At 31.2% G+C, this 72,089-nt stretch overlaps 2 protein-coding genes across 3 annotated transcripts; both read right to left on the reverse strand.

Annotated features, from left to right (window-relative positions):
* Nucleotides 1-11,458: 11,458 nt before the first annotated feature.
* LOC146997672 (general transcription factor II-I repeat domain-containing protein 2-like) lies at nt 11,459-12,142 on the reverse strand. Its single transcript, XM_085814375.1, has one exon. It carries the CDS (start codon nt 12,140-12,142, stop codon nt 11,459-11,461), a length of 684 nt encoding a protein of 227 aa, XP_085670501.1.
* A 3,040-nt stretch (nt 12,143-15,182) lies between these two features.
* LOC118202102 (uncharacterized) lies at nt 15,183-55,989 on the reverse strand. Of its 2 annotated transcripts, XM_035374256.2 has the most exons (3): nt 55,589-55,989; nt 43,883-43,961; nt 15,183-18,359 (listed from the first exon to the last, which is right to left on the reverse strand). In XM_035374256.2, the coding sequence occupies exons 1-3, from the start codon at nt 55,834-55,836 to the stop codon at nt 17,559-17,561; spliced, it is 1,128 nt and encodes a 375-aa protein (XP_035230147.1). In that variant the 5' UTR covers nt 55,837-55,989; the 3' UTR covers nt 15,183-17,558. The 2 variants fall into 2 exon arrangements, with proteins under 2 accessions (XP_035230147.1, XP_085671528.1); XM_085815402.1 differs by lacking the exons at nt 43,883-43,961; nt 55,589-55,989 and adding an exon at nt 23,145-23,285.
* Nucleotides 55,990-72,089: the final 16,100 nt, after the last annotated feature.

Here is a 72,089-nt window from a genome sequence, read left to right on the forward strand (position 1 = left end):
AATTACAATGATAACTTATATGTATTATGACATTTCCTATGGCCGACATATATTTTCTTGCCAGGACCGAGTTCTTTGACCAGTCCACCACTGGATAAAAATATCTATAAAACTTCATAACGCAGTTACAATAAAAAACAGAGAAATTTTAAAATGATTGATTTAATGATGTTTCTTGGCAAAAGAAGCGCTGCCATTTAGAGGCCATGATGAGACTATACATTCAATAAATAGGGAAAATTACATAGACAGCACGGATTCGATAAATTTTCGGCCGAATGTCAGAACCATTTTCTCTCAGAAGTGTTATCAATGATATTATATCACATATATATTTTATTAGAATTTACAAAATAAAACCCTATATATTTACTATGAAACAGAGATTACAAAATTTCACTATTTGCTTATTCATAGACAAATGATTTTTTAAGCAGCGTAAGAAAATGCCAGCGCACAAGAAACAAATGTACTGTCATCCAAAGAAACAGTATATTGCCAAGGCGAGATGTGATCAGGCGACTTTACTTCGAGATTTTAGATGATATATTCAATCAAATATTCGAAAGATTAGGTTCCCTTAATAAATTTCAATTTTTGACCCTTCTGAATGAAAAAGATTTATTCACAATTCTAATTTTTCATAAAAATATTGCTAAATAAATTAAGTACTAGTCCGTGCAGCTGACTGCTGGATTTTATAAAGCTTACAAATAAACATATATTACAAATACTGATTGCTTTATGTACTCCTCTAGCTTGAATATAAACCTGTACATTAACTAGTACTATATATAAATACCAATAATATTTGCATCATTATGAGTGAAAATTACCAAATTATTTTCATTCATTATATCAATACCATCTTCAGTTGCATCAGCAAAATTATTATTTCCATCAGTAAGAAAAATTAATAATAAAGTGCACTTAGCTTACTATCGATCGAGAAACAACTTCTGAGAATTAAAGATATAAAAGATAAGAAATTTGTCACAAATTTCTTTGAATCACGTTCATTATGTGTTAATACCATGAAGACATTTTTCATTTCGCGACTTTTTAATGGAATTTTTAGGTCTATAAATCTTGCCTCGTGAGCGTAAGGTTTAAAATCCTAAAGAAAAAATATTACTACCAACATAACAGCAAAAAGATTTTTGAAAAACAAAATTCCGAAAAGAAAATTCAACAGAAAAGTGAATTTGCAAGAGAAAATTGATACTTTGAATAATTAATTATTAGTTTAAATATTCTGAAACAATTATAAGAGAAAAATCTCTTATGAAATAGCATAAAAGAAAACAAAATTAATTTTGAAATAATTACAGTAGCTTTTTTTTGTTTTTTCTAAGTGTTTCAGAAACTGTGTTTTACAGCATTTTGTTTATTTATCAGAATCAAAATATTCGAAAGTCAAAAACTAAATATTTTAATATATTGCCACTGTTTTAATATTTATCGATATTATTTTTATATGTTTGTAAAAAATTCGCAAATCTCTAAATAAAAACTTTTATTTACAAACTGATCTTGAAACCGCCAAAACGTTGATTAAATCGCTAAACTTAGCACCACATACTAAAAAAAAAAAACTCTTTAGAGTTGTTTTTGATGTAATACTTTATGAACTCTTCATTCGCAAAAAAGAAATAATTTTGAAATGTTTCACGTTTGAGTCGAGGCAGAACCTTGTTACCTAGATCTCAAGTATACACTGCTCATATTTAGTAAACAAATCAAACGTTAACCCATAAATTACATATTTCTCAGTGCATCGCCAAAAACATTCCAACAAAATAATAAATCACACTCAAAATGGCAGTCGCAGGAGGGGAAAAAACTAAAATGCCAAATGAGTAAGGACCTTTTGGTGACATTTTCCGAAATTAACGCCTTTTAAGGACTAAAAATCATTCCGAAAAAAACTAAGAATTTTCAAGTACTTTCTCAGGACCGTCTGAACCTTGTGTTTACCATCTATAATCCCGGCATATTTTTAACTGATAAATATAAAAGACAATTTTATTCAAACTTATTCATAATTAAATGCAGCACTTATAAATAACAGTAAAGGCTCAAATCATACATAATTGGATAATTTATGTGGGAATCATCGACGCCCGATGCTGAATTAGAATTGCCAGCAATGACGTCATCGCAGTACAGCGCAGCGCGAAGCATTCCAGACAGCAGTAGATAGCTTCCAGATGTCGTCGAGAGTGAAGGGTTGACGCGAGCAGACGGCTCGCATGCCTTTAAAGCCTTGATTCTTCTTTTCATTTTTCACCTTTAGCTGTTATGCCTTTAGCTGATTAGATTATTTAAAGCTACGCACGAACTCTTTGTGAAAGGACTATCTGTGCATCATTATATGAATCCTGCATACCGTTAACTTCATCTTTACTTAATTTATCTCAATTACTTTTATTTCTTTCTATTAAAATAAAGAATATTTAAAATACTACGTGCTCTCATGCTCTGATTTAAAAGAGAACCCCACACAACGTGGCGACCAACCGTGCGGCCTCGAACTCGAAAGTGTGCGAGTTACATTAGGAACTGTGCTTTGAACTAATTGAGTGAACTGTTCTCACGAGTTATTGGATTTATTGGATTACTCGTATAAAGTGTGGATTACCCCAATTGACGATGATCATCTGTCGGATGAGTACAAAACTTTCTTTCCAATATGTAGTTAGTAGAAATTCCACAATTGGAAGTAGCTTTAAAGAACAGTAAAAGTTCTGAAATCAAAAGTTTGCATAAGCTTATTTTTAATACTGATGGAGATCGAAATAACCGGAAAATACGTGAATTTTCTGGCTTTATATTTAAACCGGATTCTGACGAATTTAATAAGAAAATAGATACAGTGCAGAATAGTTTTACTTTGAATGAGTTAATTAAAGTTTGCAATGTACTATGCATAAATTCAGAAGGTTTAAAATCGGAAGTCGTAACCCGAATTGTCTCTTTCCTGTGTGATTTATCTGTATTATTTGAAAATATTTTGCATGAAAAACATAGTGATATTGAAGATGAAACTGTTAATAAAATTTCTGAAGTAATGCTTGATGATAATCAAAGAGACAATCCTGGTTCTAACGAGTCTCAAGTAAATAACAGTATGCAGCTTCCAATTCAAGATCATTTTAAACCTCATCTCAGTTTTTCGGATATTGAAAGTATTGTTAATCCTTTTTCTGGTAATGCATATGAAAATGTTGATAAATGGATTGATGAATTTGAAGATGTTATAAATTCTTTGAAATTGAGTGATTTGCATGAATTAGTTTTTGCTAAAAGATCAGTAAAAGGTAAAGCGAAACTATTTATTCAGAGTGAACCTAAAGTTAATGACTGATGTAAGTTAAAAAAGCTTTTGAAATCTGAATATGGTAAAGCTTTTAATTCTGCTGAATTGCATGAAATGTTATGTAAACGTAAATTAATGCCTAATGAATCTTTAGATGAGTATTTTTTGAAAATGAAAGAAATGTGTTCGTGAGGTAACATTGAATATGCTTCATTAATTAAATATGTTATTGATGGTATTCCCGATTCTGTGGTGAGGAAAACTATATTATATGGTTGCGAAACAATATCTGAATTTAAACAAAGGCTTAAAATTTATGATAGAATGAGATCGGACAATGATAAGGTTAAAAATCCGAAACCGAAGGTAGACACTCAAGTTAAAGATAGAAGTAAGCTTTCGTCATCAAACCGAAATCAATCTAACGTTAATAAGGTCAAATGTTTTAATTGCCAGGAATTTGGGCATCTATCAAAGCATTGTGTAAACAAATCGAAGGGTATAAAATGTATTAAATGAAAAATTTTTGGGCACAAGTCAACGGACTGTCCAGAGCGGAACCCCGAGACACAACAAGCAGCTTTATTACAACGAATTTCTGACAGGGATAGAATTATGAAGACTGTAGAAATAAATAATCATTTAGTTGATAGTCTAGTCGACACTGGTTCAGATGTGACGATATGCAGCGTAGAGTTACACAAGCAGATTGGTTCTCCTTATTTAAATTGTAGCGATATCACATTAAACGGAATTGAATCAAAGCAAACGTACCCCATCGGCTTTTTCATTTCTGATATTTCAATTGATAGTTTTTCACTTCGTACGAAAATTTATGTGGTTAAGTCATTATGTAATCAAATTGTATTAGGTTTGGATGTATTGAATCAGTTTAACTTCTCTTTTACCGAGAATGGCCTTCAAATAATTTCTCATCGGAATAAAAGTAATGTAAACTTGATAACTGCTGAGTCGTATCGAAATTCTAACGTTCGTTGCGTTATGGGAAATTTGAATATTGCTGTGTCATTGAAGAATGTTTATGATCTTTCTCAGTCGTCTGGCGTCTCTGTTAATGTAAACAAAAACCCCGAAAGCGGAAGTGGATCGACGTTTAATTACCTTTTCCCCCTCCCCCCCACATCTGGTGAATGCTATTTCTGTCAACGAAATTGATTTATCGCACATTTCAAATGTAGAACATAAAGAAAGACTGAGTAATTTAATTAATTCGTACCAGCCTCGGAAAAATAGACAATCTGACTTCAAGATGCAAATAAATTTATGCGATGAAATTCCTGTCTGTCAAAATAGAAGATACATGTCTTTCGCGGAACAAAAAATTGTTGACGATCAAATTAAGGAATGGTTAAAAGAAAAAATAAAAAAACCTAGCAACTCTAACTATGCAGCTCCTATTGTTTTGTGTAACAAGCGTGATAATTCGAAACGATTATGCATCGACTATCGGAAATTAAATAAGAAGATTATTAAAGACAAATTTCCACTGCCTTTAATTCCGGAAGTACTTGATCGTTTAGAACAGTCAAAAGTCTTCACGACACTAGATTTGAAAAATGGCTTTTTCCATGTAGACATAGACGAAAATTGCACTAAATATACCGCATTTGTAACGCATAATGGTATTTATGAATTTCTTAAAGCTCCTTTTGGTTTATGTATTAGTCCAAATGTTTTTCAAAGGTATATTTATTCAGTATTTCGTGACTTGCTAAATGAAGGTGTACTAATTATTTATATGGATGATATAGTTATACCGGCTAATGATGAAGTTGAATGTTTAGACAAATGAGAAAGAGTATTCAAAACTGCTTCGGAATATGGATTACAAATAAATTTCAAAAAGTGCCAATTCTTATAACGTAAAATTGGATTTTTAGGACATGTAATTGAAAACGGAACTATTCGACCATCACCTTCCAAAACTGTTGCTGTTCGAAACTTTCCACAACCGCGTAACTGTAAACAACTTCAAAGCTTTTTAGGACTAACAGGTTATTTCCGTAAATTCATTCTGCATTATGCTAAAATAGCTAAACCTCTTAGTGACTTGCTTAGAAAAGGTATTGGTTTTAAGTTCGATTCCGAACAACAGGAAGTGTTCTGCAGATTAAAAGAAATTCTCTCTCAAGCACCTGTTCTACACATATTTAGACAAGGATATCCATTAGAACTCCATACTGATGCTAGTAGTCAAGGCTTCAAGGCTTTGGTGCAGTATTACTCCAATTGTCTGATGATGGTAATTATCACCCAATCCAGTATATGAGTAAGAAGACTTCACCGCAGCAAGAGGAACTCTGTAGCTACGAATTAGAAGCCCTTGCAGTAATAGAAGCTCTGAAGAAATTTCGAAACTATTTGTTAGGGACTAAATTCAAAATTGTAACTGATTGTAGTGCTTTTCAGAAAACTTTAGATAAGAAAGATTTAACTCCTAAAATTGCGAGATAGACAATGTTTATTGAAGAATTCGATTACGAAATTGTACATCGTTCAGGAAGCCAAATGAAACATGCTCATGCTTTGAGAAGAAACGCTTTAATTTTAACATCATACACATCCGATGTAACTGAGAAGATTCGGTTAGCACAACAACAGAATGAAGATGAACACGTGAAATTAATAAAGCATTTAGTTGAGAAGGGAGAAGAAAATGGATTCTTAGTGAGAAATGATATTTTGTACAAATTCGAAAATGATAAAGATCTGCTAGAAGTGCCAAATCCTTACAGAACGAAATAATACAAAAGGTACATAAAAAGGGTCACTTTGCTGTAGATAAAACCGTGAATGCTGTAGAGCAAGAATTCTACATTCCCAGACTGAAATGCAAAGTTGAAAAAGTAATTGCTAACTGTATAGAATGTATACTGTACAACAAGAAGCAAGGAAAAGCAGAAGGATTTCTTTATCCTGTACCGAAAGAAAACGTTCCTTTGAGTACGTACCATGTCGACTTTATTGGACCCCTTCCATCAACGAACAAGAGATATCAACACATTCTAACTGTTGTCGATGCTTTTACGAAATTTACTTGGTTCTATCCAGTGAAATCACCAACTACGCAAGAAGTTATTTCAAAATTGAAGCAATAACAGACTGTACTCGGAAATCCAACCAGAATAATTTCAGATCGATGTAGTGCCTTTACATCGAAAGAATTCTCAGCGTATTGTACTGAAGAAGGCATAGAACATGTCAAAATTACTACCGGTATTCCAAGAGGTAACGGACAGATTGAGCGAATTCATAGAATTTCGATTCCTGTTTTGTCAAAATTATCACATGAAGATTCAACGAAATGGTTTAAGTACGTTCCAGATGTCCAGAGGATAATCAACAGCACGACTACGAGAAGTACGAAATATTCATCGTTTGAGCTTCTCATAGGCACGAAAATGAAGAACAAAGATCTGAGAATTAGTGAGATATTGAATGAAGAATATCTAAAGCAATTGATGCAAGAACGTGATGAAATGAGAGAAGATGCTAAAAACAACATTTTGAAGATATAAGAAGAAAATCGAAAGCAATTTAACAAAAAACGAAAGAAACCGAAACTGTACAAGATTGGCGACTTGGTAGCCATTCAGAGAACTCAATATGGGACTGGTTTGAAACTACGACCTAAGTTTCATGGACCATATAAAATCATAGCTGTTAGATCAAATGACAATTATGAAGTCGAAAAAGTAGGATGCCATGAAGGACCGAATTTGACATCTACTGCGGCTGACCATATGAAGCCATGTTCAAATTGATTTGATGTTTGTATCAGCTCAAAACCTAAGGACCTGTTACTCTCTTTTTCTTTTTTTTTTATTCTCTTTGCAGGTATGATAATGATGTCCACTCATCAGACATCGAGGACGATGCCTCTTCAGGCTGGCCGAAGCTATGGGAATCATCGACGCCAGATGCTAAATTAGAATTGCCAGTAATGACGTCATCGCAGTACAGCGCAGCGCGAAGCATTCCAGACAGCAGTAGATCGCTTCCAGACGTCGTCGAGAGTGAAGGGTTGACTCGAGCAGACGGCTCGCATGCCTTTAAGAGTTTGAGAAGACAGACGGTTTTCTCACTTCTAGCTGGAGCCTTGATTCTTCTTTTCATTTTTCACCTTTAGCTGATTATATTATTTAAAGCTACGCACGAACTCTTTGTGAAAGGACTATCTGTGCATCATTATATGAATCCTGCATACCGTTAACTTCATCTTTACTTAATTTATCTCAATTACTTTTATTTCTTTCTATTAAAATTAAGAATATTTAAAACACTACGTACTCTCATGCTCTGATTTAAAAGAGAACTCCACATTTATATAATAATAACTGCCCATATCTTTTAAGAATAATTTTCTTTATGTATTCAGCTTCTTTCTTCAACACGTTTCCTTTTAGTTTTAGAATTTTTGGATTTAATTAAGGATTTCTGTTATTCTAAAAAACACTAAATGCATTTAGAATGTACAGAAAAAGTGGCTAATTTTATTTCTTTAGTAATATGAATATTCAGAAGAAATATCAAAATATATATGGTAAAGGCCAGTTACAGAGCTGATGTGCCAGAACTTTTAAAATTGAATAACACACCGAACAACAAAATCTAGAAATGACAAAACTTTTAGAACTTAGAGCTGGTATTGGAAGGATTTAGAAAGGCACTAAGCAACAGAATTTAGGATCCGCAGAGATGGCATCAAGTGGGAAAATGCCTAGTGCCAGTTATGTGTATGATGCATTAAGACATATAAGATTAATCTTTTAAATTGTAAGTTTTCAATCTCTTTATTAATAAAAAAATCCCTTTTTATAATGCCTGCCCATGTGATAAGATTAGAAGCATTTTTGATATTTTCCATGCTTGTGTCAAGTGAAAAGAAGAGAAAATACGCACGTTAAGAAAAAAATTCTAGTATCAGAAGTAAAACATTCAAATATTATGTTTTCCATTGTTCTTCCAGACATTCTCCAAAAAGTAAGAAATTAATCGCTAACTTTCTGTAAACTACATCCATTACCTGTTGATACCATGGAGAGATATTTCATTTTGTCATATTTCTCGAATTTTCTAGAATCGTGGCTCTATAAATCTTGCCTTCAAATCCTTGTAAACTTTCCAAGCTGCAATGTCTAAAATCCTAAAGAAAAATTATCCCTACCAATTCTGTAACAGCGAAAGGCCAGAAATAGTTTGGAAAAAAAAAAAAAAAAAAAAAAGGGAGGGAAAAAGTGTAAAATTAATTTTACAGACAAAACTGATGCATATTTTGAGACAATTACATACATGGAAAAACTCTTACTATGAAAAAATTAAAAAGACAATTTTAATTAATTACATAGCTAATTTTGCTTTTGCTATGAGCTGTTTCATAAATTGTGCTTTATAGCATTATACCTTGTTTATTTTTCAGATTCAAAATATTGTATAAGAAGTGAAACTTTATAGTGAACTTTAGCGTGAAGTTTAGTTTCACTATAAAGTTAGCGTTAACTTTATAGTGAACTTTAGTGAACCAAAGTGAAACTTTATGTGACAGTGAAATATAAAAATATTTTATTTCTGTTATTTATTAAATATAATTTCAATGTATTACCATTATTTTAATGAACTTTATCAATGTTACGATGTTTTGAAAAAATCGTCGAAAAATTCTCAGGTTTTGTAATTAAAAATTTTCTATAGAAACTTATCTTAAAATCGGCAAATTTAGAACCCTTTAATGTAAGAATTCATATCCCCAAAAGCGAAAAGTTGTTTAAGAGCTCTTTAGTAGAAAAAATGAATTTCGAAATTCTTATGTTACTTCTTGCTTAGAAACTCGAGTATCCCATCACTTATATTAGAAATAGAAACAAATTATAACCCATGAACCCAGTCAAAAGATAATCATATATGTCAGTGAATCGCCAAAATATATTCCTCCAAAATGCTAATTTATACTCAAAATGGCACTTGTAAAAACAGACAGAAATTTCAGATGATTAAAGTTAAGGACCTTAAGATTTTGGCCAAAATTAAGGACTTTTAAGGACCAAAAATCAATTCCAAGAAATCTAAGGACTCTTAAGGACCACACGAACACTGACATTTTAAAGAAAACTGTTCTCACACAGAAAAGATCATATTTTAACAACTTTATTTCCAAGATGAATTTCTAGAGATGGGAAAAGAGCTTTTAAGTTCCTTGCAAATATTAAAAACAGTAATATTGCTACTGCCAACAAGCCATTTGTTTTCAACAGAACTATTACATCGCATCCAAAAATTGCTAATGAATTTACACAGCATTTCTATGGTATTCAACAAAAATTCAAGTACTGTAATAAACAATCAAAATTTTTCAAAAAGACTAAAGCTATTGGAAGCTCTGCCCCAGTCCCCCTTCCAGCTTTCTCTGCTCCAATAACTCTTGATGAACTGTATACGGCTATAAATTAAAAACTAATAAATCACCAGGTGACGATGCTATCCATGCCGAATTTCTCCTACACCTAGGAGCACATGCAATGAAGACTATTTTAAAGTTATTCAATCTTGTTTGGACCTCTGGCTGTGTCCCTTCTTTGTGGTACAGATATACTGTAGTACCAATCCATAAAAGGGAAAAGGACCAAGGAGATTTTAGAGATTATAAACCATCAGCTATTTTTGTAGACCTAAAATCCATCTATGACTTGGTCTGCAGGGAAAGTCTTTTGTTAAAGCTATCTAATATTGGTATTCACTCAGATATGTTCCATTGGCTCAGAAGTTTTCTCGGCCAATGAATATGCAGAGTATGCTTCGAAAACTGCTTCTCACATTTCAAGAATCTTAAAACTGGACTCCCTGTCATCACCAGTTGTTTACTTTTTAACATTTATATAAATGACCTTATTAGTGACCTACTGAAGATTGGTGATTTCAAATGCCTACTTTATGCAGACAATTTGATTATCTAGACCAGGGGTCTCCAAACTACGGCCCGAGGGCCACATCCGGCCCGCGGACAGATTTTGTCCGGCCCGCGGAGAGCTAGCATACTTGAAAACTCCTTTTAGATAACATATTTTTTATAGCAAATTAAATTTAGTTTACTGAAGTATTCTAATTTTATGTTGAATAATTATTAATATGACATCTACATTGATATGGTCATGGGCTAACTACTCATAACATTGTTGTAGGCTTATTGTTATTGTTTTTGTGATAAGTTGGATAAAGAAACACAGAATTGTAATGAGTGAAAACATGTATAATATGCAGAAAATTTAACTTCAGTATATAATAACTAACAAATTATTGAAATGAATCCAACTAACATTTTATACATTTTAAATAAAAACATAACTTATAACAAGCATAATGACATATGAAATACTAATGAGATTTATGTAATTGAGCCTTTCCACTGACAATAGTTTGTAGTTGTGGACTCATTTTACTTGTACCAATTATTAAATGAGATTTAAGATGCTCATCAGTTAATTTAGATCTGTAAACATTTTTTGTGTACTTCATTTTGGAGAAGGTCTTCTCACACAATTAAGTAGTACCAAAAACAGAAAACAGCCCACGAGCAAATTTATGCAAATTATCAAATTGTGTCAGTGGAAGACTTATAAAATTCCAACAAAGATGAGTTTTGATATTTGTTCCTAATTATATCACTGCACTGTAGATCAGTCATTTCCATTTGAAGTTCCGGGGCTAGGGTTTCAATGTCAGTATCAAAAGGATTCTGAAAAATCTTAATTTGATTCGCAATGGCATCAAAGTCCGAGAAACGAGTATCAAAATTTATTTTCAAAGCACTCAAAGTTTCGATTGCAAAATCGATAGGAAACTCAGTCTCAGTGGTGTGGCTGAATATTTCACATGTTTTAAAAATGTGAAAAACATTTACTTCGTAGTTGTGATTGAAACAGTATCAACTTCTTCCGGAATGATTTGATATTAGTGTATAAATCAGGAAGATGCTGTTTTCTCCTTGCAATCTCAAATTCTGTTCGTTCACATGTTTTGTCAAATCAACATAGAATGCTAACTTCCACAGCCATGCGTTGTTTTGTAATTCAGTAAGAGGGCGATGCTTTTCATTCAAAAAAAATTTCGATCACTGTTCGAAGTTCAAAAAAGCACTGAAGGACTTTTCCCACAACTAAGCCAACGTACGGCAGTATGATAAGGTAAGTCATTTTCTCCAATCTCTTCAATAAATTGTCGGTGATTCAGCCCAAAAGATCTGATAAAATTAACAGTTGATATGACTGGTTTCAGAACTTCAGACATATCCAAACATTTTCCACACAAAGACTGTTGATAAATGATACAATGTAAGACTAATGGTTTTGAACCACCGTCATTTTCTACAGCCTTTGACACAAGAGCGACCACTCCTTTATCTTTCCCACTCAGGTTTTTGCCTCCATCAGTTGTAATACATTTCAAGTTTTTCCATCGAAGGTTCTTTTGATTAATGGCCATTTCAACTCCTTTAAAAATATCTGTACCAGTAGTTGTGCCATGAATACTATACATATCAAGAAGTTCTTCATGCACTTCATAGCTTTTATCTACTCCTCGAATATAAATCAACATCTGAGCAGTATCTGACACATCCGTTGACTCATCCAAGGCCAAAGAAAACCACTCAACATGTCCATTTTTGTCGAACAGTTGAGAGGATATATTTTCAGCGATGTTTTCTACCCTTCGAGCCACAGTGTTTGCTGACATACTGACAGTTTTTAATAAATTTACCTTTTCAGGGCATATTTCTTTGGCTACTGCAATTATGCATTCTTTGATCATTTCTCCATCGGTGAATGGTTTTCCACGTTTTGCAATTTCAAGAGCCACACGAAAGCTATCACGAGTTGCAGCCTCTTGTTCAGTTTTGAGTTTTGTAAATGAAGATTGCTGCGATTTCTATCCGTGCTTCATAGCTTCGAATTTTTCTGTCCGCAAACTTCCTGTATATTTTGAGTAATTTTGAAAATGTTTTGTTTCATAATGACGTTTAATGTTATATTCTTTGAGAACGGCTATGCTTTCATTGCAAATCAAACATAGCGCCTTGTTACTGGACTCAATTACGAAATACTGAATGTTCCACTGATCTTTGAATTTTCTGCATTCACTATCAATTTTTCGCTTCTTTTCCATACTACTAAATCATGCACAAAAGCAACAATTCAAATCAAAATACTGTTACAAAGATGTCTTAAACACGCACAAACACGTTTTAAGGAGGTACGCACTATTTTATTTCACAACAGTGTCATAGGAGACTTCTGTACGTGCTATTAGCGCCATCTGTTAGCGATAGAAGGTACTACCTATTTCCGCTTGTGTCCACCAGATGTCGTGTCACGTTACTCCTCATGGCTCGTACTCTACGACTAATCTAGAAATTACAGATAATGACAGGAAAATTAATAAAACGTTGCGTACTTTTTCGGACTTTTTTTTTCATCAGTGGACTATTTCACTTTTTACCACCGGCAACAATGATAATATGGTTTTGGCCCTCGGAACTTACTGGAGTAATCAGTATGGCCCTAAGGCTGGAAAGTTTGGAGACCCCTGATCTAGACTAAAAATCCCCAAAAACAGGCTATATGTATTACAATCTGAAATTCCTTTAAATCAGGCTCTAAATAAATTCAGCGATTTTTGTCATGTTAATAATATGGAAGTAAATCTAGAAAACATTTTATATCAAACTTTTTCCCTCACACACCACCGATCAAGCTGGATTTATTTTACCAAAACCTCCCTAGTCTTCAGACCAACCACTTCTCTTATTTGGGTGTCATTTTTTACCATAAACTGACATGGAAAGAGGATGTTACAAATATATTGCTAATAAAAGAGCTACTAAGAGACTTACTTTACTGAGAAGAATTGCTGGCTCTAAGTGGAGATACTGCAGAACAACCCTTTGACCTGACCTATAATTCCTATATTTTGCCACTTATTACTTGCTGTTTCGAGACTTTGGTGGCGGCAGGTTAGGCAAGTTACTGATACCTTGGGAAAATTCCATTCCCAAGCCCTTCGTCTCATCACAGGAGCGGTTAAGACAACTCCGACTGATGCACTTTTGATATCTAACCCCAACATATGAGTATTACATTAGTAATCGAAAAGCAGGCACTAATTTTATGGGAAAGACTACTAGACTACTAGATTGTTTTCCGCTGTGAAATACCCCTCTGTCATCGTGCAGGGTTCGTACACATTTCTGCACATAGAAATTAAGTACTTCTAAGGACCATTAATGGAAAAAATTAAGGATCTATCAGCAAATGGGAGCTGAATAACTTCAATTAAAATTCAATCAACTTATGTCTGAACTCCATTTTTGTAATAATTCTCTAAGAATAAAATAGATCCGTAAGTAGGACGCATTCTTATTAAACATAATTTAATAAACATAACTATAAAACAAATTTGAGAATAAAATCCACTTTATAAAATTTATCAGGAAGCATTAAATATTTTACACATACAATATTTGGACCTAGTTTCAAATAAGTAATAGTTTGAAAGAAGATTAGGGACATTTTATTTACGTTTTACTAGCAGTTAGCTTTATGTTGATTTTTTCTATTATGTCTCATTTTGCCATGTAATTAGTCTAGAGGTTTAGTAAATAGTAGGTAGATTTTATGTAAAATGGCATAAGTTAAAATGAGAAATAAAGTCATAATCAGCATAATTCGTAACAGAAGATTGGCTGTTGCCAGTGCTGCTGCTTAACTAGAGAGAATCTATTGATCAGAACAAACCTAAAAGCCTGAGGTAATTTTGAATTTGGCAAGTTTTGAAAGTTAGTTTTGCTCCATCTGTCTGATGTAGTTAGTGTTATAGCTTCATGTAGAGTTCCTGGCATTGTAACCTAGTTAATATATTTTAAGGTTCCAATAAACCACTAATGCGTCAGAAGTGATAAGTTTTGTATTATTTTAAGTCTCAGTAGATGCAAAGAATAAGTTTTACATTAATTTTTACATATTTGTGCTGTATTTTGTGACCTCAATAAAGATTAATGAAAGGCAATAACTTGCTTTAATATGCAGAAATTAAAGGTGAGCGGTTAGTTACAAATAATTATGTGTGTGTGTGATTATGGCAAAGCCTCGAGGGCTATCTGCCTAAGAGGAGGAATGCCTTCGTGGAGGACTTTCTAAGGGAAACTGGCTCATATACACATTACACATGGGGAAAACCACGAAAACGCCCATGCAGCCAGCCCGTTCACGGGATTCGAACCTCGGACCGAACTACCAGTGTTCAGTGACTTTACCGCTTGGCCACTGGTGGGCTACAAATAATTAAATTAGGTAGTTAAATATCCTTAATCATTATAGATTTACATGACCACTATTAAATTTTATTTATTTTTTAAAAACATTGTTGAAAAAGCACTAATAAAATTACTATCTAATAACATTTCACAGTTTAAAATGCATGTAACTTTACATTGTCAGTTTTAAATCAATGTCTTAAACGGTATTAGGGTAATTCTACATTAAAAGCCACAAAACATTTACGTTTTGTAGCAACAATACATAACAAATTATTTATGTGTTTTCTTAATTTGAAGCCTTTCCAGACATTTTGGTTTAATTTAGATCAATTTTCTTCTCTTTAAACATCTTTCCTAATATCAATACACAAGCCAACGTTCCTACTAGTTTCTGTGTGCCTTATCTTCTAATTTACTAGTGTCTTAACAGTGTATGTAACGAGGTTTTACTTGGTCTGATAAAAGTTAAGTAGTCCAAAATCTCTCATAGACATGAAGCAAACTATTGCTATGTCTGAAAGTAACTACAAAGTCACATTAAGTTTTAAATAAACCTTTTATTTAAAAAGAACTTAGAACATACAGGTATGTTCCTATGTTGACAAAATCAACTACAGCTTGTGGTGATGCAATTAAACAGGAACAGTCAAATTCAAATTAAAAATGTAAAACAGCAGTCAAAGACTACAAAATTTAATTTTAATCTAAGTTGGCTCAGTAACTCTATCGCCGTAACAAATTCAAATGTTAGCAACAATTACGCAAAGATGAATAATTACAAATTATAGAGCTGGCAGAAACTAATACAACATCCAAGTGGAGGGCAAAAACACTCTGTCTTTCAGTCCCAAAACCTCATTTTAAAAACTATATGATTTGCATTATGGTGAGGAAACGGAAAAGGAAACTTATAGTAAAGGCTAAAATTATAAACAACTGGTTAATTTACATAATAATAATTGTACATATCATCGAAGAATAATTTTCTTCTTCTTTATGCATTCAACTTCTTTCTTCAATTTGTTTCCTCTTCACTTTAGAATCTATTCAAGATTTCTGTTATTCTAAAAAACCAAATGCATTTAGAATGTAAAGAAAAAGCTGACAAATATGAAATGATGTATAGTAATGGCTGGTTACAGGGCCAATGAGGCAGAATTTTTAGAATTTAGTGACACACCGAGCAACAAAATCTAGAAATTGCAAAACTTTCAGAATTTAGTACAGGCAGTGGGAGCAGAATTTAGGATTCACAGAGATTGCATCAGGTGGTGAAATGCCTTGTGTCAATCCTGTGTATAATCCATTGAGACATATAAGGTGAATCTTTTAAATTGTCAGTTTTCAATTTCTTTATCAAGAGAAAAATTCTTTTTTTATAAATGCCTGTCCATGTGAAAAGATTAGAAACATTTTTGATATTTTTCATACTTGTGTCTAGTGAAAAGTTGAAAAAATAAAGGGAATATAAACATGTTAAGAAAAAGACTTTTAGTATCAGAAGTACAACATTCAAACATTATGTTTTCGTTGTTCTTCCAAAAATTCTCCAAAATCTTAATTCCAAAATGCTATCTGAAGCTGCAATTTCAGCTGATATTTTAAATATTTACCTGAGCCTCAATGATTTAATCGAAAACCACAAAAAAGTTGCTTTGCAGTGGGTACCAGCACACTGTGGACTCCAAGGTAATGAAATGGCTGACTCCCTGGCAAAGAAGGCAACCAAAATTGCTCAAATAACAGATAAACCAATTCCTTGTCATATGACCAAACAGTTAATTAAAAAAAAAATATGTTAGAGAGGACTATTGGAATAATATCAAAGAGGCAAACAAAGAGAAGAAATGGACTGAGAAAATCACAAATATTCCACTATAGCCAAGGGACACATCTGTCGTCACTTTTCACCTTGCCACTGGCCATGATTGCCTCTCCAAGTATCTATATCATATAAAAGTACCTCCAAGTATTCTTTGCCAATTGTGCAACATTTGTGAGGAAACGGATGAGAACCATGAGTCTGTGCCTTGCACCGGAATCAGGACACTTGTGGGAGAAATATTGGAGAGCTCGGCACAAGATGAAAGATTTTATAGACTTACTGTAGTTTTAGTTTTATTACTTGTTTCTTCTGTTTGTATTTCTGACTACAATTGTCTTCTAATCTGCCATTGGAAATAAAAAATAATTAATTTATAAACAATAATCAAATTTTATTTTAAATATCCATTCAAAATTATAGCTTGCTGCTAATTACAGAATTGCATATAACTTTAAATAAAATTAACATAGAAAAAAAATTTAGCACAGCAATTAGCATAATATAAAAATTTAAGCTTCAAATGTGGATTATGTTTTACTTGAATATTTTACTCTATTTTAATTTCTGATTATCAAAGGCTAAAATTTTAAGCTCTTTTTCTATGAGAAACTATGATTTTGATACAAAAGCCAAAATTAAAAACTAAGTAATATTTTTGAAAAATTTACTAAAATAAAGTTGACTAAATCTGCTGTATTCCATTAATTTAATTTTTCAAAATATGAAAAGGAACTGAATAAGATAATATATATTTCTCACTTAATTATGTATTAATTATTAAATTATTTAAAAATTATTATTAAAATACATAATAATATCTCACAATATGCTCACTGGGTGCAGTTCATAAATAAATGTACAAATCACCTTCAAATACATTTTTAATATATGAGAAACAATTTTAAATTCTAGATTATTCCACAGTGTAACAAAAATCAAAATTAAATCTAACTTTATTATTAATTAACAGGAATTCTGTCTTTGATTCTCGCATAGCAACTGATAAAATTTCACGAATTTTACTGTTAAACTACCATATATAGCATCCTGGTAATATACAAATAAAGAAGTCTAAAATTATTTTCTTATCACACTTTGATATCTGATGTGAGAATATCATAAAGCAGTTCATGATTTATATCATTTTCTGAATCAAGTAAATTTGAAATGCAAATTTCCCCATTTTCCAGTTGACTTTTATAAAGCTCGATAAGATGCTTCTTTTTCTGCCATGTTATTCTGTTTCTTAATTCTGTTTTTCCTTTCAAAGGGTAAATAAACATTTCATCATAGATAGGGTGAAGAATTCCATCAATCAATGTTTCACATAAATGCTTCTTTGGAGGCCCTGTTGTTTGTAAAGATTCTTGTGACTCGCCATCCCACATTACATTGCTAAAAGAATTAAAAGTTCCTTCAAAAGGTAATGAAAATTCCAAATATTCTTGGAACTTCATATCAACAATATTTCTTGGGCATCGCTCTGCATCTGAACTTGATTCTTCTTCACAATTCAAGTCTGCTAATTTCAAACTTGAGTATTTATCTGAATATTTTTCAGTCTTTAACCATACTGGACCAGTATACACATATGAGCTCTTTCTAAAGGATCCCATTTCAAAATGCAGATCACCATTCTCACTATCCACTTCTAACTTTTCACTGCAATACTGTGCTGATTTACTGCCACTGGGCTCCAGTTCAACATCTGATAATAAATTTCCATCCCTAATTTGAGAATTAATTCCCTGATCAGCAATAAAGTTTGAATCTTTTAGGGACTGCCTATCATCCACATTGCTTTCCAATTCACTACTTTTAAGAAGTACTAATTTCTTTTTTCTTTTAACAGATTTTGTCATATTATTTTTTATGTTTTTTCTTCTACCCTGTAAAAAAGTTAGAAAAATCAGTTTGAAAAACAGTAACAATTTTGATTTCAAAAGCAAGGTACATCAAAATTTAAATATATAAAATAATGAAATATTCTATTACAAATAATACTATTAAAGGAAACTCAAAATACTATGCACTTTCAGTGAATATGGTGACAAAATATTACACTACATTAAAAAATGTGTGACAGGTCTATGCCAAATAGAGTGCAATTTTGAAATTATTTTGGAATATCTATTCCATTACTATAATGCATTAGCATACATTATAGTTTATGGATGTGCTTAAAATAATTCAGTGCAAAGGAAGTTAAAGGAATGATCCTATTAGACAATTATTTTTTGAAAAAAGTGTGTTGTTACGATTTTATTATTATATACTACCTTACCTTTTATACAGATTTGCTTAGTAGTAAATACTAATATTAATAAATCAAAAACTTATTTCTGGGATTTTATGTTCCCAGAGGTGGATAATAGCATTTAATAGAAGAATGGGAGCCTTTTTTACGATTCCAGTTAAATTTTACATTTTATACTAATGATAAAAGAAACCAATGCTCCATTTTTAAGATTCAAAAGCATGTTTATAAAAATTAAAAATCTGAAAGCATTTGGAATTTTAATGGTCGCCCAAAATGTTTTTATTTAGATATATTGTGAATTAAATGCATTTTTATTTAAACCAATCCAATTAAAAGGTAAAAATAACAATATTCTCAAGAACTGCCTTTATTGATTTTATATGGGCTTAATTTGTTAATCAATTACAGATTCAATATGAAAGATAAATAGCTCGCATTTTCCCAAATGGCAGACTCGAATGAAAAATGAAGGAATGTAAAACTGTGTTCTGAAACTAACAGCCTTTTGGGGCAAATAATAATATTTATCTTTTCATTTCATTTACACAATTTTCAGTTTAGGCTCTTGTTCCAATTACATAGATTTTTTCTATCTTACACACACACACACACACACATATATATTAATATATAAAATATGAAAGAAAATTACTAACTTTAATATACAAATACTCCTTTTAACTCCTGATTTTAATTTTGCCAAGTTCTTTTTCCGGAAAACAAATCTACATCATATAAACTGCAGTGTGCTAAGCCCTAAATTCCAGTCCAGAATTTAAAAGAATTTATAAATAATCCAGCAACTGAATATGCACTACTTACTTGTATGCTGTGCATTTCTCTGCTTCAGATATTACATCATTTACAAAATGATACATAAACATGTTTATGCTGATCGAGAATGTCCACGAATAAATGGCTTTTTTCTTTTGGTGAAATCTATCTCCATTATGTCATCATGTGAATCTATACATTAAAGCCTTCACCTAAGGAAGGCCATGTGGGAACTAGCAGTGTTCAGTGATTTTACAGCTCAGCCGCTGCTGGGCTAAAACATATAAATACGAAGTAAAAAATAGCTAAAAGTCTAATCTATTGTGTGCTGATAGCAGCAATACAGCAATAAGTAGTGGTAATGATGGAAAAAAAAAAAAAAAAAAAAAAAAAACTATTTAAAACCTATCCCATACTTAATTTAGAATAAACACATGAAAAAAAAAAAAAAAAAACCCAAAAAAGCAGAAGTATAGTGGCAAACATCAAGAAATAGGGGGCAAAACATGCCAAAACTAAACACTGAAAACGATACTCGCATCTTTCACTGCGTCACTATCAGCGGGTTGGTGCAATGAAAGAAGTAAATAAATAAAAGAGCCTGTTCTTGAACTGACAAGGACACAAATAAAATTTTTTTAAATAATCTCAGAAAAACAATAACTTTTGAAAAACAATAAAAGTAATCTGTCTCTTTATCAGTCCAACTCCTACAGGCTGAAGTAGGCAGTGCAAAAATTGCAGAATAAAAAAAAAAAAAAAAAAAAAAGAATAAATTCAAGGTAATTCTAAAATAACAAGTAATTTTTAAAATATTTTTTTTAATTCAAAATTAGAAAAAAACAAAGATAAATGCAAATTTTGAAAACACACAGGCTGGATTAAATAATAAAAGCATAATTCATAAACAAACAAATTTAAAAAAGCTTAAAAAATCTAACACAAATTTTTAATATGAGTGGATGAAGTCCAGAAACATGAAAAACAGAACTAATCCAATTTGATGTAAGAAATATAAAAAAAATATATAAATTACAGGCAGAGGAGTAAGTTCTTAATATCTGTAACAAGAAAGAAACAAAGTAAATCCCAAAATGTATTAAGGTAAACTGCGAATTTAAAACTGATAAAACTCAAAATAGTTAGAAATACTTTTACTACAGAAGCAAAAATGCAAAATTTGATAAATAACATCAAATTACCTGATGGATGAATATATTCAAAAACAATCATTTGAAAAACTTTTAATTATATATTCTCTATTACTTGTAACTTGCAATCTTGTTTACATTAGATAAACTAAAAATAATCTTAACATCAGAATCAACAACTATAGATCACACACAGGGTTCATACACATTTCTGCACGTGGAAATTAAGTACTTTTAAGGACCATTGATGAAAGAAATTAAGGTCCTATGAGCAAATGGCAACTGAATAAATTCAATTAAAAATATAATCTATGCCTGAATTTCACTTTTGTAATACCATCCTAAAAATAAAATAAATCCCTACATAGTATGCATTAACATGAAATAATTAACATAATTATTAATATGTTTTGAGAATAAAATAAACTTTATGCAATTTATCAAGTGGCAAATGTTTTACACTTATAATAGTTGGACATATTTGAAAGAAGATAAGTAACATTTACGTTTTACTAACAGTTAGCTTTATGTTGATTTTTTTATGCCTCATTTTATCACATACTTGGTCAGTCTAGAGGTTTTGTAAATAGCAGGTAGATTTTGTGTCAAACGGCATAAGTTAAAATAAGAAGTAAGATCATAATCAGCATGATTCATAACAAAAGACTGAATGTTGTCGCCACTGCTGCTTGTCTAGAGAGAGACCTCCTGATTCAAACAAACCTGAAAGGCCTGAGGTAGGCATGGTTCGCAAGTCAGTCAGCCTCTTTTTGATGCAGTTACTGTCGTAACTTCATGTAGAGTTCCAGGGGTAGTAACCTAGGTTCCAATAAGCCATTAAAGCACCAGAGTTGCTTTGTATTATTTTAAGTCTTACTAGATGCAAAGAATAAGTTTTACTTATATTTTTACATCTTTGTATTTAACCTTGTGACCACAGTGAGTATTAATGAAAGGCAATAACTTGCCTTTCATTAATAATATGTAGAGATAATTTTTAAGGGTAAACAGTTATAAACAATTAATTTAGGTAGTTAGATAACCTTAGTAATTATGTATTTACATAGCCATTATTAAATTGTATTTATTTTTTAAGAATATTTGATAAAAAAGCCCTATTCAACTCAAAATCTAATAAAATTTCAAAGTTTAAAATACATGTAATTTATGACATTGATTCTTAAACGATATTAGGATAATTACACAATAAAAGCTACAAAACATTTATGTTTTGTAACAACAACACTCAATAAAATATTTATCCGTCATTTTAATTTGAAGCCTTCCCAGACATTTTGGCTAGTTTATATTGATTTCCTTCTCTTTAAGCATCTTATCTTTTCTAACAATTAGAGATTTGTCTCAATATACAAAACAATGCTCTTGCTAGTTTCTGAGTGCTTTATCTTTTAACCTGTCAACCTCTCCACAATGTACCTATGAGGGTTTACTTGATCTGGCAAAAGTTAAATAGTCCAAAACCCCCAACAGATGTGAAGCATATTATCACTATGTCTGAAAGTAACTGCAGTATCAGACACAGGTTTAAATAAGCCTCTTATTTAAAAAGAACTTAAAACATAAAGGCATGTTCTGATGCTAGGAAAATCAATTACAGCTCATGGTGATGTAATTAAACAAGAACAATCAAATTCAAACTAAAAATGTGAACTAGTGGTCAAAGATTATACAATTTAATTTAAATTTAATCTGGCTTAGTAACTCTTATCATATTAGGAAATGGAAATTATACCAAAGGCTGAAATCATAAACAATTGGGTAATTTACATAATAATAACTGCACATATCTTCGAAGAATAATTTTCTTTGTGTATTCCGTTTCTTTCTTCAACATGTTTCCTTTTGATTTTAGAATTTTTGGATTTGATTAAGGATTTCTGTCATACCAAAAAACACTAAATGCATTTAGAATGTACAGAAAAAGTGGCTAATTTTATTTCTTTAGTATTATGAATATTCAGAAGAAATATGAAATGTATATGGTAAAGGCCAGTTACAGAGCTGATGAGCCAAACTTTTAGAATTGAATGACACACCAAACAACAAAATCTAGAAATGGCAAAACTTTTAGTATTTAGAGCTGGTATTGGAAGCATTTAGAAAGGCACTAAGCAACAGAATTAAGGATCCTCAGAGATTGCATCAAGTGGGAAAATGTCTAGTGCCAGCTATGTGTATGGTGCATTAAGATATATTAGATTAATCTTTTAAATTGTAAGTTTTCAATTTCTTTATTAATAAAAAAATCGCTTTTTATAATGCCTGCCCATGTGATAAAATTAGAAGCATTTTTGATATTTTCCATGCTTGTGTCTAGTGAAAAGTAGAGAAAATAAAGGGAAGATAAACATGTTAAGATTCTAGTATCAGAAGTAAAATATTAAAATATTATATTTTCATTGTTCTTCAAGACGTTCTCCAAAAAGGAAGAAATTCATGGCTAACTTTCTGTAAAATACATCCATTACCTGTTGATACCATGGAGACATTTTTCATTTAGTCACATATTTCTCGAATCTTCTAGAATCATGGCTCTATAAATCTTGCCTTCAAATCCTTCTAAACTTTCCAAGCTGCAATGTCTAAAATCCTAAAGAAAAATTATCCCTACTAATTCTGTAACAGCGAAAGGCCAGAAATAGTTTGGAAAAAAAAAAAAAAAAAAAAAAAAAAAAGAAGGGAAAAAGTGTAAAATTAATTTTATAGACAAAACTGATGCATATTCTGAGAATTTTGAATATTCTGAGACAATTACATGGGAAAAACTCTTACTATGAAAAAATTAAAAAGAAGGCATTTTAATTAATTACATAGCTAATTTTGCTTTGCTAAGAGCTGTTTCATAAATTGTGCTTTATAGCATTATACCTTGTTTATTTTTCAGATTGAAAATATTGTATAATAAGTTGCCAAAATGAAACTTTATAATATGACAGTGAAAAACAAAAACGTTTTATTTTAATGTTATTTTTTAAATATAATTTCAATATATTACCATTATTTTAATAAAATTTATCAATGTTACGATGTTTTAAAATAAATCGTCGAAAAATTCTCAGATCTCTGAATTAAAAATTTTCTATAAAAACTGATCTTAAAATAGCCAAAATGTTGATAAGTAGCCAAATTTAGAACCGTTTAATAAAAGAATTCACATCCCCAAAAGCAAAAAGTTGTTTAAGGGCTCTTTATTAGAAAAAATGAATTTCGCTATGCTTATGTTCGACTTCTTGCTTAGAACCTTGAGTATCCCTTCATTTATATTAGAAACAGAAACAAATTATAACCCATGAACCCATTCAAAGGATAACCATATACGTCAGTGAATCTCCAAAAATATTCTTCCAAAATGTCAGTCGTAAAAAAAAACAGACAGAAATTTCAGATGATAAAAATTAAAGACCTTCTGCTGATTTTGACCAAAATTAAGGACTTTTAAGGATCAAAAATGGATTCCAAAAAACTTAAGGACCTTTAACCCTTTAACTGTCATGCCCAAAATAATCTCAGGCACAGCACTGGTATTCCAAAATTTCACACCTGAATATTAGTCGGGCTAATTTTTTTTTTTTTTTTTTTTTGAGTGCATCGTATTGTTATAGCCGAATATATATCGTGAGAAGTTTATTTCGGCTTCAGTTCAACAGATGGTAGTATCTTATTGAAGGTTTCAAAAGATAGAGGTTAAAGTTCAAAGTGCGCAGATTTTTTGACTGCGAGGCAAACATTTCATTTTTGAAACTAAAAAAAAAAAAAAAATTGTCAATTTATGCACCCAAATCATCAAAATAACTTGACAGTTAAAAGGTTAAGGACTCTTAAGGACTGTACGAACTCTGACACATTAAAACATTTGCAATCAATAAAAACAGTATTAATTCAACTACCAAGGAACTACAACATTTTTAATTTCATGATTTCAATAATATAGCTATTAAGATCTTATATCATACCTAATCTTAATAATAGACTCTTTAAGGAATTTCTCTATATTTTACAATTTAGAATGTTCTTTCCATATGGATTAAACTCTTCAGTCAATAATGAATATGGCTTTTATGCTAAAATTCACAAACAGTCTAGTCTTTTTGGCAAGAAAACACAAACAGGTATTAGAGGAAAAAACAAGAAAGTAAAAACTTCTATAAATACTACTTTATTACAATAAAAAAGGGATTTGTTTGATAAGCCTAATTTTAAGAAATATATTTTTAACAGCCTTTATTCATTTCCTCACAGGCATCTGCTAAGCATTCAAAATTTCTTCAAAAATAAGTTTACAGTTAATAGCCTCATCAAAGATTTACTACTTGACTTCTTCAAATTTAAATTTAACTGGATTTACTCTTAGTATAAAAGAATTTTCTGTGCTATCAACTTTCTTCATAGAAGACAGAAGAGAAACATGACTCAAATAAATCATAAAAGTGAAGCAAGAACCTGTGTTAGGTACAGATTTTATCATAGAAAATCTATAGATTTTGGCAGATTTCTTTGCTCCTAATGAAAAGGGACTTCACCCTCAAAATCAATGATTAAATCTACTTAAATCAATTAGTTTTTGAAAAAGCTAATTTTGATTAAAAAAAACTACTGTTGGATTATTAATATCAACTTGCAAATAACTGAAAAAATTACGAATCTAAAAATTTACAATATCAACTGCTATGACTTTGAAAATCTCTACATCTCTCCCACTTAACACTAGAATTACAGTGGTCTTCGTATACCTAGAATTACGGCGGGTGTCATTTTGACCCCTTGATATGATATCTGCATATTTCTCTATATGATATAATATATTTGTGAAAAAGAAATTAAAATAATGCAAATTATGACAACTACAGTTTATTTTAAAGAATATAGAAACTTTACAGGTATGTAGTCAAATAAGGAACAAGCATTTAAATATTTCCATCGGAAAATGTAATCCCCCCTCCATTTTTGATAGCTTACATTTCAGAAACACAGAAAATGAAATGTATAAATATTTACACAAATTTTTCCAAAAAAAAAAGTGGTTTTTAATACAAATATTAATTAATAAAGTATTTTCAAACAAACTTTTTGCTATAAAGAGTACATAGAAATAGAAATATTTTATTTATAGATAATATATTAGTCAGCGCAGCAATTAGCACACACGCTTATCTTTCTAATTTTTTGTGTACAATATCCGCATACATATTTATTACAGTAGTCGCAAATACTAGAAGTTTTGTTACCTTTGCATTTCCTTACTTGACATTTCTTTCTTGTTTTTGATTCTATTGAATCTTGTCCATCCACAAAGCCACTTGAAGAGAAAACAAATTTGTTTTTACTAGATATATATTCTTCTCTTAGTTCTTCTGCCAAACGCAATAGAAAATCCCTTCTGCTGATATTTTCTTTTGTAACTTCCTTATACAGAATCCACGCATTTATGCCTGCTAAGTCCAAAATATTGTAGAATACATGAACTGGCCAATGGCATGATGGTGCTTTCACGGAGTACTTTCTTGCCATTTAATCCAAAACATCTACCCTGAATTTTGTAGAATTGTAAAACTGTATTACATCAGGAACCTTTTTTTCATTAGATTCAAATTCAACTGATGAATGGAGTGTACTTAACAAAATTACATTTTTGTTCCTTTTGCCTTGATATGATGTAAGTGTTATATAATCGTGTTTCATCACAACTAAAGTTTGTTTCTTACATTTTTTAAACTAGAGGGAATTTCTCTTTTTGCACGATTCACTGTTCCAACATGAGTCAATCCTTTTGATTTTAGGGATTTCACAAGTTTTACTGATGTTAAGAAACTGTCTGTAGTTATATTTCAGCCAATATTTTTGTAAGGATCAACTAAACAATTTACTATGTTCTCTCCTGAACTTTGATCACTTGGTCTCATTTGATCTTTTCCTAAATATGGAAATACGTTTAATAAGTCTTTTGTCCTAACGTCTACTGCTAGCCAAAATTTTATTCTGAATTTATCGGGCTTGTTAGGCATATACTGCATAAAATGGCATCTTGTTTTTGTAGGGAATAACTGTTCATCAGTCGTTATGTTTTCATTTGGTTTGTAGCAAAGCTTACAGTTTTCTATAAAAGTATTTCATACCTCAGATATTAGTGCAAATTTATCACACTGCAAACGTGAAGACCTTGTTAGTTTATTATCAAAACGAAGAAATTTCATAATTTCGAGAAATCTATCTTTACTCATAGTTTCATGAAAAAACTTTGGTCCCCAAGTCTTGGACCCCAAACTAAGAATTGGTAAGCTCTTGGCGGCTAATGCCCCCCCTTACGTACAACAATGCTATGAATGCTTCCAGTTCTGATAATAAAATAGAGAAAGAGTCATTATAAAGTTTATGCTTGGCTTCAGCATCAGTACACTCCTTTATGACGCATAAATTTTTTTCATTTATTATTAACTTCCACGCACTAAGAGCTTTACCAGAACAAATGTGACGTTTAGCATAGGATGTTGGTCCTGCATTTTCTCTCAAGGTATTTGCAAGGGTCGCAGACCAGAAGTATTTGAAGTATTTCTTACTTTCCATACAGTTCCATCACTAGCAATTTCTTTACAAGTGTTAGTCTGAATTACATTGAATTTCATATTCCCTTTTGAGCATCTACTAGGTCCCACTTTGGCATTCTTAGGTACGGCAGAAATTTGAACTCGTAGAAACAAATCTATTTGTACTTTCACTTGAGCTAGAGGTTGATATTGCCTCTCTATAATAAATTCAGAATCACAAGATGTTTCATCTCCATCTTTATCTGTAGAATTATTTTCGATTTCAGAACCGGAATCGGCATCAGATGGTTCTTGCATCAGTTTCACGATTTCTTCATGCGTTAGTCCTTTTCTATGCGCCATTAGTACGTCACTATAATAAATTCATGTAAATAGAATAAAATTTTCCACTAAAACTTGTTTCAAATAATAAACAAAATATCTACAAAAAATCTACAAACGTTCAGCTCATAATAATCTCTTTTCTCTGTTTTCTTTCCACAAAGAAAAGTATTGCACATATTTCAAATCATGTGACTAGCAGATGTGAAACTACGCAGACCCACCATATTCTTTTCCTTTGTATTTTGTTTAGCAAATAAAATTAGTTTACATAAGTAACAGTGTTCAGATAATACAATGGAATGTATTTACATTTCTTTTCTCTCAAGAGGTCAAAATGACACCTGCCGTATTTCTAGGTATAATCATTTGTTAAGAGCTAAAATAAAAATACGATTTTCTTGAAATCTTTACTATTTCATAAATCACAATGATTTAGGAAAAGTCGAGAAAAGATTAAGATATTTGCAAAAAAAAAAGAAGAGCTGTCACAGATAAAAGTTTGCCAAGTGTCAAAATGACCCCTTCCGTAATTCTAGTGTTAAAGAAATTTATGAAAGTCTTCTTGAGCTTCCAAATTTTTTTCCTGAAATGCTTACTATTCTGGATTTGCAAAAATGGAAAGATTATCTGTTTCTTGCATTTCAATAACTACATCAAGCATGCAATTATTCTTTACCTTCAAACAATTAGTATTCCAATGGGAAGTTTTTAATCAACTGAGAGTGGTTAGTGACCAAAACGCTGTCGCATGGACTCCGACCTAAGGTTCTACACCAATCAGAGTTATGTCCATGCGACAGAAAAGAATCTATCATCCACCGCCAGCGGCATTCACTGAATCAATGATAGTAATATTATAATGCTAAATTGGCAATGTCATCTGTACAATAATTGTTACATAATAATCCATATGAAAAATAAATATACAACCAATTAATCATTACATTGTCATGGATAGGATCTATGTCGTGGAGAGTGGAACTTATATATTAACCAGTTTCTAAATCTATAACTTCTTCAATAATAACATAAATTCATGTTCTTATCAGCTACACACCTAATGATGTGTGTCAGTATTACTGTAGCAGTTATCCACAGAGTTGTCCAGTCACATAAGTTCAGGCAGTTGATAATTCCATAGCCCAAAGTATATGATGTTATATAGTAATGAATTTTCTACCTGAAAGCTCAAACAGAGAAGGATAAAGAAGGATCCCAGGCAGCACGTCTCCAAAAATATACGTATAATTTTGGTGAAATAAGGGTATGGTATTTTTTGCACGTTACTTTTACGAAATTTATACGAATGAAAAAGGCTGAAGTTACTGTTGACTCTTTATCGTTATTTTTCACATGTTATTTTTACGAAAATTGTACGAATCCGAATGTACTGAAAAAACTACCGCCATAATGGTATATTTCATTTGTCACTTTTACGGATATTATACGAAGTCTAAAAAGATTGAAAATGAAGTTTATTAATTCAAAATATTTAGTGCATTTTTGGCATTTCACTTTGTTTTCCTTTTCGACGAACATGAAAAAAGGGGCATTCATATATGAGGCTAAAATTTTTCTATGAATTTTAACATGTGAGCTAAATCTTTACATGCATTTTTGCAAAAAATTATATTTTCTTAATTTAAAGATCTTCAAAATAACTTATTTATTTTCTTATATCAAATTTGTTATTTTTATTCATATCAACACTTACGTTAATTTACACAATTTAATTTCTTTTATGAAAATCCTATAACCCATTTAACTGGAATAACCTGTATATTAAATTTGTGTACTTACTGAGTTTGGTACAATACTCGCCTTATTTAATTTATCAAATGTGGGCAATTAAATTGGAATAAGACTAGCAAATCTTTCATGTCGAGAAACAGCATAATAAATAGAGCAGAAGATGCTTCGAAATGTTTAACTTCTTGAACAATAGTTTAATGTAGACCAAAGGATCATTAATTATAATCAAAGATATACTAATATTTTTATTTAATAATAATAATAATAACTCTACAAAATTGCAAGCTGAATCCTGATATTTTGCATATATTTCAATTCCTTTAATCTTTGTTATAAAAATCACATGAGGCTAACATTTTTTAATTTTGTTTAATGTATGGGGAAAATGATATAGTGATTTTAATAATTTTTATATGAGGGAAAAATAAATAAATAATGTAAATAAATAATTATATTATATTTTATATTTTTCCTGAAACAGTTAAAGACATTCTTAATATGGAGATCTACAGAATAAGTACAAGGGTTCAGATAAATGAACTCAAAATTTGCATAGTTAATTTTACGCTAACTTATAAAAATTAACCGGATTTACGATTATACACTGAGCATGTGCATACACAGACATTTCTATTTTTCGTAGAAAAGTTGAATTATTACCTTAATACAGAGATGCTGTGAATATAAATTTATATAATGCAAAAGTAAGTGTATTTCATATGCTAATTTAGAGGCTTTCTTAATATGTTTAATTATAAAGAAAAAAAAAACCGTTGCAATTCTTGTTCACTGACCAATGGCAAAGCAGACACTTTCTACTTCCGGTTGTGGCGGGATATTTGTGAAGTCAGCAATGGCGGTCGAAAAGAATGGTAAAGTCGCAAAGAATACTGTTTGTTCGTGGATTGGTGTTTGTGACTGAATCCATCGATGTTACTAATTATTTGAAGAAAGTAAGTGAATATTTTACATTTTCAGTGTTTAATACTCGTACTTTGTTCACCTATATAAAATTTTATAAATAGCGTCTGTGTAGGAAATGTGATTTTCCATGTGTTGTTCTTTTGTGTATGTGCCTAATGATTCATTTTCAGGATTTGGTACTGTTAATGACATAGAATACCAAATCAATAAATTGAAAAAATTTTGCACTAGTCTGTTTCTTACTGTTTGTGTCACTCCTGTTCCTATGTGTCTCACCTTTTTATAGTTATATTATTTTTACTTAAATGTTTTAATATTTATCTTAAAGAATACTGTAATTAAGCAGGAAATAGCTTTTAATGGAAAAAGGAAGGCAATATTAGCATGACTAATTGTTCAGAAATCTGTTCTGGAAATATTATCTACCTTATGCCAAAAAATAAAGCATGTAACTTTCATTTATTTATGAAATTCAAAATTTTTTTATTTGCTTAGTGTTTTCCCTAAAAATAATTTAATTTCTTATTTTTGAATTTAGTTTTATAAATTTGCTTTAATCTTTAACTCAAAGATATTGTGCTATTAAAACAGGAAATTTTATGCAATAGAAACACAGGTACTTTGTTCCAAATCTACTGAATTTTCATGCACTTGTAATTACTGAAATATATCCTTTCATGAATAATAAGTAAGTCCTAAGTCCTTTCATGAATGCATTTCTTTTTTGTTTGTTTGATTTTGTTGTTTTAAAAGATTAAAAAAAAAGAAAGAAAATAATAGATAAAGAAAGAAAATAAAGTAAGAATGCTTTACTTTCAGTTTTGAATAAATTTATTACTATTTACTGCAGCTTCAGGTTACTCTAAACATAATTTTCGAAGTCAAAACTTGATAGTTATGTTTATTATTAAACTTGCAGGAAAAAATTCATTGAAAAATTAGTATTTGATCTAAAATACCTTAAATTATTTGAATTATATTTTACTAACTCATGTATTTTGATATAACTAGATAGTTAAAAAAATGAAAATTATAAATGTGCAGAAATGCTTATATAAAAACAAGAAATTTGTTTTTAAATAAGCATTTCTGCATATTTTTGTTCCTTTTTCCCTTGTAAATTAAATATATATATACATTACAGTCTGGGGAGTCAGCACCCTGCTGAATTGTAGTAAACGAGACGTCCAATCTACCAGACCATCAAAGACGCAGATTTGGATTTTCTATTTCATAGTTATTGAAATCATAATGGTATGTTTGTTTAAATTAGTACTGTTTATGAATGTGATAAAAATAAATTCTGATAAACTAAGAAATGATTTGTTTTCTATTAATTATGAGCTGTAAATAATGTAACCAATTTTCTTCATAGTATTTACTAAACTTTTTTTTTTTTTTTTTTTTTTTTTTTTTTAAGGGAGGTAGTCTTATTTATACAATTCTTGCACAGTGAGATACCAAGAAATAAAACATTTCAGGAATTTTCACTTAGTATATCTTGATGTGTAAAATCATGTTGTTCAACGCCATATTACTTTTTCACAGGAAAGTAATTTTATTGATCTAACATCTGCATAAATCAAACTTTTTTAAGAATGATTACAGTTTCTAAGCTAACTTAAAATTTTCAGATTTAGAAAATATATGTTTAATGTAGCATTAGTTTTCCATGGAATAGAAAAGGTTTTAAAAATGTTCAGTTGTTAGAGGGAAATAATATAAATGAGATTGTCCTGATATAGTTTCAGCTGGAAATGAAACTGAATTTTCGGATAGTGAAGATGAAATTCTCTGCATTTAAGAATTCTAATAAAACTGATTAATGTAAATCCTATGATTCATGTAGGTATTCTTCTGTTATCAGGAACAGATTCAGAAATGTGTCTATATGCATGCATTTTTAAATGTAGGTGCTCATGTGTGCATGTGTATATTCTTTATGTATGTATGTGTATATTCTTTATGTATGTATGTGTATACTCATACACATATATGTGCATACATGCATATACACATGCTTACATATCTACAGTGGAACCTCGAGATACGAGTTTAATTCGTTCCAGCATTCAACTGGTATAGCGAATTTCTATACCAGTTGAATCTAGAAACAAGCTTCCCCATTGAAAATAATGGAAATTCAGTTAACCCGTTCCACACCCCAAAAAATATCAACATTTTAATATCAAGGCAATTTTTCCTAATAAATAACACTGGTAAATAATATAACCATAGTTTAACTTTCTTACCAACCTTTTAATTCCTTCTCATTAATCCACACCAACAACAGCTTCTCAACATCTAGGAGTACTTTGATTGTGCTTGGAAGTAACGATAATTCCTTTGGCTAAATCAAGTTTCTTAATTTCTTCCTGCTTCTTCAGAATAGTGTAGATTTTCGATGTTGAAAATGATATGGTAGAGGTAAAAAGCTTCATGTGGATCATAAATTAATATTACGTGGGAATTTTTCATTTATTTAATAAAGAAAATATTCAAGCCACAATTAAATTTTTTTCACTGGATTATTTGCATACAAAGTTTGCAGCAAATATTTCCTTCAACAGAAGTGACAATTTTTATTTTGCCAAGACAGGAAATGTAGTTAGTGAAAGCAGTAACCCTATTTTGGAATGTTAAATAGGAAGGCAAATTTTTGAATTTAAATTGATTTTTGAAGGAAGACTTCATTTAGTCTTGCTATCATTCTACGTGGCTTTTAACTTTTTAATCATATTTATAATTTTATTGTTATTCAGCTTTCTGTTATCATATGCCATTGTTATCAAAATTAAAGATTTATGTTCTGATTTTGGAGGAATTTACTGATAATACTTTTGATTGTGTATTGGTTTCTGGTTTATTGAAATGTGTAAAATAGCCTGTTAATGCATATACATATGTTAATGACATGTATAAGTTTTTGAAGTATTCTGTTTATATGTATATAGTGTTGTGATTAGTTTTCTGCTTACTCTTTATTTAAGAAAAAGTTATCTGTAAGAAAGCGAATATTCTTTACTATATGTAGGAGTAAAATTGGAAAGGCTAATGCAATATAATTAATACAAAATTAAGTTTTTTCTCGTGTACTTAAATACAAACATAGCCATTAAAGACTTTCTTAACCTTGCAATTCTAAAAAAATCTTTAGATATTTTTTACTTGAAATTATAGGCATTGTGTAAGGTATATAATTGAAGTTTACTATGTGATAGTATGAACTTAAATTTTTAATTACTGAAATGTAAATTTTTAAATATGAAATACTCAGTGCATTTTATATGCATCTTTTAATACTTCAACTATATTTAAAAACTGAAAACATCTGAAGTTTGAAATTATTACAAATTTTTCTTTTTCTTGTTTAGGAGCTGTTTTCAAAACATTGGGTGACAAAGAATTCACTTTTACAAAAATCGAGCAGGATATTAAAGACAGCGAACTATAGAACAAATATGGTGAAGCTGAATGAAATTTATGTTGAATTTATTATTGGAAAAAAATTATGCTCTTCAGATTTAATGTTGGTTTTTATTGTTTAACAGTAATTGCAGTTTTCGAATACCTGTAAAATAAACCTAATTCTTAAATTAATTCCATGTGTATTTCTTTTGCAAGTATTACAGTTCATAATACTTCAAACAACTTGAAATTTGATACTTGTTAATTTATGTGGGATATGTTAATAATAATTTTATAATTTAAATAACTCATTGTTATAATATGAGTATAATCTAAAATGTGCAGCATTTGACAACAAATTAATAAAATATTAGCCAACTTTTAATTGCTTTCTTTTGTCCAGTTGCCTCCTTTTAAATCATTTAATACCATAAAGCTATTTGATGAAAAAAAAAATAATTGGTATGTCCACATCAAAATGTACATTTATAATAATGTTATAGAAAAAGTCACATGAGATAAATATTAAAAAATTCAATATTCCTAAACAAATTAACTTTTTAAAATTTTATCTGGTATATAAGATAAAATAAAGAACATATTTAGGTAATTTTGAATTTGCATAATTTTATGAACGTATTTATGAAATTAACAGTTACATTGTAAAAGGGAACTTTTTAAAAATGCCTCGATAAAGCATTTCTTTTGTAGAGGTGAACTTTTAGTACTGATCTAATATATTTATAAGATTTTAAACTGAGAAAGACAACAATAATAGATTACAATACATTGCAAGATTGGTTGATAAATGTAAAATTTTTATATATCATAATTATGTGTGTAATTAAAACAGAAGTTACTCGATTAACTTACATGCAAATTAATATTTTCTTTAACATGTTTTGGATAAACTTAATTTTAATAAATAAATATGTATATATTTGTGTATTATCTGAAGATATGAATGCAATATTTGTGACATTAAACATTCGTCTTCAAGGAAAATAACGAAGTCAACTTCATAACTATTGGAAAAGGTAAGTTTTCTACAATTTCCTGATCTATATTTAACAATTTTAAAATTTAGCACACTCATTCAAATAATCTAAATGTATGCTGTTTACTGAATTTGGTAATTAACTATATTGTACTTTAGATAGAAATTAACGTAGATATTCCCCATATTTTACGGTACAAAAACTTATATATTTGATAATAATTGACCTAAATCTTCCCTATGATTTCTTTGCATATGTGAATAACTGGTAAAAATTTAGTCCGATGTCTTCTCCTCTTTACTGTGTATAAGTGCACATTTTTGGTAAAAAATTTGCATAAATCTCCAATTACCTATTTACTGCATTTTTCATAAAATGTGCTTATTTTAATCTCATATTTTTTATATAAATCTATGCAAAAATGTTCTGCATATTATGATTAAAAGATAAAATGTTTATTTGATATCAAATTTTTACATACCCACCTTTTAGGTATGTACAGCAATATGGAATATATATAACTGGAAAATTTAAATGCAAAAAAATTAATTTCTATTCAAAAATTATGTAACACTTAAAGGCTGAAAATCACTTTTAATATTTCATTTCAAAGTGACTACAAAATATGCAATAAAGTTTGTAAACCTGAGTTCTATGTTTTAAATCAATTAATGCTATCGTTCATTTACATGGCATAAAAAAATGTCCTTCGGAAAAGCAAATAATTTATTTAAAGTGTTATTTAGTAATAATGAATTTAGTAAACAACTGTTTGCTACAGTTGTTTACTAAATTTAAATTTATGAAGTGAATTTAGTAAACAAAAATGTAAATGAACGATAGCATTAATTGATTTAAAACATAGAATTGATATTTATGATATTTATTGCATATTTTGTAGTCACTTTGAAATGAAATATTAAAAGTGATTTTCAGCCTTTAAGTGTTACATAATTTTTGAATAGAAATTTAATTTTTTCTTTTGGCATTTATTAGTGCATTTAAATTTTCCAGTTATGTATATTCCATATTGCTGTACATAACTAAAAGGCATATATGTAAGAATTTGATATAAAAATGACATTAAGAATTTGATATAAAAATGACATTCATAGCATGCAGAAAGTTTTTGCATAGATTTATATAAAAAACATGAGATTAAAATAAGTACATTTTACGAAAAATGCAGTGAAAAGGTAACTGGAGATTTATGCAAATTTTTTACCAAAAAATGTGCATTTATACACAGTAAAGTGGAGAAGACATTGGATTAAATTTTTACCAGTCATTCGCATATGCAAAGAAAACATAGAGAAGATTTAGGTTATTTACTATCAAATATATACATTTTTGTACCGTAAAATATGGGAAATATATACGTTAATTTCTATCAAATATATACGATTTTGTACCATAAAATACGGAAAATATATACGTTAATTTCTATCAAATATATACGTTTTTGTACCGTAAAATATCTACCTTAATTTTTACCTAATATATATGTTTATATACAGTAAAAAATCGGGGAAATTTACGTAAATTTTTACTAAATATATACGCATACCTGAAGCAAAAAAAATTGAGATTTACGTATATTCGATAAATATACGTAAATTTTTACTAAAAATATACGTGAATCAGTGAAATTTACGTATATTATACGTAAAAGTTTCGAATGAACAGCAGTCTCTCGCGTAAATATACCTAAATTTTATGTAAAATTTGTATAACATAAAAATATACGTAAATATATAGTAATTGCCACTGGACACTTTTTATGATATTTTTACGTTCAACTTAAACGTTTTTTATACGAAAGGCCATTCGTAAACTGCACGTATTTTTCTCGTTCAATTTACGAATGCATGCTGCCTGGGATGTTTTAAGGAATTTTATGGTTTTACATTTGTATATAGTATTTCTATTACTGTACATTTTTTTTTTTTTTTTTTTTTGCTTTACTTTTATCATCAGAGGGCCTATTCTACTATCATAACCTCTACTATCTAGCCCCGTGTTTCCCAACGTGGGGCCCACGCCCCACAAGGAGGCAATGCGACTGTTAAGGGGGGCAATTCAAAAATGGATTCGTTCAGAGTTTAAGGGAGCAAAGGACGTTCTAAATATGTTTCATGAAGTCAAAATTTTTCGAAATTTCATTTTTTATTCCCCAAAATAAAGAAAAATGTAAGTGATGTATACGTAAAATAGTTTTTAAATTGCGGTGCAATTTTAACTATTTTATAAAGAATTCTTGCTGTAGACATGGACATTTAAATGCTTTTAAAGGCATTTAAATACTTGACACATTATGCTTTCCAGACGTTTCTCGCACATTTCAGCCAACGAATTTATTTTATTTTTTACTGTAGGAATGGAAACCGGTATGTTATTCTTGAATGGCAACAGCAGCTGCTTTCAGCTTTGTTTATATTGATCTTATATTTCTTTCTTTCAGCCTTTACTGAAATGAGGGTGCAAGCAAGAAAAAAACGTTCGTCGGTATTCGGAGGCATATTTAAAATTTGGTTTCATACTCGGTCCATTAAACGGTCAACTTTTGTCTTTTATGCCAATAATGCCTGACCAACGAATCAATGAAACTAGGTTGTCTTTGAGGCACATTTGAAGGCGAAACATAATGCTGATATTAATTCAGATTTGAATTATTTTATAAAGGAAAATTTTTGAAAAAAGAGTAATATTAAAGTCTCTATTTACTGCTCATAATACAACTGTTAATTGTGCTCTTGAGGCTATTTATCAAATTTCATTACTCATCGCTTAATCTGGGAAAAGCCGTACTATAGGGGAGAACTGAATCAAACCATCAATATCAGCATTTAAAACTGTTCTAGAAAAAAATGACAAAGACGTTAAAGCTATGCCACTAAATAACAATACTGTTTGCAGAAGAAAGATTAAATGAGGATATTGAAATACAACTTATTGAAAAGCTGAAAACAAGAAAATTTTCGGTGCAAATGGATGAACCAACTTTGAGAGAGAGTGAGGCCGTACTTGTAACTTATGTAAGATATATTAATAAAGGGGATTTTGTCGAAGAAATGTTCTTCTGTAAATCATTATAAAGCACCACTACCTATAAAGATATTTATAGTAAGCTAAAAAATTACTTAGATATAAAAAATACACCAATAAAAAATATAATACATCTTCTACTGCAGATGGTGCTCCTAATATGATGGTTGAAAAATAAAATAAAGCACGGAATAAGAAAACGGGTTGCTTATAATTGATAAAAGATGAGAATCCAGGAATGCTTCTTGTGCATTGTGCTATTCACAGAGAAAACCTGGTAGCTAAAAACAATTCGCCTGTTCTAAATGAAGTACTAAATTCAGTTATAAAGTGTATCGATGCTATTAAAGCTAGGGCCAAATGTGAACATCTTTTCAAGTTATTTTATGAAGAACAAAATGAAGACTATATGAGACCTGTACTTCACACTGAAGTAAGAAGGCTGTCCAAAGGGAACTTGGAAAGAAAAAGGGCTTGGAAAGATTTATGGAACTATTTGATACTCTTAGTTATTTTATAAGCGACAAACCTGAAATGAAAAATCTGTTAACGGATGATAACAAGGCAATTGTGGGTTATTTAGCCGATATCTTTGAAAAATTAAATGTATTAAATAAACAACTTCAAGGAGCAAATAAAACATGTTTATGCAAAAGGAAGATATTTGGTTTCATTATCTTGTTGAGTTATGTCAGGCATATACTATTTACCACAAAAATTTTGAAAAGTCTCATTGGCTCCAAAAATGTGACGTGACTACCGCTATACTTGTATTGATACCGCTGATACTTGTTATTGTTGATAATCTGAAAATTTTATCTGCTGATTTAAAAGATTTTGTAACTTAAAACAAATTGATTTCCCAACTTGGATGATGCAGCCAATACTAGTGGATTTTGCTGATATTTCAAATATTCAGTAAAAAGAAGAACTTGCAGAAATGCAAAATGATGAGTCAATTAAAACCTTATTTAATATAAAAGGAGCGATGGCATAGCTTTGTGAGGAAATCAGAATCAGATATCCAAATGCAACAAAATTTGCAAGAGAACAACTGTTACCATTTCCATCTTCATATTTTGCTCAATTTAGTGCCATAAATAATTTGCTGCTAAAAAAAAAAAAAAAAAAAAAGAGAAATCGGTTGGATATAGTGAAACCAGGAGACTTGAGACTCATGTTATCTAAATTGGAACCTGACATAAAATTTCTTTGCAGCAAGTATCAAGCGCAAGGAACTCGCTAAATTTAAATAATAAAAATTACTAATACTTAAATTGAAAAACTTTCACTAAAATTAGCTTTTTCTTGAATTTCAGTTCTCCACGTTTTTAAAGTTCACTTTCTGTGTTTGCTCACAAAATTTCGTAGTCATTTCTTCCTAAAAGCTATCATTCGAGTTTCTTTCATGAACATTCCAATTTTTAAATATTAAAAATTATGTATATGCTAGGGGAAGCTTAAAAATTTTAGAGAGGATTAGGTGGGGCATAGCACAAAAAACGTTGGGAAACACTGATCTAGCGTCTTATTATCAGAGGGGAGAGAGAATATTTTTTTTTTTAAATATATATAATTGAAAATTACTTGCAAGGGTACTTACATACTATTGCAACCACCTTGGCACAATTTGGTGACTTTGAATTCCCCAAGCTCATGCTTCTAAGGCAAAAAATATCACGATTCGTGTACAAAAAATCATTGGAACTTGGAATACAACAAAATAGAACAAATACGAAAACAGTGGTATTGCTTCATTGAAACGATCGTTATGAGTATGGTTGCCGGAAGAATGGTTATGCATACGGTTGCCAGAGTTTTTGAAAACACTTTCTGAAAATTTGGCTACTTCTACTAAGATAATTGCAATAGTACCTTTACAAGCTTTTATTCACAGTTTGGGAGATTTCTAACTTGCCATCACCAGTTTGTTTTGCCAGTGAAGCCAAACTGATAACCCTAAGGGTCTATTTTTGAATTTCGTTGTTTTGGGCTTGGTAAGTTTGATTTCAATGTTCTCTATTAATTCTTATGTATTTTTCATAGTACTACTTTTGAATCTCAATCTTAAATTCACTAAAATTTGTCTAATTAATTTCGTTTGCTTTATTTGACATAGGAATTTTTAAGTATGGATGTTTGTTTGTATTTCTTAAACGGACTGTTTCTACGTCGAGGAGGAATTCAAAAGATTTGGATGAACAGTTATAATTAAATAATTTAGAATGGTTCATCAGCTAATTTTGGATGAACAGAAACAAAGTGGTTTCCTGGGTGAAAGTGTTTCAGGTGAGTCCAGTCTACATCTCCTGATAATGTTGAATCAAAATTTTGATTGCATTCCTCTCCCTCTATATTTCTAATAATTTTTGTAATTTTGTATTTCCCATATCTATAATTTTTCTGGTTTGGTGACTACTTTTTTTTTTTTGTTTTTGTTTTTTTAACATATCTGTAGAAATTTTCAATTGTACTCTTATCATTCATTTCCTTTGTGGATTATTTCTTATCTATAATATATCTGGTTTTGGTATATTTTTGAGGTATTTATTATTTTTAAGTTTTAATTTTCATATTTATTGAATTTTCATTTTGTATTTATTGGATATTTTGAAACTTATTAGCAATAAATTTCACTCTTTTTGGGTCTTTGTGCAGAATGTGTTCTAAATTTCTTACTTTTTGTGGTAAAAATATATTTTAGAGTACCCATTGGCAAAAACTGCAATTTTTTGGTACCATTCCTGTTTACGTCCAATGTCCCCCCCCCATTAAAATGGCTTCCAAAACATAATGCAGTAAAACATAATTAAAACAAAAAATATATAATCTCAGTAAACTTCATTTTAAATCACACAAGGAAATAAGATAACATGTTATGCAATGTATGCAATACAAAAAGGAAATATCGACTTACCTTATTTAAAAATTTCTGTTTCTTTGGTATGTGACCCACACAGAATTCCTTAACAGCATCAAAAACTATTTAAAATTATATAAACTAAAATCTGTATACTGCTATCACCAAATAAATTCACAAAAGTAAAAATGAAAAATATTCTCCGTACTGCCAATGGTATTTCTTTCGAAAATCCCTTTTATTACACCTCACATAACCTTTCATAGTGTGGCTATGAGTTGTCTTCATTTACACACCAGTCAATCAATGTTTCCCCCCCCCCAATCATTGTAAAGGGTGCAGAAACTTCAGGTTAATCCTACCACCAGCAGGCATTTTATGGTGTAGAGCACAAAATAAGCAATGTACTTCCTAACCAACATTCAACACATAAATGAGCCCTTAGAAATATTTTCCCATCAGTCAAATGTTCAGCTAAAACCACTTTTATGTTAAACTAGTAAGCTGAATAATTCACGAGTAACATTTAGAGTCGAATAGTTTAGAGAAGATTCTTTAGACGTATCAACAAACAAGACTCAAGGAAACACCCTACTTTAGTCTTATCTCTACAGAATCTCATTTAAATTCTGTAAATTACTGTTTTATTAACAGAGGGTATTTCGGCTACAGTTCGACAAGTTACTTCCTTTGCACTCTAATTTAATTTTATATGAACTAAATTGGCCAAAATGATGTGTGTACTTTTTCAGATGTAAACCTACTTTAAATGCAAGGCTTGAATTAAATAGAGAAATCTGCTTTAGAGAATTGAACAACTGGTAAAAATTTTGTTGCACTGCATAAACCTTCAAACACAAACTTCAAAGTAAACAATAAATTAATTAACACCAATTTTTGCTTTTCCTTTATTTTGTATCTTCCTTTGATTTTGATAATTTTCTTTATTGGATTCTAACCATTATTCTTAACATGGATATTTCAAAAATTAATTTTTAAGATGAAGAATAATTTTAGGAGCCTAACATCTACAGCCAATAGTTTTAGATTATTGATAATAACATTAGTATTTACCAATTATTGAAATGTATATGAAGGGGATGAAGTTAAACTTATTTAATTTAATAAATTTAAACTAATACTTTTGTTTCATAATTTATATATGAAAATCAAACGTTTAATTCTGAAACACCAGTCATTAAACTTATAATGCAAATAGAATTTTATCTGTTTCTCTGACTATAAAGTTAAACTGCACTTAGCTACTTGAAAATATAAAATATTAGAATCTTATCAAAATTAAAATTTTAATTATTGAAAAAAAACTAAATTTTTATCATATAACCACAATTATATAATTAAATAATTACGATGATTTTATTCATTACATGTATTAAAACACTATTTTCTTAATAGTGAGCCATTGTGAATGTAGATTTGCACTTTTTATTGCAGCATTTGAGACTGCAAAAACAATTCTGAGAGATGATGGAAGTACCCTTGTATATTTTAGTGGAAGATGAGTGCTGAAAGTATTTTTAGGTGAAGATGTCCTGAATATGTGTTGGACCATGTTAAAGACTTTCTTTAGGTTGATCTTATTAGTTTATGAACAATTACCAAATCAACAACCTTGTTGCATGACTGTTTAAACACAGGAATAGAAACAAAACTGTTCTCTAGAAGCTGATGGCATCCATTCACAATGTCCTCTCTTGCAGATAATAAACATATCATTATAATAAAAATCTTCACTTGTAAATAATCCAGTTGCTTTGTATAATTAGTTACCTATTGCTATAATAAATATGATGTAGTTGAACATACAAATGGCAAAATATTTGAATGACAATTCTGAAATTTGAAAATCAAATGTGTGAAAATTGTTCCTTTTATTTATTTAACATAGGAAATATAAAGAAGTTTAGTTTCAGAATTATTATTGTCATAGATTATTATTAAAGATAAGTACCAATTATCATTTTTTGTATGGCAGATGTAGAAAGTATTCTCACATTCCTGAAGATACATGGGGCTTGTTTCACTTTATTGCAGAAGACTTCCTGCGACGACAATTTAGGAAATGACACTGCAATGAAATTCAGATATTCCCCACTTGCTTTCTCAAACTTAATAAAAATCGAGAAGGTCATGCAACATTTCAGCTAAACAATACATTCAGCTTTAACATTTTAATTGAAATTTACAAATCTAAGAAAAAAAAAATCCACTCAGTGTTTTAACTGTCAGCAATATGGCCATACTCAACACAACTGTTTTAATAAAGAACAATGCTGCAAATATTGTAAAAAAATTATTGAAACATTCCCTTTAAAGAAAAAGATAAATCTATATGTTTATTCTGTGGTGAAAGTCACGTCAATTCTTTTCATGGATTTGTTACAAGAAAAGGTATGGAACAAAAACAACTTTACTAAATGCTAAACCACCTCAAAATCTAAGTTTAACCAATTTCCAAGCCTTAATTCTAAACAATGTTGAAAAATTCTCAATTAGAAATCCAGAATAAGCTTCTTACAGCTTAAAATTAAAGAAAAACATCACTGCCAAATCCAATAAATTATAAGAAATTTTTAAGATGAAAAGACCATCGCTTTCATTCAAAAAGTCTTACAAATTGTTAAGGAAATCAGACAAGCAAAGACTATGCATTAAAATTATCAGAGAATTTTGTGCCATGGATGCCAACATGCCGTTAGTGTAGGGGGTAAGCAAGTAGTAGCCAAATAGCAAAACTCAAGATTTCCCCTTTTGCAGACCTGAAGATCAGAAGTTTGATTCCAGCTCGTATGACTTTTCTTTTCTACATGATATTTAGTCAAAATTTACTTCAATGACCTCTTTTTACTGATCAATTATTTTTAATTTGCATCTTATGCCTCTCAGGTGCAACCTGAGAGGCAAAATAATAAATAAAATAATTTGTTGTAAAAAAGTGCATTAACTTTTTTACAACAATGAACAATTGGCATATGTAACAAGATAATGCATATTGTAGCTGATGACTCGTAAGATGTTAGGTTAAAGGTTATAAGAAATAGATTACAATAAATAAAAGTTCTGATTAAGTCTTTTTATTCGATTCCTTGTTTTAACTTTTAATGGTAATTTTTAGTCAAAACAAAATTTCTGCTATAAATATAATTATTTATTTAGTCATGAAACTGGACAGTCTTTTACAGCTTTATTAATTGGATAAAAGTGCAAGACTTTTCTCTCAAACTGAAAATAGTGCGAGACATTTCCCTCGAGCTCAACCTTCCATACAAAAATAATAGTTTGCAAAATATGGAAAACTCAGATTATTAAGATAAAAATTGAAATGAACTTACAGATTTTAGTGATCTTCTTACAAAAGGTAAAAGATCTTCCCTTCCAGCATGAAAATTCAGATGGCTAAACAACAAATATCTGAAAAAAAAAAAAAAAAAAAAAAAAAGATTTTAAAAATGAAAGCATTCTAATTAACAGAATATAAATACATGTATACTTCCTGGATTAATATTTTATCGCCTCACACTGACAATATTTCCAATCTCAATATATATATCTATTGATATATATAATGCAAAATAAAATTTACTTTTATTCATTCTTTATTCAATTTGGAATAAACCAAATGCAAATACTCTCCCCCCCTCAAAAAAAAAAAAAAAAAAAAAAAACTGAAGCACTGCCCAAACTTCAAGAAAAGAGGGTCAAAACTAAAAATGAAATTTATTTTTTTCTGCTTGCAACAAAAGAAGCAAATAAATAAAATAGAATGTTTCTCAACTGACAGAGACACAAATTTAAGTTTAAAATTCAAAAATAATCTTAGAAAAACAATCAAGGTAATCTGTGCCCTTATCAGCCCAACCCCTACAGGCTGGAAGTAAGCAGTACAAAAACAAATTAAAAATGATTGCAAAAAAATAGAAAAGATTTTAAAATATTTTGAGCAAATCACTTCCCAAAACAAAACTTCCAAATATAATAATCGAAAAAACAAAACCATATACAAAATTTTTATTTCAAAATTGGAAAAAAAACAAAACTATTTGTAAATTTGTGTTTTCTTCGGCAAAGAACTCGTTGCATTTCTTTGCGGAAGTGCTTCTGTAAATTTTATAAAAATATACAGGCCAGATTAAAAATAGTAGCATAATTCATAAACAAGAAAAGAAGCTCAAAAATCTAAATAAAATTTTTCAGTTTGAATGGAACAAGACTCAGAATATGAAAAAAATAGTAATCCAACATCTGCAAAAATAAATGAAAATTTGATTTTTAATATATAAAATATAAATTAGAGGAATAAGTTCTTGAAATCTGTATCACAAGAGCAAAAATGGGAGAAAAAAAAAAATATATGTACATATATATATATACACACACACACACACACACCTGTATCGCAAAACCTAAAATTAGAAAAAATATATATATTATTTTAAAACTGATTCTCCTCAATAAGGATGATTAGAAAAATATCTACTGTATAAGTAAAAATGAAAAAGCCTTAAAAGAAACATCAGAGTACCTGGATTGATTACTTCATTATTTGAAATACCGCCAATTTAACTTCCCTTCAGTTCAACGAATGGAAAAAGTTGTAGTGAAGGTCCGTAGAACGGACCTTGAGTTGTTGTGTTAAATATAAAAATAACAAAAGTGGGGAAAATTTTTAAATAATAATAAATGAACTTAAAAATTAAAATTGTGATGCAGTAAGGACTGTGTTTAGAAAACTGTTAGCAAAGTTGTGGGCAAACTATGAATTTAATAAATTTATTATAAATTATAAGTAATCAAAAATAGAAGAAAGGCAGAACACGGAACTTCGTCAAATGTTACAGAATATAAAACTCACACAAGCGAGCTTACTTGAGACTTGGAAGACAATATAGGCCTACTTTGTTTGTGAAAGAGGTAGAAAACTGTTAGACAGTTTAATCTAAGTTAAAATCATGTTAGAATTTTGACAAGAACACCCGTGTTAAAAATATAACACCATATGAAAGTATAACACCATATGGAAAACAGCAATTTGATTAATAAAACACCATGAAGAAGTTCGAAAGCTTTTAAATGGAATTCATATAAAATTACGCTAACATCCGGCGTTCTATTTTGCTACTGGGTTTACCACCCGCGGCCCACCTTGACCCACGGCTACATCTTATATTGACACTGAACCAACGAGTTCATATAACAGGTAATTTAGTATACTATCTCGTTGCACTGAACTTGCCACCCTCCCCCCTCATTTTTCGCCGCCGCTGGTGCGGACTTCACTCTCTTTTATCCGCCTCCTACACTTCCTTCCACCCTACTCTTTCTCCTCCTATCCGATCCTTATCAGAAGTCGAGTAAAAAGATGTTTCTACATCTTGAAACTCGAGAATAAAATACGATCTGTGTGTGTGAAGCAGCAGGTTTTCAGAAATTTAGAAGCCTCACTTCACATAGTTTTGTAAAATCGAATTCAAAGTTTGCAACTGAATCCAACAGTACAAGCTTTGAAAATGTCGGCATGATAGTCAAACAACGAAGTTTGAAAGCTTTACACATAAGTAATCCATTATCTTTTTGTTCCTCCGATACTTAGATCTCCCTTCCGATCTGCATGAGAGAAGCCAAGCATCTCATCCAAGAGGCTTTCATGTCACAATGGCAAGAAAGATGGGAACAAGGGGACACCGGAAGATACACCTTCGCAATTTTCCCGAACGTTAGGCTGTCAAGAGTTTACTCGAACCACTACACGGTTCAGGCCCTTTCCAATCATGGAAGATTCCCCCCAATATTTTGAGATGTTTCTACATTTACACGTCAAGTGCAGTTTTGGATCACCCGCCAGCACAGCAGATGCCATCCATTACATCACTTCATGCCCACTCACTAAGTCGCTTAGATCTCCAGCCAACACCACCCTACTCCATAGTAAAGGTCTCAGAGGTTACCTAACGGATTTCTACGGTCTTCAGGAAGTAAAACAGATTGTCAACTTCGTCAATGACAACAAGACCATCATACAAGTCATACCAGGTTAAAACCTGACGATATGTAAAGGCAGCATGCCTTATATAAGTATGTAAATAGCTCACTTTTTCATATATATATTCAAATTACTAATCAAACTTGTGTTCACTAATATAACTATTCAATGTAAGTTGGAAAAACCAACATCAAATTGTATTTATAAATGTAATTTGCTTTGTAATTAATTAATAACAAATTACCTGTAGTGCCTAATGAGAGACGAGGCAGGCTAAGAATAAATATTATTATTATTATTATTATTATCTTTTTGTTCGATCTAAAATATTTCTTCTACTTTTCGTCAGCTCATATAAGGATTCAATTAACACACCTGAATATGAGAACAGGCTTGTTTAAGTTTAGAGAAGGGAAAGAGCTTTGGCAGCGGCGCTGAAAATTATGCTATTTCCTCGCGAAGATCTTTAAATATTGTAGACCGGCGTTAGCCTTTTGCTAGCTGAGTTACCCGCACAGTTAGTTCAAAATTAAACCAACGCCTATAAGGGTTTTGAGTTTGGGAATTTCCAGCATTAAATGATTCCAATTTTTAATTTAAAACCATATTTTAAAGTTACCTGATAGGCCTAAAGCTGCGAAAATTAAGCTGTAAACACAAAAGATGCCTTTGTCAAGTTTTCAATAAAACGTTTGTTAAAAACATTCTTCTGATTTCTAGTACCTTAACAGACGGGACGAAAAGGGGACTAAGTTCAAGTTAAGGAGTAGTACCCTGTAAGTGCAAGTTGAAAATATATAGCTAAAAAGACTTAGTTTCATAAAGGGCAAAGCACATATGCTGAAATATTTTTAAAATATGAAAGAGTAAAAATAAGAATTAATAAATAAAATTACTTAATAGGGATTTTATTTTTTCAGTTCTATACTTTTAAGTAGTAATTCAAATTTTAAGTAAATTTAAGAGTGACTATGCAGTTAAAATTCTTAAAATCTCATTAATATCTAATTTTTACTTCCTTGTACGAAGTAAAAAGGAAGTATTGTAATCGCGAAAGGTTTTAGGCAGCATATTTCAAGGAAAATATCCATTTTGACCGCTATCGAATGCAATTTAACGATGTTTTTGCGTGATATCTGTACGTAAGGACAGAATAAAATACTCTTTTCCTTCAAAAAAATTATAAAACTGCTTTAAAATTAATTCTGAAGAGAATTTTTCGTGGCGTCTGTACGATCGTATGTACGTACGTGCGTACGTACGTATCTCGCATAACTCAAAAACAAGTAGCCTCATAACGTTGAAATTTTGTATATAGGACTGCTATAACATGTAGATGTGCACCTCGTATTTTGGTTGCAATCGGCCGCACCAAACGTATATAAATATATTTATATATATATCCACTCTATTACCCGGCTCAGTGATCTCAGTTTCCTTACTCTTATATGTTTGTAAATTGTACATTTTTGGCTTTAAAAATGATTGAATTATGTTGTTTCTATCTTCCGGTTAAGGATTTTATGCCTTTAGTAAATCTGTGTGCAATATTTTTAGAATTATCAGCAATTTTAAAGTTGTTTAATTGCCGATAAGCCTGTTTTTAATGGCGGCCATTGATGTTTACATTTGAGACAGGAGACTAGTGGATTTGTTGCCAATCTAGAGAAACTTAGTTTCGCAACAACAAAGATAACGCATTCATTTATTATTGCCAATTAAATCATACTTAATTCTTTCTGGAATTTTTTCGAGGAAATAAGCGTTTGAGATTTACTTCGTAATTTTTAATATAGATATTTTAAGTTTTTATGTATTTTTGCCTTCTTGCGAAGTGAGAACTGAATTAATTAAATGAGAAATACTCAACCGTCTGTGAAAAACTGCTTTTTTTTTTTTTTTTTTTTTTTGTTGTTGTTTGCTTATTTTTTTTATACATAGTTCTAGCTTTATTATAGTATTTGAATAGAACATATGGCAACGATTAGATAATTCTTTAAATGATATAAATTTGTGCATTCTGAGTTATAATATGAATGAAATATAATACTGTTAAGTAAACCTAGCGCCAGAGTGTCGATATGGTAAACAAAGTGAATTTTAAAGAATGCATTTATTCTATTGTGGTTTATGCGCTGTCGGCGAAGTAGGTTTAATTCAATCTAATAAGTTTAAATAAAATGCAAGAAAAAATGCGTATAATTTAATATTCCGTACAAGGAAGTCATGTGGTGTACACATCAGATTTTTTATTTCATATTTCTTAAAATTCTGTTCATTATGTAAATAAATAAATCTGATTATGAGAAGGCGTTCTAAAATTTTATGAAGGAATAGAAAAATAAAAAATAAAAATAAAAAGACAAAATCTGAAAAGTTTCAGATTTTAAAATACCTCCAAAGAGGCTTTTTTTTTTTTTTTTAACGTTTTGTGTGTTATCTTTATTTATTAAATATCATGTTCTACGTACTCAAACTATAAAATTCAGTTCAACAGCAATATCCCAAATTAATTTTTAAATGAGCATATGTTTAGAATTTCCGAAACAGAGTCTCGTGCGTTGGAAATAAAAATGTTTTTTTCGTACAGTGTTACCATCGCTCGCTTTGAAATCGTTTAGTTTTTTTAATCAAAAATTCGTTGAAGTGTTACAAAATCTAAAATCCATAATAAAACAAATTTCAAATTCAAATTAGGGCTTTCACATGCTCACATTCTATGGAAGATTACGTTATTCAGATTTTGATGGCTCTAGGTACCGTTGTTTTATCACAATGGGAGAAACACGCATACATTTATGCAGAATCTTCATATTTTAATTCCTTTAAGTATAAGACAGGACGACAATATATGGCGGCAACGATTTGAAAAGTGATACAGCGTTTCAAAGTTTTCAACGCAAAATGCCAAAAAGAAATTAATAGTCCTTCAGGGCAAATTGCTTCTTTGGTCTAATAATCTAGTAATAAGTTGAGCAATTTCAACTGCTTAAAGCTTTCGAAGCTTTTTCATAATGTTCGGCAAAGTTTCAAAGAATACGCATAAAGGAAATTTATTGCTCGAAATACTGTAAGAAATGTCTCTGGAATTATGAAAAAATTCCAAGGAATTATGCAAAGCTATTCATTTCGGCAACTGATGTCTATTTTATAAATCAAAGCACTGACAGCAGCAATTAATAATTGGGATGATGATGATAATGAAAGGGTTTAGTTTTATAAGGTTGCATTTTAAAAAGTAGGACAGCAGAGGCATTTCGCCCTTTTTTTAGACAATTTTTCTTTGCTATTAAAAAATAGTCAGCTTGGAAATGCTTTTATTAACTGCAACTATATTTTTGAAGATATAAATAATCGTCTGCTACTTGCCAGTTTTGTTTTCGCGGAAAATGGCGCTTTTAAAAAAGCAATGGATGGAAGGCAACGTTTATGCTCTTCACAGAGAAAATTATTTGTATATAGTTATTAAAAAACGCTCTGAAAGCAATGGTTTTTCGATATCTAAATCTACGATAGGTAATATTCTCAACAAGAAAGGGGAAAACCTCAAAGTTTCGTTTCATGTGGAAACAATTGTTCCGAATTCGTATCCAAGGAAAAAAATAAATGTTGCAGAAGTAAGATTTTTAATATTAAATAAGTACAGTTGCAAAATTCTTAAAATGCTTAGTGTCAACTAAGTGACTAAAAGAAAGTGGTTAATGTTGATTTGAATCTTAAAAAAGTGAAAACACATAACTTGCATCGTCTTTCTTCCCGACATACAGCCCAGCGCAGAACGCGCTGCAGAATTCTCTATCTAAAACATATATCCAAATAAAAATGGAAAAATATTGCCACAGTAGATGAAATTTGGATGTATTTAAAGAGCTCCTATATAAAGAGATCCATTTATTATCATTAAAGGGAAGAAAAATATATTAACATATAGTTCAAATAATCTAAAGAAAGTTTTTAAAAAGAATTTAGATTTCTTACTGGTTTTTCATATAATGGAAAATTAAAAATAAAGAGAGAGGAGGAATATGTTAAGACAAACTCCACATTTTATCATGAATATATTTTATACCTAATTTTCATACACAGAGCCATCAATCAACAGAGCTGCATCAAGACAAAGCAAATAGCCACACATCAAAATCCTATGTTAATTTCCTGGAAAAATTGGAACAAGAAACAATTGTTAAAGCTGTACCTTTTACCCATATCCTTACTAAATCTTTTGATATATCATCCATGAAGTTTTGAGCTTTTGGACTTAAAAAGAGAACTGAGCAAACGTCCACCAGCAAACCTTCTTAGACTTTCGAAGTCTTTATTGTCTTGGAAATCATGGTGTAGAAAGATAGGGAAGAATAAGCGTTATCAAATAGAACATTTAGAACACAAAAATGTTAAGTAAAATGTTTCGGTAAATATAATGAAAGTCATCTAAAAAATGTGTGAAGAACTTCTGTAAGCCTTATTAAGAAGAAAAATCCTTTCATTAGCAAACTTTGATACGACATGTAATTGAAGAACCAGATTATACGTTACGTCAAAAGAATTTCCAATGATTTGTTACTTTTGGAATCATACAATTTATATTCATAAAATGCTAATATTTGTCTATTTAGGTTTAATAAATGAAAGTGAAAGATTTCTGCTCAAAATTGCTTCATCCTTGGTAAGAACTATATTTGTATGTATTCTTAACAATCTTCTAATTTTGAAGAACATTATATACACTTTTCTTCATATTGCACTGCAATAGTTAGAATTATATATATATATATATATATAAGTATCATTGTAATTTTATTATGTTCTCGCTCTTCGTGACTTTAAATGCGATGATTAAATACTTCTATTCTTTAATTTCCCCTCAAATTTATTTACTAGTCACTTGCGCACTTAACTGCCTAAAACAAGAATTTTTTTATTTTTTAAAGGGAGTGAAATCTGAAAAGTTTCATATTTTAATGGTCGTCCAAAACGTTTTGTTAAGGTTTCCTACGCTCTCGTTGAGCTCGCAGTCTACCACCTGCTACACTCCTTCTTACTAACCCCTTTTTTTAGCTTTATTATGAAGCATCATTTTCTTCGCACTTACGCCATATACAATTTAACAGCGAAATTTCAGAAATTATAAAAGCAGCATAGCAGTATACGTTTAGAATTTCAGCTGCAGCTTAAAATGTTGGCATATATTTCTCTGCGGTTTTTTTTTTTTTTTTTTTTTTTAGTCTTTTTTAAGTTTATATTAATGTTCAGTTTTCTCGCTAAGACAGCTTTCAAAACTTTTTTTCTGTCTTTTTATTATTATCGTTTTGTGTTTTTACCTTTATTTATTAAATATCACATTCTTCGCCCTTACGCCAGATGCATTTTAATTCAGCAGCAAAATTCCAAAATAATTTTTAATTTAGAATTTCCGATAGACAGTTTTGCGCTTTAGAGACTTTTTTTTTTTTTTTTTTTGTACAGTGTTACCACTGCTCGCTTTGAAATCGTAGAATATGTTATTCAAAAATTCACTAAAGTTTTACAAAGTATGACATAGATAACATAACTAAGTGGAAATTCAAAATTCTGGATTCCAGGTACCCATGTCTGGGTGGAGGACTACATTATTCACAATTTGATGGCTCTAGGTACCGTTGATTTTCCTCAACGCCAGCAATATGCGTACATTCATGCAAAATCTCCATTATTTAATTTCTTTAAATATAATACAGGGCGATAATATTTGGTGGCAACAACTTAAAAACTGATACGCCGTTTATAATGATTCAACGCAAAATACCGTTTCCAGGTTAATATCCCATTCGGGACTAAAGTCTCTTTTGGACTAAAAAGAAAAATATATAGTTCTGTTAATGCATCTAGCTACTGCAATTTCATAGGTCTAGCTAATAATGAAAAATAATAGAGAATGAACAATCGCTTTTAAGTTGCTCAGTTTGTTCAGTAACAGTCATATTAAATTTGAAAGGAAAATTAAATGCCCTACGTTTTGGACGGGTGCCTTACGCTTACAGGACGAGTGGAATATAAAAATATTTAATTTCGATCAATGGGAACATATTTCTTAAATCGCTGAGTTTGTAGACTAAATTTTAAAGACAAATATTTAAATATTTTCTGAGTGGCAAAGATTTACATTTCTGCATTTTTTTTAAATCGCCCAATTTTCTGATTAAATTTTAAACATAAATATCTTCAGCTTTTCTGAGTGACAACATATTGTTTTTAAATCATCGAGTTTGTTAATCAAAATGTCATTGAATTCACTCAAAGTAGGAAGTTAAAAAAAAGGGGGGAAGAAAATTAAAATCGTGCTTCGAGATGCACAGTGTCTGCTGGAGGACTATGTGAGCTCAGGATTTAACCATTCTCCCAGGATGAGAGGAATGTACATACATCCAGATTCTTCATTATTTAATAACAGAGACAGAGATTAATTTCAGCGGGTAAAAGTGCGAATATGATAGGTTAAATTATTCCTTACTGGTATATATATATATAATGCAATAGTTATTTATAAAAGCAAAATGTAAGTGTTATGAAATTTACTTAGAATGTAATATTAGAGAAATCAAAATTGGCTATATACAGGATTTTTAACATTAATACGTTTTGCACGTCCATTAATTAAGTTATCAATTTTCCACCGAATTTTCATTTATACTGGTCAATTTTTGCTTCTGTACATTAATGAGAAACGAAATGATACTTTTCCTTTGTATTTTTCACCGTTCTTAATAAATGCTGTTGCCGAGGTAAAATTGAAATATGTTTACTTCGATTTAAAACATGCATTAACAGATATATATAAACTATTACAAACTTTGATTCAGAGTACAACAAGAGCTAAGGATTTTCAAATAGCTACATCCTTGAAATTCTGAAAGTTTAGCAAGGCAATTAAATGAATTTTTACAAATCTTTTTTACCCATAATACCTAAAAGAAAATTACCCAATGATATTTTGAGAATTTTGATATCTAGAAATTTGTGTCAATTAAATAAGTTTTAAAAAAAGAAATCCTTGATTTTTGTCTGTGTGTAATTCCAAAGCAAAAATTATTGTTACCGTTTATTGAGAAGCTATTTTTTTTAAAGAAAACAAAATAATTAAGGTGAAATTAACTTTTTTAAACAATTCCTCTCATTTCTAAACGTATGAGCTTTTCCCTCAAAAATCATATTTTTAATCTATTTGAAAACCAATTTTGAAAGAAAAGGAAATTACAAAACACTTATATGGATTTCATCGTGACTTTTTAAAAATTGGTTTTATGGAAGGAAAAGGATAATAAAGGAAGAATTTTGATTTTATTTTTTAATTTAATTATAAGCACACCAATATAATGATATAGCTATCCTCAGAAAATATCGGATTTCTAGCCTTTACTGAAAAAATTACCTGATTTTTCATAATGGTTTTAACATATGGAGAAAGATTAAATTATTTTCGAATCATGTTTCACGAAGACTTTCAGAAAGAAAACAAAAAATATGCATAATCTGAGTACATTAATTCCTGCCAACTAAAGGCACATAGAGTTTCAAATACTAAAAATTAATAAAAAAATTTACTAAAGTACCTAGAAATTTAAAGCATAAGCATCGCAAAATATTAATATTTTATCAAAGAACCTGTTCTTCAGGAGGAACATGGTTAGCAAACAGCTTTATTATAATTGTTCATTCTGCCGTGGAATAGAGAAAAGAGCCTTAACTGCCAGCCTTTCTCTACCCATTTATGATTAAATTCTCCAAATAAATAGTACTTGAATTAAAGGAAGAGGAAAGCTTAGAAATATTAATTTTTAATCTCGTAAAATGTCATTTTATGAGTTTGTTCTTCAGAGGCTGGGATTTAATCTATGCATAAAAGTAATCTCTTTTTAATTAGAAAGAACTTACAAGCTATCTTTATTATTTCCTCGAAAAATTATTAGGGTGGTTACGCATATTTTATTCACCAATCTATATGCACATAAAAAGGAATAAACTATGAATTTCTCTAACACATATCCTTAAGTTTACAACAAATACATACATATTTTTGCAATTTATTATATTGTATACAAAGTAATGCACATCTTTATTTAATACACATTTTTTTAAACTTAAATTGATATTTTTTTTTCTTTTTTAACGTTTCATAATAAAATATGATTCTTGACTACAGGTATTCTAATTCAGGAAAATAAATATTTCTATAAAATTTAATGAAATTTTATTCGATGCTGGATATTTTGATACCCTAACAGAATTAATTCATTTTCAGTAGCTTTCAAAAACACGAAAGAAAATATTTATATTTTCGAAACTAACAAAGTAAATATTTCTATAAAACTGAAAGAAAATCTAATTTTGTGCTGAATATTCTGATACCTTCACAGAAATCAAATGTAATATATTATATATAGCATTTAAATATGATATAAAATTTTAAAGTAGTGTTCGAGAACATAAAATAAAACAGTGTCATTTTTGAAACCTTCATCAAAACCTGAAAATATTTTAAGAAATCATATTTAATTTTCTTTGAAGAACAATTAATTTTACAAAATTCAAAAGATTTTCCTGTTTTATAGTACAGTATATTTAACACTGAGAAGTCAAATTAAACTCTTCCTAGAAAAAAGCCATTATCTTCCAGTATATATTTTTATAAGATGTTGCTTTAATCAAGCATTTGTTTCAGTTTTAGAAAACAATAAATATCCACAAAAAAAAAAAAAAAAAGAATAGATAAGTATGTATTTTTAATTGAATTAATTTAAAATTAAAAAAAAAACTTATAAAGATTTATTGCTCGCTTTTAAATAAGTGTCTAATTTAAAATTTTTAGCATATTATAAATTTAAATATGTTATTTCGTATGAAATCAAACAATAGAATCGAATAGTATAAAAAATTTTTAATTAATTTCGCACATCCAAAAATGAACACAATACTGAAATGAAATATTTCATTACTTTTGATTATTCATTTCAAGAATCAGTGAAGTACTTAAAACGAATTTTTCATGTAAATTAATGTAAGCATAATAAATTTTACTTACTCTTTACACGTATAATCTCTTTTGAAGTTATAATAACATAGCTGTCGCAGTAGATGACTAGTTTTCGTCACATTAAATATACCTGTTGCAAAGCACTCCCGTTCAATACTATTTCTATCGATCATTATTGCTGTTCCACCTTTTACCCAAAATACCGAATCGATATCCTTGTTGCTGGCCAACATCCATAACTTACGAGGAAAATTGTAGGTAGATATTTTTTCTTTAAACTGTTCCAAAGACATCATCAATTACTGCTGGTATATCTGTAAAAAACGCCAAGCATTTCATGCAAAGCTTCAAGCAGGCAGCTATGTAAAAATGGCGGTTTGATGTTCTTGAAGGAGTCTATGGAGATCTTCGCGGAGATTTAATGCCAAAGATGCTTCCAAGATTAAAAAACATCCTCCCCCCTTCCCCATAAAATAGATCTAAACCGTAACATCATTACCTGGCTTTGCACCTGCTAACGGTTTGCACTTTCTAACGGTCTCCCCCCCCTTTCCTTCCGACATTTCAAAATGGGATGCCTGATGTAAGCAAAACTATCTAAATGCAAATGGTATGAGATAATCTTATAATTATTTAAGCGAAAAAATTTTATTCAGCAAGTTTTTTTTTAGATATACGTATTCTGAATGAATATTAGTAGTGTACTTTATGTCACAGAAACTGTTCTTACACCAGAGTATTACCCCCATATTCTAATGCTTGCTCCTTCCGCATTTGTATTAGTGCATCATTTTAAAAGCGTATTGCGGTTATAACTATTAACGGCTCTTCAGAAGGATACAGCCAGTTGAAAGCCTTTCCGGAGCAGAGAGACTTCAAATATTGTGTTATTTAAAATAGTTTGTGAAAAAGCGAGTTTGAAAATGCATATTGGTATTTTAATAGTAAATTGTAACTAATAGGGAGAGATATAATAGAAGAAGCTATATTTCAATAAACAATATATCGAAATCTATCGCAAGGAGTTAAGTATTCGAGCAACTGCTCAGAGAAATGTAACTGTATGTGTGTTAAACATTTTTAAAATTTTAAAGAAAATAATTTATATTTTATCAGATTTTAATGCAATAGTTCGTAAATTAAAATAAATTTAGATTGGATTTTGTAATATCTATAATTATATATATTAAATATTGTAATTAAAATACATGCATATCTTTTTAGTGTTTACACGAAGAATACATATTTACAGTAATACAAAGTTTCCTTACCTTTAATTTAATAATTCTAATTTTGAAGCTTAACCTTATTGCATCCCATAATATCCATAATTTTTTACAGAAATTATAATGCCATTAATCTTTAGTATTCAGTATATTAATGCCTATTAAATGTAACTTATCTGCAACATGAATTGACTCATTCTGTACTACCTTTTGGTTTACGTAAAATTTGTTTCTGCTTTGTTGCTTGCAGTTTTTAAAAAAATATTAAGCTATGAACTACACTTTTTAAAAATTATTATGAAATTTATAAAAAAATTATTAAGCTACAAATTAAAAACTATTAAACTATTAAGCTTGCTTTAAATTTCAGAAGTAGAAATGCATTTCGATTTGTAATTAGAAGGAGTTACATGAATTTAGACATAAATTCTCTTTGCTGACTAAAACAATAATAAGAAGAATTCAGTAAGAAATATTACAGTGTTGTCTACACATTGAAATGTAGAAAAGTTTAGTTTATATTTTCTGTGACACAATGCGAGTACGGATTTATACAAATCCAGTTAAATTTGAAAGCGTATATATTGTAGAAGGTACGCAATTTTTATGTTCCTATTTTTCGTAAAACGCAACCTTCTAAATGTTGTTATGTTGCTCTAAATTTCAGTTTTAATATGTTTCGTAGTTCGTGTTATTCATACTTTAAAGGCTAGAATAATAAATGCTGTTTCAAGTGTGTTGAAACAGTCAAGACCAAATGTTGAAGACTAATGCTGAAGTGGCTAGAGCTGAAATACCGACTTCGTATTCTCCAAGTTTTGAAAGAGACACATGCTGAAGTTTGCTAGCTTAGTACTGTCCATTAAAAAAGCTACTATTTCCAAAGAACAATGTATGTTTAAAATTATATCATATTTCTAGCGCAAAGTATGTGTGTAAGAAAGGAAAGCTCATTTTGTATTTCAGACATGAACTTCTGCAATGCTTGCAAACCTGGTTCTTTAATTAGCTCAATTTCACCTCTTTGAACTACAAAGATACAAAAACAAAAAAATAATTGTTACAATTCTGTCAACAAGAAAATGAATTCCATAGAACTCTTTGGCTGAAATAATTCAGTTAATTTAAAACCAAGAAGTTGAGTCGTATTTTCAAAATCACTGCATTTCTGATGCCTTTCACAAATAGTCTTTCGAAATCTAAACCTCAATATTCAAATATCATTCCTAATAAAAAGGTGAAAATGACGTAACAAGTTTAAAAAAATAATTTTGAATAAATAAATATTTTCTGAAACACTAGTTTTATCAGGTCGTGGATTAATGTATGTTGATTTTATTTCCTACATCTTATGTCATCACGGCGGGATTTAAAATATCACTATTTAAATTATCTTAAAGAAAGAAATGCTAGTATTAAACGGATTATTATACTCACACCAATTACTTTCCAAAACTTGTAGTATTCAAAATTACCTTCTCGTATCTTAAAATATATTGGAAATGTTTGGAAGTTCCATTTCGCAAAAAGAATCTTTCGATGTCAAGACTTCAAATACAGAAATCCATTTGCAATTGCAAAGTATCAAAAGATTCGGGTATTAACCTCTTCAAATGAAGAAAACGTACAGTAACTTCCATGACAAAACGGCTTTGCGTTTCAATCCTGATGCTTCTACACATTTGAAGAAATCTAAGTAAAATGTTTTCCCGTTATTTGTCGATTCCACATTTACTCCTTGAAATGAATCACAACTTGTAACCAAAGAGTCCAGAAAGACTGCGAGAAAAAAAAGGCCTAACAGGACCTTTTGTAATGAAAAATACTTTAGATCATACATATGGATGACATGTAAATTACAAAGCCGAAAAGATTTCGAATTGTAAGGAGTAAACCTTGATGAAACACAATGCAGAGAGAAATCATATAAACTTCGCTCGTCCTTTGAAATAAAAATTATGTTCTTTGTTGCCATCTAATAAAACTGTACTTACTATTTGATTAAAATCTTTAAAAAATGAAATGATTGTAATACATACGTTGTTATAAAACGTTATTAGTTCCACATCCTTTCATAAGAATTTTTTTAGTGCAAACTTATAAGAATTATACACTCTGCAACCGAGATGCATAATATACAGCATTAAAAATGCCTCTTCACAAAAATAATCTTGATATAAATATTTGCAGGTAATTTTTAAAAGAGTTATTATTTTATTTGAAAAAAAATATTTACAGATCAAACAGCAAATATTTTACTATCAATCTTATCGCTTTTAAGAAACATAAATGTCTTACTATGTAGTACCTTTCTCAAAAGGTGGTTCGTTTTGTTACAGAGGTAAACAATGTATGCTATAATTTCTAAGAATGCGTGACTTAACAATATCTATCTTGGAAACGGATTTATTTTTAACAATGAGACGGACTCAAGTATTCCTTGAAAATAACAATAACAAAAATTTAAAAAAAAAATATCTGAAGGATTTCAGATTTTAAATTAGGACCAAAGGGATGTATTTTTAACGTTTTGTGTGTTACCTTTATTTATTAAATATCATGTTCTTTCCACTTAAACCATAAAATTTCAGTTTAATAGCAATGTCGCAAAATAATTTTAAAATGAGCATATCTTTAGAATTTCCGATACTGAGTTACGCGCGCTAGAGATAAAAAGGTCTTTTCTTTCTTGTAGAGTGTTGCCATTGCTCGCTTTTAAATCGTTGAGTTTGTTACTCAAAAATTTCGTTAAAGTTTTAGAAAATATGACATCGATAATAAAACGAATTCCAGATTCCAAATTTGGTTATCCACATGCACATATTCGTAGAAGGATTACGTCATTTAAAATTCGATGGCTCTATGTACCGTTGTTTTATCATAATGCGAGAAATATACATACATTTATGCATATTTCTCCTTATTTAATTTCTTCAAATATAATGCAGCACATTTGGTGGCAACAGTTTGAAGAGTGAGATTCCGAATTTGGTCTTCCACATGCACATATTCGTAGAAGGATTACGTCATTTAAAATTCGATGGCTCTATGTACCGTTGTTTTATCACAATGCGAGAAATATACATACATTTATGCATATTTCTCCTTATTTAATTTCTTCAAATATAATGCAGCACATTTGGTGGCAACAGTTTGAAGAGTGAAACGGATATTTATAGTGATTCAACGCAAAATTGCAAAACGAAAGCAATAGTCCTTCAGGGGCAAAGCCCCTTTGGACTAAAAATCCGAAAGCTTTCAGATTTTACATTACGCCCAAAAAGGGCTTTTTTTAACGTTTGTGTGCTGCCTTTATTTATTAAATATCACGTTCTTCGCACTTAAATCATAAAATTCAATTCAACAGCAATATCGAAAAATAATTTTTAAATGGGCATATCTTTAGAATTTCCGATACACAATCTCACGCGATGGAGGATTTTTTTTTTTTTTTTTTTTTTTTTTTTTGTTCTGTGCAGTATTGCCATTGCTCGCTTTGAAATCGTTGAGTTTATTAATCAGAAACTCATAAATGCTTTAAAATATGAAATAGATAATAAAACAAATTCCAGATTTGGGATTCCAAATGCCCATAGGAGCTTAATCCTAGAAAAGGCTGCACAAGTCAAGACGCTATTTGATTCGTACCTAAGTATATGTGGAGAGGCCAGCAAAAGGAATCTGGCACCTGTAAGTTAATGCAGATATTTCTGAGACGTCTATAATGTGTTCCACAAAAGGAGAGTACTGAAGGTAAGTTTCATTTATTATAATTGGCTAAAGTGAAATATTAAATGAACGCCAAATTTGGGGATTTCTTTATTAGGTAATAACACTTTTATGGTAGCTTTATTATCTTCGATGGATCAATTTTCTAGAAACATTATTTTTATTTATTTAGCCTTTTTTAGATGTCGAATCATTGGAGTTGTGTGATATTTCTCTTTCGATCATTTGCTCTGTGTTCCTGATTGCTGACTATTAATTTTAAAAACTTAAAAACAGGAATACTTTTTAATTTTCATTTCAATGGAAAGTATGTCAAAGTCGCAACCATTCTAGGATAATTGTGATCATGGCTAGTGCACAGTGCCGAAGTTGAGCAATTATTTGATGTTTTTACAGTGAAAACAGATCGCTGTATACATGGGGTACAGCGACATGGGGTACAACAGTATTTGATACTGTATACGACAGTAGCTTGTCGTACATTATATGCAATGTTTAGTATATCGTGTTTGTATTTTTAATTTGTGCTACTATATTAATTACAAATTTTATTTTTAATCGTTTTGCATTTTAAATTGGATTTTTTATTATTTTCTTTTGGTACGTTGACAATATTTCCCGACTGACGATAAATATCAATAGTTTGATGGTCTTTAAATCGTCAAGCTATGATGATGTTTAAGTCAAAATTCGAGTAGCGAAAATCGTATGTTGAATGCAAGTTGTGCGTGATATTCATTCTCCGTAAAAAAATATTTTTTTTTCTTTTTTTTTTCAAAGCATTAACGCATTCACTTCCTAAATTTCTTATAATAGATTGAATATTGCCTAATTAATAATATATAAGGGATTGTAACGTTGTGTAGCAACAAAATCATTTGTGAAAAAGGCAGAATTAAAAGTTTCTACAACGTAAATTTAAATTAAAAAAAAAAAAATCTTCTTATTTGCGTTAATGCCAAAGCTAAAAAATTTTAGAAAAGCTTGAAGCTGTCTGAAATATAAATACCCGAGCTTTTTCTTACCGTTTTAATAAATGGTATAACTGGATTATTCTATCACATTACTTGAAAATAAAAAATTTATGATACTTATTTTAAGTACAGAACTTAATTGTTACAAATGTAAATTGAAAATAAGCAATTAGTGCCAATTTTACAACAATAAACAATTGATCAGTCTCATTTTCAGTAGAAATTACTAGTTAATACTAAATTACACGTAGTGTAAAGTTCGAGAATACATTGTGATGTCAAGTGTTAAGAAAAGAAAAACATACAATTTTAATACAGAATGGGAAGAACAATTTTTCTTTACGATGGTGAATGCAAAATATGGTGCTATGTATGTCATGCAACTGGCGGCACTTCCAACAAAAGGAAACGTTGAAAGGCATCTCAAAAGCATTCATGAAAGTTTTGATGCAGTTTTTTTTTTTTTTGTTAAAAAACGACTTGTGTACACAAAAGTTAAAAGAATTTAAATCGCAATGAATCGGATAACAATCATTATTTTATTAAATCCAATATTATATCTAAGGCTGCAGCAGTTGCATCTTTTCGTGCGAGTCCTGTGTTAGGCAAAACATAAGAAACCTTTCGCAGATAGAGAATTGACCGAAAAAGGTCTGGAATCCAGCGATCCATTATTTGATTCATTCAAGAATAAAAATTAAATTATTTCCGCAATTAGAGACGTACAACTTTTGATCAGAACTGTCACGCACCGTATAGAAATGATGAATTCTGATCTGGCTGATCAGATGACTGAAGATATTACTAACTGTATTTGCTTTTCTTTCCAGTTTGACGAATCTACGCATATGGTTGATATTTCTGAACTTTGCATTTTTATAAGAAGGGTTTTTAAGGATATGAATATAAAAGAAGAATTATTAACAATATTACCTCTAAAGGAGAAAATATGAGGTGAAGATGTTTATTTCGCCTTTTAAAAATACACAGAGGAGAAAAAAATTCAATTTATAAAGTTGTATCAACGACAACTGATGGGGCCCTGTCAATGACCGGCACAGTCGATGGAGTTTTGGCTATGTATATCAGAGACGATGACTTACCGCATTTCCTTTCTTATCATGCATTATTCACCAACAGACCCTCTGTTGTAAAATTATAAGTATGTTTGGGAATTTGCATGAAAGTTGTAAACTCAGTTCGAGAAAGAAGTCTTCAGAGAAAGATGTTTCGGGCCGAACTAAAAGAAAACGAATCTGATTACGGGGTGTTTATGTGAGTATCGTTTGCTTAATTTTATTGTTGCAAACAGTGTAAATTTCTTTTGTTTTTCTTCCTTTAGTTTTGAACTTTACGTGTGGCAACAAGATAATTGATTGATAGAATTGTGTTTGTGACAGCCATGTAGAATGGCTCGCTTGTTTTGTATCACTTATTTCGCATCGCTGACATCTTATTTATAATTAGTGTAATGAAATAAAAGTGAAGGAATACAATCCATGTGTTAAATGATTATTGTTTGTGAAACATATTAAGGAAAGATCATTTATTATTGGTCAAAAGTCTAGCCGGAGTGCTAGTGAAGATAGTGACTGTTCTAAGTGCATTGTAACACCGTGAATACAGTGTCTCACAAAAGTGATGGGACAAGGAGGAAAACATCTCAGTTTGTAGTAGTTGCTTAGTTTGTTGTTGTTTAGAAAACTGCTGTTATTGATTATAGCGAATTCGCGGATTAGCGTTCTTTAGCTGTTTTGAATTACGTTCTATTGTACATTTGAGTAGTTAAAAGATAACTACTGTGAGATATTGTAATACTGCATGATAATTTGAGAAAATTTAAGCATTTTTGTTGTAATAATAATAGATTTTTATTCATTTTTCATCGAACTTGTGCATTCATTTCATAACGAACCCGTACGCACGCAACAATTTTTGGTGTCAGGAGTGGGATTTGAATGCCAATAACAAGAGCGATGGAAGAGCAATTATGGCATTTAATATCAGCCTTTGCCTCATTTAAAGAATAAATTAAAGAGGAAATGAAATTGGGCCAGGAATCCGTTAAGGAAGAAATGAAATTGGGCCAGGAATCCGTTAAGGAAGAAATGAAATTGGGCCAAGAATCCGTTAAGGACGAAATGAAAGCCGTTCAAGCTGGTCAAGAAGAAATGAAAAGAGAAATTACTTGCATAATAGAAAATAAATTTGAAGCTATGGAAGGCAGAATTGACGCAGTTGAAAATAAAGTTGGACATATTGAAGAAAATGTTTCTACCGTAAAAGATCATATTGAAGAAAGAGTTTCTTCGGTGAAAGAAGAAATAGAAGAAAGAGTTTCTTCTGTAAAAGAACATATAGAAGGGAGAGTTTCTGCTGTGGAGGAACGAATTGAAGGAAGAGTTTGTGCCGTCCAACACCAAATCGAACAACAAATTGATGAGAGAGTTTCTGCAGTTGCCAAAGAAATGGATACTTTAAAGAAATTCGTAGCGTCGGCAGGGAGCAGGAGTGATGATTTTAAATTCTTACCAATGCCTGCTCGTCCACCTCTGAAACTATCCACATATGATGGGAAGACCTCCTGGCAGGTGTATAAGACACAATTTTCTATCGTGGCGGATGCGAATGAATGGGATTCCCAAGCTAAGGCCTGTCATCTCGCCGCTTCTCTAAGAGCCGACGCAGCGGATATCCTTTAGACTCTTCCCGAAAAAAAAAGGTTAGATTTCGAAGCTCTGTCCGGCGCCTTGGAGTTGCGCTTTGGGGAGAAGTGTTTAAAAGACTACAGCAGGCTCCAATTAAAATCTCGTCAACAGAAGCCTACCTAAACACTTCAGGAGCTCGCCGCGGATGTTGAAAGGCTGTCCCATCTCGCCTTTTCGGAATGCCCGACAGAAACAAGGGAAATCCTGTCCTTGCAATACTTTATCGACGGCATCCGAGATACTGAAATACAGAAAGCTCTACAAATGGCGGATGTAAAAGATTTAAAAAGTGCTCTAGTGTACGCCATGAAATTTGAGGCAGCCCAGCAAGCCACTCGTCGAGACCGCCACCCAGTCAGAGCTGCTCAAGTCCAGGAACCAGGGGATCAAGTCACCGCTCGACTTGACGATTTAACTAGACAACTGAACTCCTTGAGACGGAATATTGGTGAGAAGAAACCGACCGTTAAGTGCTGGAACTGCGGTGCTGAAGGACACATACGACGAAACTGCAAAACACCCCAGGGTACTGATGTTAAGACCGCTTCTAACAAGCAGCAGGGAAACTAATTAGTGGCCATCTCGCGGGGCGGAGGTTGCCAGATAATGAAAAGCCCCCGTTTAAAGCGCTTCAGATTTCTGCAGTGAGAGGCGGCAGTAATGGACTTTTCATAATAGGACATATTAATGGAGTTCCGTGCAATATGACTATAGATACAGGAGCCAACGTCTCCATCATCCGAAAAGATTTGGCTCAACAACTAGGAAACAAACTTATCTGGACGCCGCCCTGCGTTACCCTCCAGACTGTGTCCGGTGAGAAGATCGACATCGACGGAAAAGTAAATGTTAACATCACGTTTGGAAGTGCCGCTTACCATCACACGGCATATGTAGCAGAGATCACTGATTCTTGCATACTCGGATTGGACTTTCTTAGGAAATACAATTTTTCCTTGGATTTTAAAAATAACGAATTGCATTCTACATCTGAGGACATAGCGTTATTTCTCGTTAATGATGAAGAAGTTAAATCTGTCCATAAAATCATAGCACAAGACTATATCACAATACCGGCAAGAACAGAAATTTTACTTCCTGGATCCAGCCGAAAATAGAAATTTCCGCTACGGCATCATAGAATATCCCAATAACTGTAATATCCCAAAAGGAGTACTAGTAGCCTCAACACTCGTCGACCTATCCAGAACGGTTATCCCGGTGAGAGTCGCCAATGTAACTGAAAAGTCGAGAGTTATTAAGAAAGGTGAAGTGGTTGCAACATGTACTCCAGTAACCAGCGTTGAAAGAAAGAGTAACATCTCAGAATCCGTGTCCTCAGAGAGCATTACATCGGAGTTATTGCAGAATGCACAATTAAACGATAAAGAGAAAAATGCTGCCGATCGCGTCATTAAAGATCTTCAAGTTGTTTTCTCCCGCTCGTCTTCTGACGTGGGTCGAAATAGTTTGACACAACATAGAATAGATACTGGCGATCATCCCCCGATCAAGCAACATCCAAGACGTCTACCGTTTGCTAAACAGGAAGAGGTGCGAACACTGTTAAAAGATATGGAAGAAGGCGATGTCATCGAGCCTTCAGCGAGTCCATGGGCATCTCCCATCATTTTCGTCAGAAAGAAAGACGGCTCAACAAGATTTTGCGTTGACTATCGCCGGTTGAATGAGGTTACGAAGAAAGACAGTTACCCTCTTCCTAGAATTGACGACATTCTAGACACTGTTTCTGGAAGCAAGTGGTTCTCAACACTTGATTTAAAGAGTGGGTATTGGCAGGTAGAAATCCATCCTGATGACCGAGAAAAGACGGCATTTACTACGGGACAAGGACTTTGGCAGTTCAAAGTGATGCCGTTTGGACTGTGTAATGCGCCGGCAACATTCGAACGTCTTATGGAGACTGTTTTGAAAGGCCTTTCCTACGAAGCCTGTCTGATATACCTGGACGATATCATCATCGTCGGAAAGAGTTTTGAAGAGCATCTAGAAAATCTTAGAAAGGTGCTTCAGAAACTGAAAGAGGCCAATCTGAAGCTGACTCCCGCTAAATGCAAACTGTTTCGAAAGGAAGTGACTTACCTGGGACATGTCATCTCTGCAGAAGGTGTGCGCACGGATCCTGAAAAGGTATCAGCGGTTAAATCCTGGACGCGTCCCGAAAATGTCCATCAGCTGAGAAGCTTCCTAGGGCTTTGCACCTACTGTAGGAGATTCGTGAAGAACTTTTCTTCCATCGCAAGACCACTACAAGCTGACAGAGAGCAAGCAAATATTCTTGTGGACAAAGGAATGCGAGGATGCATTTAACAACTTAAAGGAAGCTTTAACATCTGCTCCAATCCTGACGTATCCTCAGCTCGACAGACCATTTATTCTTGACACCGACGCGAGCAATGAAAGTGTCGGTGCTGTTTTGTCCCAAGAAATAGACGGCCAAGAATGTGTAGTAGCTTACTGGAGCAAGTGCCTGTCTAAACCGGAGAGGAATTACTGTGTCACAAGGAAAGAGTTGCTCGCCATAGTCAAAGCTGTAGAACATTTCCATCATTATCTATACGGGAGAAAATTCCTCCTCCGCACGGACCGTGCCTCATTGGCCTGGCTTTTAAATTTCAAAAATCCTGAGGGTCAAATAGCCAGGTGGATACAGAGACTCCAAGAATATGACATCACTATACGTCATCGTAAGGGATCATCACACGGAAACGCCGACGCCCTGTCTAGAAGACCTTGCCAAGAAAGCTGCCGATATTGTTCCAGGGTGGAAGCGAAATACGAGCTGCTGACTCCGGTCGCAAGACAAATTACAACATCAACATCGGCTGATTGAGACCCGTGGAGTGATGATGAAGTCAGGAAAGACCAGCTGGAAGACCGCGACATTAAACCCATACTTGATTTAATAGAGTCATCAAACAGAAAACCTACATGGCAGGACATTTCTATCTGTAGTCCTACAACAAAACAATACTGGGCACTCTGGGATTCACTTCACATTCGAAACGGCGTCTTATACCGGAAATTCGAGTCAGATGATGGGAAGACGTTCCGATGGCAACTGATACTTCCAAGATCCCGGATTCCTGATGTCCTCAAAGAACTACATAACAGCCCTACAGGAGGTCGCTTTGGAATTATGATGACCTTACAGAGAGTTCGTGAGCGCTTTTACTGGAATAATGCAAAGAATGACGTGCAAAAGTGGTGCCGATCTTGCGATGCCTGTGCAGGTCGGAAAGGACCGAGGAAACGCAGCCGAGGCAGACTGCAACGTTACAACGTAGGTGCGCCTTTTGAACGTATCGCCTTTGACATCCTGGGACCTCTGCCACGAACTGCTGATGGCAACAAATACATACTCGTTGTCATTGATTACTTCACCAAGTGGCCTGAAGCTTATCCTATTCCTGATCAAGAGGCAGTCACAGTAGCTGAGGTAATGATACAGCACTGGATTTCCAGGTTCGGAGTGCCTCTTCAGTTACATTCCGATCAGGGAAGGAATTTTGCCTCGGCAGTAATCAAAGAACTATGCAAACTACTTGGCATTGACAAAACCCAAACGACGCCATTGCATCCCCAGTCGGACGGCATGGTAGAGAGGTTCAATCGAACCATCCTTAATAACCTCTCATTAGTGATTTCCAGAAACCAACAGGACTGGGACAAAAAATTACCACTCTTTTTACTGGCTTACCGCAGTGCTGTCCACGACACTACCGGCTATTCTCCATCACAGATGCTCTTCGGTCGTGACCTTCGTCTGCCTTGTAATCTATTGTTTGGCCGCCCTCCGGATGCTCCTTCATCGTCTGAGGAATATATTCAAGATCTCCAGGCCCGGTTTGAAGTGATGCACAATTTTGCACGAGAGCGAGTCAACTTGGCGACGGAGAAGATGAAGACCCGATACGACACAAGAGCTACTGAACATCAATTCCACGAAGGAGACAAGGTGTGGTTGTGGAATCCGACTCGACGGAAAGGACTTTGTCCGAAATTACAGTCACCTTGGGATGGGCCGTACACAGTCCTAAACAGGCTGAATGACGTCGTGGTCCGGATTCGTAAGTCTTCGAACTCTAAACCTAAAGTCGTTCATTACGACAGGTTAGCTCATTACTATGGCCATAGTACATAATGTAAATAATTTTAAATAGTATAAGACCATGATCCATTTTGTTTTTAAATGTGTATTTGATTTGTATTTGATAGCATTTGGTTTGTTTTATGTATTGCATTTATTGTTCATGTTGTTTATTATTGTAATGTAATGCTTATTAATGCATTTATGCCACAGTTGTAAGTTTAGCTTCCTGTCCAGGGATTGTACTGCCCGGGACGTGCAGGTGACAGGTGACGGAGGACGGGGACGCCTGGTGTGTAACAGGGCTAAGCAGGCATATGTCCCACGCCTTCCACTAACCAGATGCAACAACTCCCTGGAGCCGCACAAGGCCGCACCTGGAGCTTATTGATATTCCATTCAGATTAAACATGGCCATACAAGGGCGACATTGTGCTACATTGAAATTTGATGTACATTTGTGGGTGGAGCAGTCTTGTTTGTACATTAAACAGAGCATAAACACACAGGAAATGTGCACATAAATAAATAAAAAGAATACATGAATACTAAAAACACCTATAACTTTCAAACACCTAAGACGCTTCAGACACGTAGACACCTAAACACTTAAAGACACTTGAGAAGGTACACAAAAAAAATTAAACACTTAATACAATACACAATACGCCCGGGACGTGCAGTCCTTGGGAAGGGGACAGTGTTACGAATTTGGTATTTAAAAAGCTAATGTTAGTTCAATTATAAATTAAATGGTTTTATTTCTCGCGCAGTGCAGCGCGTGACGAATATTAAAAGAAAGCTAAGCCGGAAAATTGAAAATACAAGAGCGCGTGCATTAAATAAATAAATATCTCTTTTTGATTTCGAGAAAGTACTGGAAAATTCTAGCGCGTGATTTTAAAATCTTATAAAAGGAGGAAAACATCTCAGTTTGTAGTAGTTGCTTAGTTTGTTGTTGTTTAGAAAACTGCTGTTGTTGATTATAGCGAATTCGCGGATTAGCGTTCTTTAGCTGTTTTGAATTACGTTCTATTGTACATTTGAGTAGTTAAAAGATAACTACTGTGAGATATTGTAATACTGCATGATAATTTGAGAAAATGTAAGCATTTTTGTTGTAATAATAATAAATTTTTATTCATTTTTCATCGGACTTGTGCATTCATTTCATAACGAACCCGTACGCACGCAACAATATGATCCTTTTTATATCGTTTAATGATATTGTAAACTGTTGAATGACTTAAGTTAACTGTTTCAGGAGTTTTTCTAATAGATTTTCCACGTTCAATATGCAAATTAATAACTAATTTTCGAATTTCAGGCAAAGTTGCTTTTCGTTTAGCATTCATGGCTGCACAGAGCTAAAAAACACAAAAATTCCAAAACAAACTGGAGAGAAATACTGCAGACGATTTTATAAATTATTGCCAATTGCTTTTGAGTAAAAATAAAAACCAAAAAAAAAAAATATTTTTATTGCAGTACGTAGTAGTATCTAATGGTGTCCCATCACTTATGTGAACCATTTTTTGCTCCGTTTTAAACAATTTTATTTTTATTAAATTAATATTTTAATATTTTGAGAAAATGTATGCTATGTAATAATTGTTACTAAATTTAAGTATGAAACAAACCCACAAAAAATTTTTACATGTTTTTTTAATTTATTTTAATTAAGTTTCCTTTTGTAAAGCACAAGTGTCGCATCACTTTTGTGAGACACTGTATGCGTATGGTTGGTGAAAAATTACTCCACTTTGTGAGGTAAGTGGATTTTGAACATTTATATTCTACTAAAAATTCGTTTATAACTGATTTTAAGAACAATGTTGTAATACAGCATAGAAGTATTTCGATTTCGTTTTAATAATAGTGTTAAGTGATTTAAGAACAATTTCTGTTTTTGAATTGATCAATTATGAGTGAACTTAAAACTTTTAAAACAAAAAGAGCGGTTTTACGCAGGAATGTTACTAATTATGTAAAGAAAATTGAAACTATTTTAACTGTAGATGAAATTAATTTAATAGAACTAGAGGAATGTGTCGAATTATTGAAACAAAAAGAAAATGAGTTAAGGAAGCTTGATTCTGAAATCGAAAGTTTAATTACAGATACTAAAGAATTAGAAAACGAAATAGATAATGTTCAGGAGTACACTGATAAAATTTATTTGTGGAAATTTAAAGGTGAAAAAATATTAAAAAATCAAAATAGTAAAAATAATTCTAATAGTGTAATTTCAGAACAGGTTCTTGACAATATTAAATTACCCAAGTTACCGACTTTTGGCGGTAATATTACAGAATGGATAGCTTTTAAAGATCTTTTCAGTGCTTGTGTAAGAAATAATACAAATTTATTTAATGCTCAAAAATTGTAGTATTTGAAGGCTTCGTTGAAAGATGAAGCATATCGCATTATTCAAACCATTCAAATTTCGGATTGTAATTTTGAAATAGCATGGAATCTGTTAGACGAAAGATATTCAAATAAGAGAGAACAAGACTAGAAGAGAAACACGCTAATGTGACAATCAAAATCGTAAAAACAACCTTGTATTTAGCATAAGAATATTGAAACACTCAATCGATTTCGAAGGCAGCTAAAGGTCCCTCCTCTTCAGGAGAAAGAAATACCTAGAAAGAAGAAAAATAAAGGGAAGGAGTCTCAGAAACACGTGATCCTTATCAGCACTACACTTGGTTATAACCGGATATTTAATCAGAGTTACACTGGCGATTGACCGTGGATTTTCTCCCGTGATTATTGATAAAGCCGTTAAAAAATTTTCAGATTCAGATCAAAGAAGACATTCCACTGTTAGAAATAATATTAATGACCTTGTCGGGCTTCCATTTTATCCTTTTGTTAGCTATAAAATTGCACGGATTCTCCAGAAATTCAATTTTCAAGTCGGTTTCTCCCCTATTAATAAAATTCACCCTTCGATTCTAAAAGATTGCGTTTCTGTCTTGAATTCTTCGGGAATTTGTAGTATATCGTGTCAGTGTGGTTTAAGATATATTGGCCAAACAAAATGAGCGTTGAAGTTTCGTATCAAGGAACATGAATCTTATGTCAGAAAAGGCGAAATTAACAAGTCTTCAATAGCTTATCATAGTTGGACATTTAACCATAATTTTGACTTTGGGTCTGCAAAAATTATCCAAAAGGCTTCTTCCATAGGTGAATTGGATTTTCTTGAGGCTTTTCATATTCACAAAGATTTAGCATGTTTAGTTAATGATTTTAAGTCCAATCCAGTCCTTCCTAATGCCTTTAAAATTCTACTATCTTAATTCAGTTACTATTTTTGCCGATAGATGGCGTTACCTCCTCGCGTTTGGTACTACCAGAGGGTATAAAAATCCGTTCAGTGGTTGATTTCTATTCATAAAAGGAGTTCTCCCCTGACTTTCGAGTTAGACTGAAGGAACTTCAGCCTCCCGCTTTGATTCTCCCTGCACTTGATTTTGCGAACTTACTTTTGCTGTTAGGGGCTAATAGTAGGTTGGTGCTTTGGCCCCGGCTACGAGCACCGTAAAAAGGCCTAGCGAACCTAACAGCACGGCTCGTGTCTGTTGTTTCTACGACCTCTGCTCTTTACCTATTGAACAATGATTGAAAAGCTCTTTGACTTTCTCGGAGTGCTAATCACGGAGTACGAAGTGAGACCTGATGACAAGCCACTCACTGATAAGGAGAGTATGGAACTACGAGAACTTCGCGGCTTCAGAGCCGCACTCCACAAAATGACTCTCCAGGGATCTGAAAACACTGACGTTAAGGAAA

The sequence above is a fragment of the Stegodyphus dumicola genome, chromosome 4 (genome assembly GCF_044657685.1).
Source record: "Stegodyphus dumicola isolate Sdum_Otavi_A_Nest chromosome 4, ASM4465768v1".
In the NCBI taxonomy this organism is placed as follows: Eukaryota; Metazoa; Arthropoda; class Arachnida; order Araneae; family Eresidae; genus Stegodyphus; species Stegodyphus dumicola.

Excerpts from the sequence above, each read along its gene's own strand:
- LOC146997672 (XM_085814375.1), bottom strand. The coding sequence starts at position 12,142 with ATGATCAAAGAATGCATAATTGCAGTAGCCAAAGAAATATGCCCTGAA.
- LOC118202102 (XM_035374256.2), bottom strand. The coding sequence starts at position 55,836 with ATGATGTCTTTGGAACAGTTTAAAGAAAAAATATCTACCTACAATTTT. Across the intron at positions 43,962-55,588 it reads AGAGATTATACGTGTAAAGA|ATATTTGTTGTTTAGCCATC; the intron begins GTAAGTAAAATT and ends TTTTTTTTTCAG. Across the intron at positions 18,360-43,882 it reads TAAGAAGATCACTAAAATCT|GGTAGAAGAAAAAACATAAA; the intron begins GTAAGTTCATTT and ends ACTTTTTTACAG.